This window comes from Neoarius graeffei, chromosome 24, assembly GCF_027579695.1.
Source record: "Neoarius graeffei isolate fNeoGra1 chromosome 24, fNeoGra1.pri, whole genome shotgun sequence".
Classification (NCBI taxonomy): domain Eukaryota; kingdom Metazoa; phylum Chordata; class Actinopteri; order Siluriformes; family Ariidae; genus Neoarius; species Neoarius graeffei.
Genome location: NC_083592.1, coordinates 10,377,120 through 10,449,208, shown reverse-complemented (window position 1 = coordinate 10,449,208; position 72,089 = coordinate 10,377,120). Strand labels below are relative to the sequence as shown.

The window sequence follows — 72,089 nt, the reverse complement described above, 5'->3', positions numbered from 1 at the left end:
CCACACCACACCAGCCCAGCCCAGACAAAACAAATCAAATGCAGATGCTCTAACCTCTGTTTTGTCTCAAGATTCATTTGTGTACATTTTCATGAATGTTAAACCTGGCAAAAAATATGAAATGGCCCTCTTTAAAACCAACCCAAGTTAATGGCTTTAATACCATGGCGCTGTTGAATTCTCAGATCTGATTGGACTCTCTACTGATATGCTAGATTTTTCTCCAAGATGTCATCTGTTTAACATTTCTGGAAAGAGTGTCAGCACTTTGTAACAGTCCGATGTAAAGCTGTACGTTTTCCACCATGGGAAAGTCTTCAGGACAGAGGAGTTTACGCGGTGCAGTTTCCCAGTAACATGACAAGCTGCATTTTTTGTCTTATTAATTTCAAAAGAAATTAAAGGGGAGGGGGCTGTTTATAGCTGTTATGATGAAAGAGATCACAGGAAGAAACTTACAGTTAGGTCCATAAATATTTGGACAGAGGCAACATTTTTCTAATTTTAGTTCTGTACATTACCACAATGAATTTTGAACAAAACAATTCAGATGCAGTTGAAGTTCAGACTTTCAGCTTTAATTCAGTGGGTTGAACAAAATGATTGCATAAAAATGTGAGGAACTAAAGCATTTTTTTTTTTAAACACAATGCCTTCGTTTCAGGGGCTCAAAAGTCTCATCTCATTATCTGTAGCCGCTTTATCCTGTTCTACAGGGTCGCAGGCGAGCTGGAGCCTATCCCAGCTGACTATGGGCGAAAGGCGGGGTACACCCTGGACAAGTCGCCAGGTCATCACAGGGCTGACACATAGACACAGACAACCATTCACACTCACATTCACACCTACGCTCAATTTAGAGTCACCAGTTAACCTAACCTGCATGTCTTTGGCCTGTGGGGGAAACCGGAGCACCCGGAGGAAACCCACGCAGACACAGGGAGAACATGCAAACTCCACACAGAAAGGCCCTCGCCGGCCACGGGGCTCGAACCCGGACCTTCTTGCTGTGAGGCGACAGCACTAACTACTACACCACCGTGCCTCCCGGGCTCAAAAGTAATTGGACAAATCAAATAATTGTAAATAAAATGTTCATTTCTAATACTTGGTTGAAAACCCTTTGTTGGCAATGACTGCCTGAAGTCTTGAACTCATGGACATCACCAGACGCTGTGTTTCCTCCTTTTTAATGCTCTGCCAGGCCTTTACTGCAGCGGTTTTCAGTTGCTGTTTGTTTATGGGCTTTTCTGTCTGAAGTTTAGTCTTTAACAAGTGAAATGCATGCTCAATTGGGTTGAGATCAGGTGACTGACTTGGCCATTCAAGAATATTCCACTTCTTTGCTTTAATAAACTCCTGGGTTGCTTTGGCTTTAATGTTTTGGGTCATTGTCCATCTGTATTATGAAACGCTGACCAATCAGTTTGGCTGCATTTGAGCACACAGTATGTCTCTGAATACCTCAGAATTCATCCGGCTGCTTCTGTCCTGCGTCACATCATCAATAAACACGAGTGACCCAGTGCCACTGGCGCCATGCATGCCCAAGCCATCACACTGCCTCCGCCGTGTTTTACAGATGATGTGGTATGCTTTGGATCATGAGCTGTACCACGCCTTCGCCACACTTTTTTCTTTCCATCATTCTGGTAGAGGTTGATCTTGGTTTCATCTGTCCAAAGAATGTTCTTCCAGAACTGTGCTGGCTTTTTTAGATGTTTTTTAGCAAAGTCCAATCTAGCCTTTTTATTCTTGAGGCTTATGAGTGGCTTGCACCGTGCCGTGAACCCTCTGTATTTACTTTCATGCAGTCTTCTCTTTATGGTAGATTTGTATATTGATACGCCTACCTCCTAGAGAGTGTTGTTCACTTGGTTGGCTGTTGTGAAGGGGTTTCTCTTCACCATGGAAATTATTCTGCGATCATCCACCACTGTTGACTTCTGTTGGTGTCCAGGTCTTTTTGCATTGAGTTCACCAGTGCTTTCTTTCTTTCTCAGGATGTACCAAACTGTAGATTTTGCCACTCCTAATATTGTAGCAATTTCTTGGATGGGTTTTTTCTGTTTTCGCAGCTTAAAGATGACTTGTTTCACCTGCATGGAGAGCTCCTTTGACCACATGCTTTCTTCACAGCAAAATCTTCCAAATGCAACCACCACACCTCAAATCAACTCCAGGCCTTTTATCTGCTTTATTGAGAATGACATAACGAAGGAATTGCCCACACCTGCCCATGAAATAGCCTTTGAGTCAACTGTCCAATTACTTTTGGTCCCTTTAAAAACAGGGTGGCACATGTTAAGGAGCTGAAACTCCTAAACCCTTCATCCAATTTTAATGTGGATACCCTCAAATGAAAGCTGAAAGTCTGGACTTTATGTCCATTATATAACTATAACTTGAATATATTTCAGTAAACAGGTAAAAAAACAAAATTTGTGTCAGTGTCCAAATATATATGGACCTAACTGTATTTTGTGGACATTCCACAACACCAAATGTAACCATAAGCACAAAGTATGATTTGCTCAACAGTTTACATGCACAATATTCTAGATTTTAGCTCATCTGGCCACAGGCCAGGCAGGATGAGCTTATGCGATCACGCATCGTCTGTCCGTCGTCGGTCCACAATTTACAAAAATTGCTACTCCTCCTACAGGATTGATCAGATTTCGATCAAACTCGCATACAATGTTCCCCAGGTGGGTGTGCATAAAAGTTGTCAAGACGGTGGCATGCCCTGTCGTATTTACGATTTTATGGGAGTCTGAAATTTTTGGGTGACTCGTCACACCAAACACTACTGGCAGATTCCACAGAAAGTGTTCATCAGATGAGTTTTCTTGAAAAGCCTACAAAAAAATGTCTAGTCCTCTGTATTTCAAAGAAAATGTCCCAGATAAATAGAATATAAATTTACCTAGCAGCTAAAGTATACTTCTTGGGTTTTTTTTATTTTGTATGTTTTTCAATAAACATGATTTTATTCCCAAAAATGTATCCTACATGGATGGAAAATAGTCCCACTAGCCCAATGCAATGCATTATTCAATTTGCGAACGTTTCATGGATTCTGTCCACCATCGTAACGTTTGTAACTGACCCCGGAATGTCAGAACTGTGGGGTTGTTTTAGGAAACAAATGTTGCAGTTATGCACCAGTTATTCTATAGTTCTTCTTTTGGAAATATTTTTAATTATTGTGAATATTTTTCACATTGCAATAGGCCAATTTGGCAAGCGAATGTCAATTCTGTCCGCGGTGAAGGCCTAACATTCGCCTTTCATTCCGAGGCAAATCTCCATTTTCTAGGCACCTGGAAGAACCGATGACATGTACTGTGCAAGCGCAAGCAGTCGTTTACATCCGGCCCTTCGAGGCATGGACACAAGGGCAGCCAGTTTTTCTACCTAAAAATGTAAGACAATCTGTCCATCATTGTAACATTAGCAAGAAATAACGTAAGCATTGTTCAGCTATGTATTCTGTGATTTCTGTCTAGAAATGCCTGTGAAATTTGGTTTTGCTGCAACCTTCGGTGTCCGAGTTATGAACGTTTAAAGGCCAGCTGGAGCCGTCGATCAAATCGAAACTTAAGTCGCTGAGCAGCACTCGCGTGGTGGCGAATAACGGGCCGAGGCGCCGTCCTACCGGACCATGCCTATGCTGGTTCGAAAGGGATGGGGTAGAGGGAGGTGCCTGTAAAATTTGGCTTCGCTGGGACCTCCGGTGGCTGAGTTATGAACGTTTATAAGTCAGCTGGAGCTGAGGTTTGGGGTTTTTTTTGGTGTTAACAGTAACTCCACTTCCTGACACTGACTGGACAATTTCGAGCAGCCAATTAGCCTAACTGCACGTCTTTGGACTGTGGGGGAAACTGAAGTACTTGGAGGAAACCCACACATACATGGGGAGAACATGCAAACTCCACACAGAATAGCCCCTCATCAGCCATGAGGTTCGAACCCGGAACCTTCTTGCGGTGAGGTGACAGTGCTAACCACTACACCACCGTGCTGTCCATTAATAGGTCAATATGTCCTTACATATACATGAATCATAAATCAGGATTCCTATGCAAGGTGGAAAGCCCCAGTTCTGGAGATCATCCCTTCTCAGGCCATTCATTCTGTCCACAGACTTCAAGGACATCTGAATATCTGTATATATTTTACTTAACTTTTTCAAATAAAAAGCTCTCCAGGTGCAGAATTGGCTCCAAAAGAAAACAGGAACACCCCAAGAGCAGGAGAAAGGGTTTTTAAGTGGTACTTTTCATTATCCAGCATTCCAAACATTGGTGAAGACCAAAGCATTCACCTGTAAATCTTCCCAATATAGCCAGTAACTGGCCACAGTGTAGGCTACAGTCGTTTCCACAACCTGGACCCAAGAGCAGGACCCAAGAGCACGACCTCAGGCCTGGGTTGGCCTCTAAATGCCACCGCATCCCAAAATTTCAGTTGTTGGACTAAAACCAAAGCCATGCAGCTCTCTGGCATACACACACATTTATCAGCTAATTAATCACCGAACTCAACGTTTCATGACAGGATCACTTCAGCTCTTTAGTTTGACCCAAATCTTAATTCTTTACAGCTGTTTTTATGAAGTATTGTTTCTGTGACTAACTATGGAAACAATGCACATTGCACAACTGTTTATCACTAGACCGTTATCTGACATGAGCCTGTTGGAGGCAAGATCAAACCCAAAGAAGGGAGGAAAAAGGCAACGTTAAAAAAAAGCACAATCAAGTAATATGTTGAATATAGACAGGTTTTATTTTTTCTTAAGAATCCTCAAATAACCTCAGATTTCTCAAAACAAGCCATTTCTGTTAGTGAAATTACACACCTACAGAACAAAACACGGGTGGCACGGTGGTGTAGTGGTTAGCGCTGTCGCCTCACAGCAAGAAGGTCCGGGTTTGAGCCCCGTGGCCGGCAAGGGCCTTTCTGTGCGGAGTTTGCATGTTCTCCCCGTGTCCGCGTGGGTTTCCCCCAGGTGCTCCGGTTTCCCCCACAGTCCAAAGACATGCAGGTTAGGTTAACTGGTGACTCAAAATTGACCGTAGGTGTGAATGTGAGTGTGAATGGTTGCCTGTGTCTATGTGTCAGCCCTGTGATGACCTGGCAACTTGTCCAGGGTTTACCCCGCCTTTCGCCCGTAGTCAGCTGGGATAGGCTCCAGCTTGCCTGCGACCCTGTAGAACAGGATAAAGCCCCCCTGTACATCAACGGTGAAAGCGTGGAGCGAATGGAGTCCTTCAAATTCCTTGGGGTCCACATCTCTGCTGACCTCTCCTGGGCAGCCAACACCACCGCACTGGTTAAAAAGGCGCAGCAGAGACTATACTTCCTGAGTGCGCTCAGGAAGGAGCAACTTGACACGAACCTGCTGGTGACCTTCTACCGGTCAGCCATTGAGAGCCTGCTGACCTATGCTGTGTCAGTGTGGCACTCAAGCTGCACAGAAGTGGACAGAAAAAGACTGCAGAGGGTGACTAACACAGCACAAAAGATCATCGGCTGCCCTCTACCTCCCTTGTCCACCATTTACAACTCCCGGTGCCTAGGCAGGGCAAAGAGCATCATAAAAGACTATACACACCCTGGCTTCCACCTCTTCGACCTGTTGCCCTCTGGCAGGTGCTACAGGGCCATACCAGCCAAAACAAACAGACTCAGGGACAGTTTCTTTCCAAGAGCTGTCACAATACTCAACTCAAGTTTGCACTGAGGAATTGTCATGCTTGAACACCACTGACAAGGTAACCATCACCACAATGCTGCTAACCACTTGAACTCAAACCTAGTCTCTCCTTGTCAGACTGTAAACTGTCATATTTGCACTGTAAATGTCATAAGACTGTCATATTGCACTATCATATCAAGTTAGTTCATCTGTTCTTAGACATCCTCTTCCTTTGTCATTTTAAGTACTGTAAACTGTCATATTTGCACTGTTAATATCATAGCTATCTGTCTTATTGCACTATCATACCAAGTCAGATCATCTGTTTTTTAGTTGCCTACATACTGAAAATAGGCGTCTGTACATGCCAATGCTACCTCTATCACTTGATGCAGCTAGTCACTTTATTCTCAACCCTGTTACTGCTATGCACCTGTGTTCCTTCAGGGACTTGCACAAGTTTATGTATAGTTTATGTATAGTTGTCAGTAGTTTTTTTTTTAGTAGTAGTTTTATATTAGTTTTATTGTACATATTTTCCTATGTTTATTTTAGTACGTGTGTGTGCACTTTTTGGTGAAGCTTTAAATCTCATTGTACTTGTATAATGACAATAAAGGCTTTCTATTCTATTCTAGAGATAATGAGATAGAACAAGACACTTAAATTCAAAATTAGGATAAGTGTCTATCAAGAGTCTTAATCTTATATTGGTTGTTTAACATAACAGAAAGATGGCATAACATTCCTGTCTTGTGCTGTTACAGGAAAAAAATAAACTAGATAGAGACTGGGACTAAAGTCACGGTAATTTGCACTAGCTGTTACAGACTGGGATGTCTGGTCACTGTACCCTATTGATCCGGAACGGTAAGAGACAGAGAATGACGCTTAGAGAGGAAAAGTTGTGCCTTGCTGCCCTGAACAAAATTTAAAAAATCATGAAAATGTAGTTATAAATGATAGTTATAATGATTCCGGATCAGCGAGCCAGATCAGCACCAAAAGTCACAGCAACGCAAGTCAGCCCAGAGGTATTCTTCATGTGAAATTTGGTGATGATTGGTTGAAAACCGAGGGAGAAACAGTGTCCTAAAAAACGTTAGTAGAATAATAAAGTACAAAAGATCCTGAGTGAGAGCAACAATTTGCACCAGCGCTGCTAACGCAAATAAATGACAAAGTTAATTATTTTCCTCCACTGCCACCATCACCATATCCGTGAGTGTTTTATTCCTCATACTACAGTGACTTTCCAATAAATATATATATTTATCTGTTAAATAAATTACATTTTTCACAATAACTTTTTATTCATTTATAGTCACGCTTAATGCTGTGGAATGTCCATGAAACAAGTTCGCTTCTGTTATTACTTACGTTATAGCAGCTATAAACGGCCTTTCCCTTTCCCTCACACACACACACACACACACACACACACACACACACACACAAACCTCTAAAAAATAAACTGCTCTGTCCTTCCCCATGTCTGAAAACTTTAATTTAGAAAGCACTGATAGTGCAGACTTCTTCAAAACAAGTCTGCCTCACAGTCAGGTCAAAACATATCTTATCTGGAAAGCAGAAAACGGGAAGTGCATACACTTGCATGGCCACAGAGATGACTGTTATCGCCTGCATATGGAGGTTTATTCCATTTTTTGCGCAGACTCTGGTCTATCTGTTCTAGCCATGCTGGACAGGAAGCGAGCTAAATAAAAGTTACCCAAGACTCCTCAACTTCGTCACCCTTCCAGGGCCACTGGGAGAGCAAAAATAAACAGTAAGCACTCCTGGGTCCACAAAACAGGCTGGGAAAAAGGACTCAAAGCTGAGTACGGGCTCTAAGTAGAGATTAGGCAAAGCCTCTATTAGCTGGGGATTCCAGGTCCAGTGTGTTTATTTTAAGGCCTCGCATCGCTGCGAACAGGATCTTCACAGGAATAGACACAGGGCTAGGCTAAGGCTGGCAGAACAAGTCACGCCATGAATATGCATAAGAAGAATCTCCAGTCTCCAAGAACTAGTGTACACTCACTCACCCTGGAGTGTTTGAGAGCTTTATAAAGCAGATGGTTCTGCACGAACAGACGAGGCTTTGTCTTGCCAGCGTATACAGTTTATATACACTACACAGATCCAGTTCTGGCAACGTGCTAAAAGGACCAGCCTGAATTCAGGATATTTAAAAGGTAAATAGGCACCTGGGTTTAACCGTGCTCTGTTATTAGTCCAAACACCTGTGGTCGGGTGACACTGGCCTCTTTCAGTCGCACTCCATCCTTAACTCAGCTGTCAGCCAAGTTTTCAACCATGATTTCTCAACCACAGGGCAAACTGAACATTGGCATGCCATACCACAACACTGACTATTTATGATACAAGCAAAACGGAAATCTGTCTGTTAAGACAGATCCATAAACAGACTTGATTGACCCCATCTGGACTTTTTAAGATATTACATCCACCCTACCAGCATGACAGTGTGAACGTAGAGGCTAGGAGGGCAAAACACTCAGAAACTGAAAGAACAGCACCACACTTAAGAAGGTCTCAGACTGTATGAAATCAGGGTTCTCCAGAAAATCTGAAGTAGCTGGCAAATGCTAATGCGCTAATGCTAAAGGATGTGGGGGCATGCCCCCCCCAGTAAATTGTGAAATTTACATGCCTTCTGGTGCATTCTCAGCTAATGAATTAATAAACATCTTATCATCTCTAGCCGCTTTATCCTGTTCTACAGGGTCGCAGGCAAGCTGGAGCCTACCCCAGCTGACTACGGGCGAAAGGCAGGGTACACCCTGGACAAGTCGCCAGGTCATCACAGGGCTGACACATAGACACAGACAACCATTCACACTCACATTCACACCTACGGTCAATTTAGAGTTGCCAGTTAACCTAACCTGCGTGTCTTTGGACTGGGGGGGGAACCGGAGCACCCGAAGGAAACCCACGCGGACACGGGGAGAACATGCAAACTCCGCACAGAAAGGCCCTCGCCAGCCACGGGGCTCGAACCCGGACCTTCTTGCTGTGAGGCGACAGCGCTAACCACGACACCACCGTGCCACCCCTAAATTACTAAACATTTCCCTGTAAAATGCTTGCAAAATATGCATGAAATTTCCCTCCAGATGTGTGTGTGCTTGGCTTTCTCAGTGACCATCTGTAGTACGCTGCCTGGCTCTGTAACATAACTACATACGTTACAGCGTGGTCAAGTGGTCCGGCTCAGCCAATCAGAGCACGAGAATTGATCAACAAATGTGGTGTTGCTTCCGGTCATGACCTGAATCAAAGACAATTTCGTGGTGGAATAATTGGATTTGCAGCAAATTATGGGCAGCAGAGACAAAAAAAATAAAAATAAAAAAAAAATAAATAAAAAAAACGCTTGAACGTTGAAAGGCAGGTTTTTATTCTTTTCTGGGATCAAGTAGCTGGCGCAGACCGTCTGTGCAGGCAGAGAAAACTGCCGGTCGCCAGCACTTGTGGACATCTCTGGAAATACAAAATTTCACCTGTTAAAGCACATAATGTTTAAGCCCACTTGCAGTTCTCATTATTTGAGCAGATATACGTGAAAACCAAATCAAGCTTTCCAGAAACCTGAAATGATCTGCACACTTGAGGTCCATCACTAATCCAACATCCATGGAGCTCATCAAAGCCTTCAGAGACATCTGATAACTAAGAGCCAAGAATGCTCGCTTTGGAGTGAGTGGTTCTGGCTCAGGCAGCAAGAGTCATAAATCCCTCTTTTTTTTCTTTCTTCCTGCAAGTACCCACCATTCCATACTCGGTGCTTCTTTTTCTGCAATGAAATTTACTTCTCAGCTTGCCTTTTCTTACCACTCAGAGATTCCTCAGTAATTGCAAGACTCGCTCTCAAAGCACCAGTGCAAAGCCAAGGGTGAAATCTTCCAGAAAGCCAGGAGAGCACAGAGAACGGGTCTCCTGGGAGGCAGCTGGACTTATCCAACACTGGCTGCCAGAATTAATGAGGCTCGAGTGTCCCAGTGAATCAGAGAACTGGTATCCACCACATGGGACCAGACCAAGCAGAAAGACTTACCCTTTACACAGGATGTACATATATGGACATTTTTGAAAATGTAGCTGTTTTCATACCTCAGTGTTTTTTTTTTCCTAAAATAATTCAGAATAACATTAAGAAGAAACCTCTCTTTGTCACATGCACACTTCAAGCACAGTGAAATTCATCCTCTGCATTTAACCCATCTGAAGCAGTGAACACACGTGCACGCACACACCCAGAGCAGTGGGCAGCCACACTAGAGTGCCCAGGGAGCAGTCAGGGGTTAGGTACCCTGCTCAAGGGCACTTCAGCCCAAGGCCGCCCCATGTTTGGACTTTGGGGGAAACTGGAGCACCCGGAGGAAACCCACACAGACACGGGGAGAACATGCAAACTCCACACAGAAAGGCCCTCGCCGGCTGCTGGGTTCGAACCCGGAACCTTCTTGCTGTGAGGCAACAGTGCTAACCACTACACCACCATGCTGCCCCAAAGAGCTGTGTATTGAGGGACAAAGGGGGGGGGGGGGGGGGGGACTTCTTTGCAAATATATCTGTATATGAATGTAGATTAAGCTACCGGTACAGTGGGGCAAAAAAGTATTTAGTCAGCCACCAATTGTGCAAGTTCTCCCACTTAAAAAGATGAGAGAGGCCTGTAATTTTCATCATAGGTACACTTCAACTAAGAGACAGAATGGGGGGAAAGAATCCAGGAAATCACATTGTAGGATTTTAATGAATTAACTGGTAAATTCCTCGGTAAAATAAGTATTTGGTCACCTACAAACAAGCAAGATTTCTGGCTCTCACAGACCTGTAACAACTTCTTTAAGAGGCTCCTCTGTCCTCCACTCGTTACCTGTATTAATGGCACCTGTTTGAACTCGTTATCAGTATAAAAGACACCTGTCCACAACCTCAAACAGTCACACTCCAAACTCCACTATGGCCAAGAACAAAGAGCTGTCAAAGGACACCAGAAACAAAATTGTAGACCTGCACCAGGCTGGGAAGACGGAATCTGCAATAGGTAAGCAGCTTGCTGTGAAGAAATCAACTGTGGGAGCAATTATTAGAAAATGGAAGCCATACAAGACCACTGATAATCTCCCTCGATCTGGGGCTCCACGCAAGATCTCACCCCGTGGGGTCAAAATGATCACAAGAACAGTGAGCAAAAATCCCAGAACCACACAGGGGGACCTAGTGAATGACCTGCAGAGAGCTGGGACCAAAGTAACAAAGGCTACCATCAGTAACACACTACGCCACCAGGGACTCAAATCCTGCAGTGCCAGACGTGTCCCCCTGCTTAAGCCAGTACATGTCCAGGCCCATCTGAAGTTTGCTAGAGAGCATTTGGATGATCCAGAAGAGGATTGGGAGAATGTCATATGGTCAGATGAAACCAAAATAGAGCTTTTTGGTAAAAACTCAACTTGTTGTGTTTGAAGGAGAAAGAATGCTGAGTTGCATCCAAAGAACACCATACCTACTGTGAAGCATGGGGGTGGAAACATTATGCTTTGGGGCTGTTTTTCTGCAGAGGGACCAGGACGACTGATCTGTGTAAAGGAAAGAATGAATGGGGCCATGTATCGTGAGATTTTGAGTGAAAACCTCCTTCCATCAGCAAGGGCACTGAAGATGAAACATGGCTGGGTCTTTCAGCATGACAATGATCCCAAACACACCCCCTGGGCAACGAAGGAGTGGCTTCGTAAGAAGCATTTCAAGGTCCTGGAGTGGCCTAGCCAGTCTCCAGATCTCAACCCCATAGAAAAGCTTTGGAGGGAGTTGAAAGTCCGTGTTGTCCAGCGACAGCCCCAAAACATCACTGCTCTAGAGGAGATCTGCATGGAGGAATGGGCCAAAATACCAGCAACACTGAAAACCTTGTGAAGACTTCCAGAAAACGTTTGACCTCTGTCATTGCCAACAAAGGGTATACAGTATAACAAAGTATTGAGATGAACTGTTGTTATTGACCAAATACTTATTTTCCACCATAATTTGCAAATAAATTCTTTAAAAATCAGACCGACAATGTGATTTTCTGGATTTTTTTTTTCTCATTTTGTCTCTCATAGTTGAGGTATACCTATGATGAAAATTACAGGCCTCTCATCTTTTTAAGTGGGAGAACTTGCACAATTGGTGACTGACAATGCTTTTTTGCCCCACTGTATTTAGGTAACATTCTTTCATTCAATCGGTAGATCCGGAGCCCATTCCTTCCACCCTATTCAGGAATACCTCCAAATATAAGTACATCTCAGGACATCATGCCTTTACACCCAGGAGCAATTTAGCAAAACCAATCCACCCCCAGACATGTTTTGAAGAGGTAGGAGGAAACCGAAGTTCCTCGAGGAAACCCATGTGACAAAGTAACCAGAGCTTTAGGTCAAACCAGGAATCCAAAAACAATACAAATGATCTGGGGCAAATCGAGATACGGTGGACATCCACACAAGATACTCTAGTGGTTTATTTTATATGCAAATTGCCTCTTTCTGCAAGTGGCATAGATTTCTGACTTGACAGAAAGGAAGCACAGATCGTCTCGTTCCCGATATTTGCTCTGAAGATTCTGAGTCAAGAACCATTTGCAACCAGGCCCAAACCAAAATCTGGGTTATAAATTCTGCCAACGTCTGCATGCACAGAACTGCACCGTGGAAAAAAACAAAACAACCCAATAGAGGTTTCAGAGACAGGCTGTGATCATTCGCATCAAGCAATTAAAAACATGACACATGGCAATATGGCACTTTACTCAACAATCAGTAAAGGTGAAAGTACAGGTGATGCTGGAGAAAATGTTTCAAAACAAACGACTTGCAACAACACAAAATTAAAACCAGAAGGAAATCAAATACTAACATACAAATGACAAGAACATGGTGACATTTTAATAATGAACATGATGTACGAGTCCGTTCAGCAGCTCAGGGATGATCAATCAGGGCTTTTTTGGGGGGGAGGGGATCAAGACAGAATAAATAAATATATGGAAGCCCATCTCTGCCACTTGGGGAAAAAAATGAAGTCATAAAGTACGTCATTATAATGAGAAAATCTCAACTATGAAATCATAAAATCACATCATAATGACGACTACCTATTTCATAAGAACATTTTCTCCAAATTATGACTGAATATCTCGTTATGATGAGATAGTAAGTCCCAATCATGAGATGCATCATGTTTACGAGACAGCAAGTCTCAATCGCAGGACGCTTCATATTTACGAGACAGCAAGTCTCAATCGCGGGACGCTTCATATTTACGAGACAGCAAGTCTCAATCGCGGGACGCTTCATATTTACGAGACAGCAAGTCTCAATCGCGGGACGCTTCATATTTACGAGACAGCAAGTCTCAATCGCGGGACGCTTCATATTTACGAGACAGCAAGTCTCAATCGCGGGACGCTTCATATTTACGAGACAGCAAGTCTCAATCGCGGGACGCTTCATATTTACGAGACAGCAAGTCTCAATCGCGGGACGCTTCATATTTACGAGACAGCAAGTCTCAATCGCGGGACGCTTCATATTTACGAGACAGCAAGTCTCAATCGCGGGACGCTTCATATTTACGAGACAGCAAGTCTCAATCGCGGGACGCTTCATATTTACGAGACAGCAAGTCTCAATCGCGGGACGCTTCATATTAACGAGACAGCAAGTCTCAATCGCGGGACGCTTCATATTAACGAGACAGCAAGTCTCAATCGCGGGACGCTTCATATTAACGAGACAGCAAGTCACAATCGCGAGACGCTTCATATTTACGAGACAGCAAGTCACAATCACGAGACGCTTCATATTTACGAGACAGCAAGTCACAATCACGAGACGCTTCATATTTACGAGACAGTCACAATTATGAGACGCATGACATTTACGAGACTGCAAGTCCCAATTATGAGATGCGTCGTATTTATGAGACAGCAAGTCATAATCAAAGGACACATCCCAATCACGCGGCGCGTCTTACTTACGAGACGGCAAGTCCTCGTCACGAGGCGCGTCTTACTTACGAGACGGCAAGTCACAATCACGAGACATGTCATATTTATGAGACAGTCACAATTATGAGACGCATGACATTTACGAGACTGCAAGTCCCAATTATGAGATGCGTCGTATTTATGAGACAGCAAGTCATAATCAAAGGACACATCCCAATCACGCGGCGCGTCTTACTTACGAGACGGCAAGTCCTCGTCACGAGGCGCGTCTTACTTACGAGACGTCAAGTCCTCGTCACGAGGCGCGTCTTACTTATAAGCTAGTAATTTCGAATCAAGTCATATTTACGAGACGGCAAGTAAATTATGAGACGTCATATTTCTGAGACAGCAAGTCACAATTATGAAACATGTCACATTTACGAGGCGGCTAGTCACCATTACGAGACGCGTTATGTTTACGAGATAGCAAGTCACAATTACAAGATGTGTCATATTTACGAGACAACAAGTCCTAAATCACGAGATGAGTCATATTTATGAGATAGGAAGTCACAATGGGCGGCACGGTGGTGTAGTGGTTAGCGCTGCCACCTCACAGCAAGACGGTCCAGGTTCGAGCCCCGTGGCCGGCGAGGGCCTTTCTGTGCGGAGTTTGCATGTTCTCCCCATGTCCGCGTGGGTTTCCTCTGGGTGCTCCGGTTTCCCCCACAGTCCAAAGACATGCAGGTTAGGTTAACTGGTGACTCTAAATTAACCGTGAGTGGCTAGAGATCATGAGATGAGGAAGTCACAATTTCGAAACAAGTTATATTTACGAGACAGCAAGTCACAATTATGAGATGCATTCTCATTATTATGGTAGTGGAAAAGGACTTCCATATAAGTATGTATTTCTGAGCATCTACAGAAAGTTTTTTTGCTCCATTGAGTTTAACCTCCAAGCCAAAAGGTTAAGATGAGAATTTCTGATTTTTCATTTTAACTTTGGCTTGAGGCAAATCAACTTACTTTTAATGATACGCTCAGTGGTCGACTGTTTTTCTTTCGGTTCTTTGGTCGACATCTTCGCTTGTTTGTATTTTCTGCAGATTTAGCTAATTATGCTAATTAATTTTCCCACAGAGTGAAGTGAAGAGTGCTCGGTTATCCAGCTGTCCCCTTTACACTTCGACTGTCAAAAAAAAAAGTAAAAATAAAAACGTGCTGATGAGATGGTTATTAATCAGCAAAACGTCCAAGTCGGGAACACCCGTGACAGGAGCATGGTCATTAATTAGAGCACAGATTAATTAGCAGTCTAATTGCTATAGTAACCAGTTGAGGGAAATCTAACGGCACCGGAAGCCGGCTCTTGTCCCGAGATGTCATTAATGCAGTCTGTAAGACAGCAGCGTTATTTTATGTTAAACTCCAGCTTCAGGATGATCAGGGCTCAGTCTTCAGCCTTAATCCGATTTTCCACTTTTTTTCCTTCCCAGTCAGAACGCAAACTCGCGCAGAAACTCCTCTGTCTGTCTGTCTGTCTGTCTGTCTGTCTCTCTCTCCACCGCCGGTTTAATGTTTCTCACACGGCGAGGGTCAATAAACAGCGGGTCCACATCCACCCTCCCACTCCACTCGGCGCTGACCATGTGCTGTAGCTGCAGCTCGTCCCTCTCAGATTAAAACCGTTTATCTCTCTTCGAGATTTCCTCCAACATGGCGGAGTCGGCGTTCCTGACGTCATGACGTCACAATGACGCGTCAACATTCAGTGAATCCGGTGAGTTAGCCGAGAGCTAATACTGTCTCCAGGCCGCCGGGCTCCAAACGGCTTCCTACTGACTACACAAGTGCACTACTTAGAACACAATATCACAGCCTCGTGCACCCTACATAGTGGACTTTACATGTGAACCGTTTGTTTTTTCATTTTCGCCTCAGCCACACACAGTCCTGAGGTAAATTACTAGCAGAAGCGGTTCGGTTTGTCTTTGGGGCTTTTTCTCTCTCTCTCTCAGTATTTTATTATCTCGAATTTCTTTAAAAAATAATTTTCATAACTTCTGTATCCTGGAAAAAAAAGTTTGCGTATAATTATAAAAGTACAATATAATTTTCTGTAATTTTCACACACATCACTGTCACTGAGTTAGCTTTAACTGAGTAAGCACTTCTAATTTCTACATTAATCACAGCCTAAATAGGACATTATGTGTAAAACCCCGATTCCAAAAAAGTTGGGACAAATTGTAAATAAAAACGGAATGCAATGATGTGGAAGTTTCAAAATTCCATATTTTATTCAGAATAGAACAATCAAATGTTTAAACTGAGAAAATGTATCATTTAAAGAGAAAAATTAGGTGATTTTAAATTTCATGACAACACCACATCTCAAAAAAGCTGGGACAAGGCCATGTTTACCACTGTGAGACATCCCCTTTTCTCTTTACAACAGTCTGTAAACGTCTGGGGACTGAGGAGACAAGTTGCTCAAGTTTAGGGATAGGAATGTTAACCCATTCTTGTCTAATGTAGGATTCTAGTTGCTCAACTGTCTTAGGTCTTTTTTGTCGTATCTTCCGTTTTATGATGCGCCAAATGTTTTCTATGGGTGAAAGATCTGGACTGCAGGCTGGCCAGTTCAGTACCCGGACCCTTCTTCTGCGCAGCCATGATGCTGTAATTGATGCAGTATGTGGTTTGGCATTGTCATGTTGGAAAATGCAAGGTCTTCCCTGAAAGAGACGTCGTCTGGATGGGAGCATATGTTGCTCTAGAACCTGGATATACCTTTCAGCATTGATGGTGTCTTTCCAGATGTGTAAGCTGCCCATGCCACACGCACTAATGCAACCCCATACCATCAGAGATGCAGGCTTCTGAACTGAGCGCTGATAACAACTTGGGTCGTCCTTCTCCTCTTTAGTCCGAATGACACGGCGTCCCGGATTTCCATAAAGAACTTCAAATTTTGATTCGTCTGACCACAGAACAGTTTTCCACTTTGCCACAGTCCATTTTAAATGAGCCTTGGCCCAGAGAAGACGTCTGCGCTTTTGGATCATGTTTAGATACGGCTTCTTCTTTGAACTATAGAGTTTTAGCTGGCAATGGCGGATGGCACGGTGAATTGTGTTCACAGATAATGTTCTCTGGAAATATTCCTGAGCCCATTTTGTGATTTCCAATACAGAATTATGCCTGTATGTGACGCAGTGCCGTCTAAGGGCCCGAAGATCACTGCCACCCAGTATGGTTTTCCGGCCTTGACCCTTACGCACAGAGATTCTTCCAGAGTCTCTAAATCTTTTGATGATATTATGCACTGTAGATGATGATATGTTCAAACTCTTTGCAATTTTACACTGTTGAACTCCTTTCTGATATTGCTCCACTATTTGTTGGTGCAGAATTAGGGGGATTGGTGATCCTCTTCCCATCTTTACTTCTGAGAGCCGCTACCACTCCAAAATGCTCTTTTTATACCCAGTCATGTTAATGACCTATTGCCAATTGACCTAATGAGTTGCAATTTGGTCCTCCAGCTGTTCCTTTTTTGTACCTTTAACTTTTCCAGCCTCTTATTGCCCCGTCCCAACTTTTTTGAGATGTGTTGCTGTCATGAAATTTCAAATGAGCCAATATTTGGCATGAAATTTCAAAATGTCTCACTTTCGACATTTGATATGTTGTCTATGTTCTATTGTGAATACAATATCAGTTTTTGAGATTTGTAAATTATTGCATTCCGTTTTTGTTTACAATTTGTACTTTGTCCCAACTTTTTTGGAATCGGGGTTGTAGTAAGTAAGCCTGCGCATGCGCACACGGACTTCCTCTGTCTGCTTGACTGCCCGAAGGGAGCGATTTCATGCACATTATTTACTTTAATCCTCTCAAATTAAATAACTTCCCAGCCACAGAATGACCTGATATTTTGTGAGATATTACAGAAATAAACATCACTATGACCAAAGTTCAGAGGGAACTAAATTTCACCGATTTTATGAAATCGAAAGGCCGTCTCGCTTTAAACAACATACTTCTATATTAATGATGTTAATAATAGCCTAAATGACTATGTATGTTTAAATGAAGTTTACTTCTTACAGTATTATATGTATGTATTTATTTTACATATTTAACAGAGTGAGCTAGTTGGATTTTTTTTTTTTTTACTTCAGACTCAGGCAGTATTGAGGTAAGTCACTAGCAGTAAGGATTTTCTGTTAAAATCATTTTATTGTTCAACATTTTGTAAGAATTTTTTTTATAAAACCACTTTCAGTAGTAGTACATTTGTCAAAAGGTTTTTTTTCCATTGTTCCTTTGTCTTTTCCTGAAGTCTCCATACATATTTAGTTCACTTTTATATTTCAGTGGTCACTTGACTCCTAATTTGTATCTAAACACCTTAAATTTCTATATTACCATGTTAATAATAACCCAAACTCAAACAGTACAACTTATACCATATACATACACAGCTGTACTTTAGCCAAGTACACCGCCTGATCAAGAAAAAAGTTGCACACTAATATTTCATTGGATCACCTTTAGTTTTGATGGTGTTCCTTGTTTCAACATCATGATGCAACGTCTCAACATTTCCATCCAGAGTTGCATTAATTCGTCTCCGAGACCTTCTACGGAATTGATAACAGGAGGGTCGAACCACTCTATGAAGTCTTTTCCAGCACATCCTAAAGACTTTCATGTCTGAAAATGATTCCTCATGCTCCCACCACTCTTTGACAGTTCGAGCTCGAGGAATCCTGGAATATACCTGGGCCATCACCGAAGAAAAAAAAATCCAGTGACCTGGTCATTCAGTAGTTCAGGTCATCAGCTGACTTCATTTTATTGCCCCATAGCGTTCCTGAGTCTCATCCTGACCAAGTGAAGCGATCCCAGATCATAACACTGCCTCCAGAAGCTTGTACAGTGGCCACTATGCATGACGGATGCGTCATTTCATGTTTCCCTTCTTACCCTGACACACCCATCACTCAGGAATACGGTCAATCTGGACTCATCAGACCGCATGACCTTTTTCCGTTGCTCCAGAGTCCAAGTTTTATGCTCTCTAGCAAATTGAAGCCTTTTTACCTGATTAGTCTCACTAACAAGTGGTTTCCTTATGGACATACAGCTGTTAGTTCCAATCCTGTGAGATCTCATCACATTGTGGGTGTGGAAATGCTCTTACTTTCACTATTAAACATAGTTGTGAGTTCTGGTTTTTTTTATTTTTTTTATTTGACTTCAGCCCTGTGATGACCTGGCGACTTGTCCAGGGTGTACCCCGCCTTTCGCCCATAGTCAGCTGGGATAGGCTCCAGTTTGCCTGCGACCCTGTAGAACAGGATAAAGCGGTTAGAGATGATGAGATGAGATTTGACTTCAACTGTTTAAGGGATCTCTGATCATGGTCAGTCAAGATTTTATTCTGACCACATTTCTTCCATGAAGTGAACTGTTCACCATGATCCTACCAGGTTTTAATAATGTGTTGAACAGTTCTGAACCCAGTTCCAATCATTTGACTTCTGAAACACAGTAACATCTTTTCCATGATCATGAGAAATGAAAAGCTACTCACTGCATCAGTTAGGGTTAAAAGAATTGTTGCCAGCTGAAACTGCAGTAATTAAAGACTCTTAATTATTTGCTTATTTAATTCTAAAACAACATTTTTGGCCAGGCAGTGTACATTTAAACTCAGTTTTTCCACAAGTCCTGACCTTTAATCCTAGAAAACATTCCCCGTCGTAGGTCAGTTAGGATCACTACTTTACGGTTCACGTTCTTAAAATGTGAATTCTTAAAACACTTGTTTACCACAAATTTCATAATTTAAGTCTTCACTATTGTTCTACAAATGTAGAAAATACAGAAAAACCTACAAATGAGTAGGTATGTCTAAACTTCTGACTGGTAGGATAGAGTAGGTATACTCTGTTACCACAATGGAATAAAGTGTCCACATGGTGGCGCCACATTTACCCTGGTGAAAAAAAAAATTCCAGCTTGGTCTGACCAAATACCAGTTAACCAAGAACAGGCTGAGCTGATTAAACTGGGAGACAGTCTTTACCAGTTAGTAAGTCCTGGTTGAAAGAAAGTAAACAGCAACTGAATTACTGCTACTACATGGTAGACAAGTTATCTGCAATAACACAGTAAGGCAGTTTGAAAATACAAACATTTGTAATCAAAATACAAACTATTAAATCATGAAAGTGGAAAATATCTTGGCTGGCACAGGTGGTCAAGCAGTTTAAGCAGTGCAGCCTGTTTTGGCAGGTGGTCAGACCAAGCTGCATATTTTAACCTGGGCATTGTTTCCGGCGTGAAAACGGGTCAGGGGTGAAAAAGGTGAGAAGGGTGCGCGAGTGGTGACGTGGCCTCTGGTGTTGTTTTATTTTGTTTGGGGGGGTCCTCCCCCAGAATAAATATTATAGCCTCCTTACTAAGTATACTGTATTGACATTTGCACAAGGACATACAGTACAAATTCAAATACATGTAGTTATAGTGAAATTATGCCCTGGAAAAAAATGTGAATAATAGAATGAAGAAAGTGGAGAGAACACAAGGAATAGTGATCTTTTTTTTTTCCTTTTATTTGCCTGGACCACCAGTGTCTCCATGGCCCGCTTTTGCTGAGTTGCCACATGTTTCAGCCTTGCCCGCTTCTCTCCTTCAGCAGTCTGTTTCTTGGCACTGAAAGTTGCTTGAGAGCCATACTTGCTCTGCTGCTGCTTTTCCTCCTTGTTCACCCTCTGTTGGTGTTTGTATGTGGCTGTTGCAGAGTTAATGTTCTTGCAGTGTTCTGTCCACTTCCCCAAACTTCACGTCCTCCCTTCTAAAGAGCTGCATAGCTGTCTTCCCCCTGGACATCAGCGTGTACTTGACCGTCTGTATTGCATTAAATGTTTCCACATTCATGTTGCCACTCCTTTGATCAATTACATCATTCATCAGACTAAATGAGGACTCGACTCTAGGTCCATGAAAGATGGAGAGGCAACACTTAACCAGTGCACCCAGGGAGGGGTACTTGTCTGGTTTGTCGAAGACATGACCACACCACTCCACAATCCAGCTTCTGGTAGTCTGGTCTGCACTCTGACTCGTGTGCACACTCTGGCCAGCAAGAGAAGAGGCGCAAAATGATGATGCTTGCCCTTCGCAGCGAGATGTACTCGTCGCTATGGCGTCAATATCAAAGCAGGAGGAGGAGGCGCAAACCGGCACGAACTGTCTATGGGTGCGAAGCGACCTCCTTGCCCCTTGGGTCAATATCAACCCCCCCCCCCAATTTTTTTTCTCATCGGATCTACACGATTCACGTAGGTCACCTATTTTGGTTTCAAAACAGCGAATTTCGCCGAAAAGTGAGGGATTTTCATGTATATTGTTTTGAGTGATTGTGATAAAAGTGGCATATGAATTGAAGTTTATTTTTTAAAAAAAAGACGACGATGACGACAGTCAGATCATCAGGACATGTCCAGAGGAAAAGAATTACAAACAGCAGGATGGAGCAACAGGATACCCGATACCATACCAGTCTTTTACTATACTCTTTATTATACTTAAAATAGACATAGGTCAATCTGACAACTTTTATCCATTTCCCAAATGAATAAAACAATCTAATACAATAAAATGATCAGTATATTTTACATGCATGACCAGTCATCTGTACAAAACAGCCATGTTAGATCAAAAATAACCATGTACAAAATACACAAAAACTCACATGCTGGGGAAATGCTGGCTCATTTAAGATTACTGACGAGCCACTGCTTGGCAGCCATGTCAGCGTTTCATTGCAGTCAAGACCACTGAGCAGTCCTTTCCAAGAAAGGCATGTACCGAATAACCTTAAACAACATTACGATAAGTGCTGCTGATAAAAACTTGAGCCACGTTGCTCTAGAGGAGCAGACTGGCACATACTCCCAACTGAAAGCTGAGCTGCTCTCTCCCATCTGTGCAAGTATGATACAGTGGGCTGTTTAACACAATTCACATTTCAGACCACTAGGCACTTTAATTCCTGCATTTACTGGGTATCTTAAGGCACAGGTCCCCATGTCTTAGGGCAAGACAGCTAATCTCAGGTCAGGTCTATAGAACCGCAGCTATCAGAACATAAAAGGCGGCCTCTGATCTGGATTAGTAAGTTTCTGCATATACCTCAGGTTTCTGACCATGGTCTTAGAGTACCCCCTGCACATTTTAGTGTTTTCTTGCTCCCAACATTCATTCACCGGGGGTCACCAGTGAACTGGACCCTGGGTGAGAGGCAGGGTAAACTGTGGACAGGTCCCCAATCTATCACAGGGCCAACACAGAGACAGACAGCCATTAATGCTTTGTTCCCAACGCACCTGTTTCACCTCAAGCTAATTAATGGCCCTTCCTAAGTTGAATGAGTGAGTTAAGAGCAGAGAAAGCACTGAAATTTGCAAAGAGGACCAGCGTTAGGAATGTGTGGCATAGATATACAAGTTCAACCCCAAGTTGTGTGACCATGCAGCACCAAATATGATAATCTCAGCATATAGTAAGGACACTTGTAATTATACACATGATAGCATGCAGGAGCAAAATGGACATGCAGAGCCTGTTAAATTTAGACATTTGAGTTACAGATTAGATGTTTGAAGAGACCACAGTGGTGTCCAACCCTGCAGGCATTAGATGGCTGCTGCAAGTTATCCAGTTTCACAGAGGTGGTGTGCATTGGGAAACTGGTAAGGAACCAAAAAAAAAAAAAAAAAAACCCACCACAACTTCACAGGACAAAGAAAAGCCATGTTCACTCACATACTGAACATAGTTTGGTGTTGTGTATTGCCAAGATCAGACCACATGGAAGTGTCAATCCTGGCTACAGAAGGAACACGTCAGAGCAACTGTCAAACTAGGCGAGAAAATACAAAAATTCTAACATGCTAGACTTCGTCAGGGTGTCACGAGGCATCACTGTTCAATTGTGTCTCCTTTCATCATTCCCAATGTTCGTATTTTGGCCCAATGAAATTTATCAGCCATGACAAAATGGTGTCAAAATCAGGCTGAATTTACCACATTAATTCAACCTCAGGAAATGCTTTGTCTGGGTTGAGTTCTTTACATTACTATTCTGCTTAATTTATTAGCAAAATTTGAGCATGTACAAACAAAAATAACATTAGATTTAAAAAAAAAAAATTCTGGTTCACAGCACTGACACAATCTGAAAAAGTGTTCACACGCTTTTCTGATAATCCTCTTGAGATGTAAAGAAATTGATTTAGAAAATGGTTCAACAGTATTTTTAGGAAGCAGTGTAAACATCTCGAAACCGGTGGAAGTTTCTAAAGCAGACATTTCCCCAAGCACGTTTTCCCCCCCACGTGTGTTATCCTTATTAGCGGTCATGAAAGCAAAAACATCAAAAATATACATTTTAAAACCTCTTATAAAATCATTGCTAGTATGGCTGTAAATGAAAGCGGCAAGCTTTATATTTACTGTTTTATGTTTAATATTAATTTTCTAAAATGTAATTGATGTATTCAATTTAGGTTAAAGCAAGCACTTGCGCACCACCTTAATTACCAGGAATCAAAAGTTTGCACAATAATGTTTTCTAAAAATAATTAACATGTCAAAATGTTAGCTTTTCAGTGTTAGTACACAGTAATATAGACAGTGCAAGAAACTCGCATCTCCCACAGTGACTGTGAGCGATTCATCCCAGTTTGCACCCATGCACCATAATTCACCAAATGTGTACTCCCCCCCCCCCCAATGGTGTGCTGGTGTTCCCCCATCACTATGGATCTGCTTTTTTCCGTCCTTCATTCACACAGGACTGCTATTGAACAGAGTAACGAGATGGTTAATCCCACACAATTTGCCACTTGTTGGTGTCCATTCAAACTTGTTTGGCCAACGCATCCCTTTAAGCCTAGCCTTGAACTGAAGGACGCCGTCAATCAGGATCTGCCAGTAGAGGGCTAGGTCTCAAAACATGAAACCAGTCCATGACTCATCACTATGGCAAACACTCCTTCAGACCAATGCATTCCACAGACACCATAATATTCGTAATCATTCCTTATAATCTACCTGGAAACGTACTCCTAATTTCAACTTCATGCAAGCACCAGGACTAGAACTGAACCTACCAAGTCAAACACATCTTTGGCTAAATGTTGGTGCATATAACCTGGGATGTGAAAGGAAAAGAGTGGTTTTACTTCTCATTCAGGCTAGACAGTTCGGTCTGTTTGCATAGGCTTTATCGTAAATGCCATTACCAGTGAGGAATCAAATTTTTCTCGATATGAAATGTCTGATGAGACAGAAGGTGCGAGGTTACATAAAATTGCCAAGATACACAAACACAAAGCTTGACCATATTTTAGACCATCTGCTTTCCACTGGGCCCTTAACACCCTGGAGTTGATAACAGGAAATGTATTTACGCCAAACAACCAAGGAGAAGCACAAAGTCAGGAGTGAGATGCAAGGTAGCCAGACATCTTGTATTAGATCCCAATGCCAGAAGAAGAAAAGTCTAAAGTGCGAATTAAAACAAAAAACAAAAGGTACCATTGCTGACACTACTTTTTAAACTGTAGAACTGTCCAGAGAACCCTCATTTCAAACAGACATCCAGCATGTCCTGACGTGATATTCTCAGGCAGGGAGACCTTCAGAAAGGCACATCTGGAGATCCAGTGCATAGATTGTTCCTTCCCAAGTGGATGAAAGAGTCAGATAATCACTGTAAGATGAAGCCTGGTTGAGGAGCCATCCGAGGGGCAGATCTCTGTGGCACTGGTGGAGTGTATTGTGGCATGCAGAGAGAAGGGTACCCAGGCTGGGGTTGTCGCACTCTGGGTGGGATTGGTGGGTAAGGAGCAGCAGGATAGGCCATCACTGGAGCTGGCGGAGACTGCGCACTGGGATTTTTGATGGGGGGAAGTGGAGGGGCTCGTCTGGGCTGTGGGACTGGGGTACTGTCAGGCTCTCTCTGGAGGGGAGCAGGTGTGGAGACTGGTTCAGTGTGACTAGGGACCTGGGCAACTGCCGGCAATTTCAGCACCAGTTCCTGCAGCTTCTCGATCTTCACCCTCCGCAGGTGAGCCAGTTTGCGCTTGCTCTGGTACTCATCAATAAAGCCATCCAAGGGTACAGCACCATCAAGGAAAGACTCAGCCATGTTCTATTTAAGGAGGGAAGGAAACATCAAGGTCAATATTCAGCACTCGCAATATTGTTATGGACAATTCAAAATTGCCCTTTTGCTATCTGACAAAATTTCATCTGAAGATCTAAGCAACTATTTTCTTTACTGTTTTGGTTAACAATTCTCCTTCTCTGATGCATACAAATTAGATAACTTTTTAAGCTTACTTTTCCACAAAAGAACTAAATCTTTGTTAGCAAACAAACCTTATGAACATGAACCATCACGAATTTTATATCACCATACTACTATCATATCAGCACAAATGGCCATTACAGTGAACACACTTTACATGCAGTAAAGGAAATGTACTTCCTAGGAGAGATTCTTTGTTCCGTGTTTAACAGAACCGGTTTTTGTTCATGGTCATGTTATCTAGGCTATTAATCTCTCTGGCCTTAAGAAGAATCTCCTGGCTGAAACAATGCCAAGGACTTGAGGGTACCATGACCGTTACACATCCAACCTTTAAACCGTGAGAAAACAAGAATTAGGACCTGTGCTGAACACCCACAAGGCTCATGCAGTAAAGTGGGTGGAAGTGGTTACCTCAGTTTCTTCCTCAATTTTGGCTCCTTCTGCCTGCAACAATGCAAGCAATGTGTCCAAGGATGTGGCACCAGACTTGTGGTCTGTGAGCAGAAAAAATAAACCCAAATGATATTTCCCATCAACAAGGAGAGCATACAAATTAGCTGTTATGGAGCATAATGGAATGTTCAAGACCCTGAAATCTAGTCTGTCTGGATTTCAGGACCAGGATGATGCTTATGTGATTTCAGCATGTACTGTGCGAGATTTGTGCTGTTCAAGTTGTCTGATCAAGCCTGAGGCACAGTAAAAGACCAGCAACAAAGCCTAACTTGATGCACAGATTTCTGTGTAGACAGGTATGTCTACAAATCACAGGTCAATTTTACAACAGAGTTTCAGATGCACATCTGCAGAGCCCTTTATGCAACAAAAGGCCCAAGGGCTTTAAATAAATAAAATAGCACTTCAGTATTAAAATGATACTGAATCAGTGTCCTTGTTCATCCATAAATTAGAAGTTTGAAATCCTGGTATTCTTGTTCAATTAAGCCAGAAAGTGGTATAATGGTCTACAACCTCCCGTTGTTCTTCCCGTGTCACCCCTCTGCCTGCCAACCTGCACTGGCTACCTGTTGCAGCTCACATTAAGACATTGGTGCTAGTTTACCAGACTGTTAAAGAGTTAGAGCCAGCATACCTCCAGAGTCTGATCCGCTCCTACACACCAGCCAAGCCCCTACACTCCGCTACTACTGCTCGCCTGGCCCCTCCTCCTCTCCGCTCCTGCCCAGCCTGCTCATGACTGCTGTCTGTCCTGGTTCCCTGTTGGTGGAATGACCTTCCCACTGAGGTCAGAACTGCTGACTCCCTGACCACCTTCAAGTGCAGACTGAACACTCCCCTCTTCAGGCCACACCTCTCCCCTTCTTCCCTGCCCACGGTCATTGCATATCGGTCTAGACCAACCCAGGCTGTGTACCATCTAGCCTGGAGTTAGCCATCCGAGTTCTCCATTTAGTTGTACTTTGCTGGTTTGTTTCCTTGGGTGTTTGCTGAGTATTGGTACTTCAACAAAATATTACACTAAGTATTGTCACTTGTTCAGTTGTCACTAGAACGCTGTCTACAAGTTCAGCACTTTGTGTACCTGACTTTTGCATTCATTGTACTTCGTTCTGAATGCCATGTAATGTAATGTGATAATGACAATCAAAAAGCATAAGACAATGAATATCTTTGTCTCTTAGGACAACAGAAATAGTGTTGCAGCATAATCATATTGTGGGCAAAATGTGGTACCACATTGTCCTGCAGAAATCTTTAACCTGAAATGCTGAAGTGGACTGACTGAAATCAAATTGGTTTCACATTTTCTGTACACAGCAGAAAAACACAGGTTAGGATGGATGGACCAAGATCATCCTCCTCCTCTGGGCAAACAGAAGAACTCGTGTGAATTTACTTGGATATGCAGGAAGGGATTTCCCACTCCTAGCTGTCCAACTTAGTGGCTCTGACCTTTTGCTAAACAAACATGACCTACTTTTAATGGGTTGATAAACTCCGAGGGGACAAAGAAACAAGTCTTTGAGGTAGATGGAGTTTCCCCCTTTGGATAGAGAAGGGATCATTTAATAACCACAGCAACAGTGAGACTTCTCCTTGGTCTTCAGCAGGTACCGCTATGTGAATAACATACAGCAGGTCAGTGCTTTATTAAACTTGGATTCAGAAAATGTTAAATCCAAGGTGCTTTTTCTACTCAAGAGTATATAAAGATCTGTTAGAAACGTGGTCTACGATCTATGAGGGCAGGATTAAAGTCAAATGACCACTCTTGCTGACTGAAATCAGACCTCAACAGATGAGTCACTCCAGGAAAGGTTCAACTGACAACAGTTCCTATCCTTTTGATTGCTCTCCTACAAGTACACTTGCAGATGACAGGTGTGAAGTGATCGAATGGGGTTAAACATATTTCCTCAGAAAGGCACAGTTTTCAAATGAGAAGACTATTTGCCTGTATCCAAACCACTTTCAGTTTCTGCTCCGCGTGTGAAGTCTGCCGACGAATAAAACATTTACCCAGCTCTTTTTGTAGGATTTCTATAAAAAATTGGCCTACTTCTGCTTAAAACAGCAGGCTAAAGCAGGTGGCGTAATAGTTTGCACTGTTGCCTCACAGCAAGAAGGGTCTGGGTTCGAGCCCAGTGGCTGACCGGGGCCTTTCTGTGTGGAGTTTGCATGTTCTCCCCATGTCTGCGTGGGTTTCCTGTGGGTGCTCCGGTTTCCCCCCATAGTTCAAAAGACATGCAGTGAGGTTAACATGGGATGGCCTTGAGGTGAAGTGCCCAAGAGTGGCGGCATGCACATACGCAGCGGCTTTGCTCTCCTATGATGAGCTAAATTTTTTGTTGTTTATTTGTATCCTCAGTTCTGTCTGACAAATAGGGAGTATCCAGTATTTATCCTCTCATGGATCATAGAATCCGAATCAGAATGCTGATGGCTGCATTGTAGGTGGCTGATAAAAGGAGGTCATAGACACCCACCTCTGTTCAATGATGGTCGTTCCAAGTTGACAAAAATGAACGATCCTCTCTGGCTAAGATGTCTGCCAGTTTTCTGGAAGTCCTCTCATACTCCTGCACCAGTCGAAGGGATCTCATCCCAAAGTGCGTAGAAACATCTCAGTCATCCAGGTACATAGTAATCTGTGGTTGGTTGAAGAGAGCAACTGGATTCTATGATGATCCATGCGAGGATAAATACTGGATACTCCCCATTTGTCAGACAGAACTGAGGATGCCTTTAGGATGAGCGGTGAAATGTTTTCAAGAATCTTCAAGCAAGTCCAGTTGCTCTCTTCAACCAACCACAGATTACTATGTACCTGGATGACTGAGATTTGTCACAGATATGTTTCTACGCACTTTGGGATGAGATCCCTTCGACTGGTGCAGGAGTATGAGAGGACTTCCAGAAAACTGGCAGACATCTTAGCCAGAGAGGATCATTCATTTTTGTCAACTTTGAACGACCATCATTGAACAGAGGTAGGTGTCTGACATCTTTTATCAGCCACCTACAATGCAGCCATCAGCATTCTGATTCGGATTCTATGATGATCCATGAGAGGATAAATACTGGATACTCCCCATTTGTCAGACAGAACTGAGGATGCCTTTAGGATGAGAGGCAAAACGTTTTCAAGAATCTTCAAGCAAGTCCAGTTGCTCTCTTCTACCAACCACAGATTGTTGTACATTTGTGCAGTGACAAAGGCATTCTACAAAAGGCATTAGTAGAATGGGTGACTCAACATAAACATGGGTTCCCTTTTGAGTCTGGTTTCTTCCTCATGCTGTCTTGGAGTTTTTCCCTTGCCACTCTTGCCTCAGGCTTGCTCATTAGGGATAAGTTTATTAATTTGTGTGTTTAAATTCTATATTGTTCTGTAAAGCTGCATTGGGACAATATCTACCTATACTACTAAAGGAAAGCTGGCTGGCTGTCAACCTACCTATGCAAATCGACACAGCTGGACGCACATACTCCATACTTTGCACATGTACTGGTGACGCCCTAGAAAATTTTCGAATTAAAACGTTTTAGTGCTAATCCAACACACTATTCATCTCCCATAGGCTACAAGCTCGCACTAACACACTGCGCACAGCCTCGGTAGGGAATCCCCTCCCTGACTCACCTGACAGTTTCAATTGTCACGGGACCTAGAGCGCTCCGGTAGACTTCCCAATTCGAAGCAGCTGTATGGCCAAACCCTAGGACCAACACAGCCCCTGGGAAGAGCACCATTCAGAGGAAATCAGGTTCACAAGCGATATCTGCCAGTTTATTGCTAAAAGTGCCAAAAAATAAGTTGACTTAACATGGTTTTAATGGGGCGGCATGATGGTGTGGTGGTTAGCACTGTCGCCTCACAGCAAGAAGGTTCTGAGTTCGAGCCCAGCGGCCGGCGAGGGCCTTTCTGTGTGGAGTTTGCATGTTCTCCCCGTGTCTGTGTAGGTTTCCTCTGGGTGCGCCGGTCCCCCCCCCCCAGTCCAAAGACATGCAGGTTAGGCTAATTGGTGGTTCTAAATTGACCATAGGTGTGAATGTGAAATGGTTGTCTATGCATCAGCCCTGCGATGACCTGGCAACTTGTCCAGGGTGTATCTCGCCTGGTTTTACTGTGGCTCTAAACACCACAATCTACTATTTACTTCCTCTTCAAGTGGTGCTCATGGTATTTCACTGAATAGCCATTTTATTATATACGCCAACATTCACCTTTAGATTTATTGGAATCTTGATAAAAATGAGTTTAAAAAAAAAAAACTACCTACTAGTATTTTTAACTCTTGAGGATTTTGGACCCTCTCTATGCAAAACGTTATAAGCACCTTTAGATTCTTGCATTTGTGAATGTGGAACACTGAGCCACTGTGATCCTGCAACCATTTCTTCTTTGATTTGGACGTACATGCATGTTTAGGGTTGTTATCGGGTTGAAAGATCATCTACAGCCAAGTTATAACCACCTGACAAAGGCAACCAGGGCTAAAATATACTGATATTTATAGCAGAACTAACGATGCAGTCAATCTTCGCAAGCTGTACAAGGTAACAGATGAACCTGAGTTGCAGTTGCACTATTGTCAAAGATGCTGTTAGAGAAAAATCAGTCTAATACCTTCTGACGAATCAGAATCTAGCACAGTGTTATAAACATGTTTAATCATTTGATTGTGCCATAGTTATAATGCTGTACACTTCAAATGACAAACTATACAGCAGATTCAAATCCTAAAATGCAATTTATTAATCCCAAGAAGGAGGGGAGAGGGGAAGCACTATTACCCCAAAACAAGTGTAGAAAGAAACCTGGAAAAATGTGACTTTATGCTTAAGCTGAAAACAAAACCATCTTGTATGTGGATCTGTGATTAGAGGCCAGACTTTAATTTAAAAAAAAAAAAGGGGGGGGGGGGGGGGGGGGGGTTCAGATAGGGTTTCAGCAAGCTGTTTGGAGCAAAGCACCTAGCAACAGCTGCGTCACAAGGGTAATGAGCAAGCTTCTTTTTTTCCCCTTCTTTCATTCATAATACACACAGCATACCGGGGTGTGGTGTGGCACTGAATACGACTCCCTGAACTCTAACCTCGAGAGAATCCTGCCTCCGGAGTCAGATTGGCTATCAAACGCCTCCTAATGTGCCATGACTGGGGAACACAAAGGCAGAAAAACCAAGAGGTTTTGCAGTTGTGGTTTCATAGTTCCGAGATCTGAAGCCAGAAGAACCGGTTGGACATTTTATTACTGAAACAGATGGGCTGGGCTGAGCGGAAATGAAAACAGCCTTAAGAAATTGCAACACGTGTAAACATTTGCTTAATTTCTACACTTTAGATTTCACTGATCGAGGAGGAAGAACGTGTTCAATTTCACCTTCCCCAGTTGGTAGCAGTCATATGATAGGGGAAATCTGACTGACAGATGGGAATTGGCCAAAAAGAGTAAATCATCAAATGTACGCTGTTAAAAATACTTATTATATAAGAGCTTTTGGCAGAACTTTAACACTTTCTAAAAATATCACTCAAGCCTTATTCGCAGTGTTAGTTTCTCATCATGGTGTCTCTGGCTTTACAGGAACACATCATGAACGAGTTTCAGACAAGCCCAAATATTTACACAGTGATATAGTCATGTTATTGAATCATTATTTATCGAAAACTATAATTACTTTGTGGCATGTGGGAATATAAAATAAGCCTTTATATCAGCTGTGTAGCTAAACGGCCAATTAGAATAGAGCTCATAAAGCCTCGGTCACAACTGGCCATACGCGCTCCTACGGCCGGTCTACGTGCAAAAAACACAAGAAACACACGGAGGGCGCACGTGTGACGTGCTGATTTTCGAGCCGTAGAAGTTCGTCATGTCAAACAAACTCTACGGGCGCTTACGTTTTTTTTCAGGTTGCAAGACAAAACTTACGGCCAACGTGCGTCTTTCTCCACGAACAAAAAAAAAAAAAAAAGTAGCGATTTGGGAAACGCCAAAAATCGCATGGCCAAAAAAAAATATATATATATTGTACGTCCGGTTGTGGCCTAGGCTTTACCGGGAGTCATTCCCTCACCAGCCACTCTCAAAGGTAGACTGCATTTCAGATTTTAAGTTTAGGTCATAAAAAGACTTTCCTGACACTCTGTTACTTTTGCTTAGTGGACTGAAAGCTACTGAATTCGAAAATCATAGACTTCCAATTTTATTAAAACAGAACAATTAATGAATTTAGGGCCATGTGGCCCTAAATTCTCTGCTATTTTTTCCTGCTTCACCATGACCCGATTCAAGATACTACGTCATAGGTTTTCCCCGTTCACGCAAGGCATTGTGGGATAAAAATTTGAAACATGAGAGAAAGATGGAGGACACGAATTAAATGTGAAAGACTGACTACAGTAACGGAAAGCGAGAAGATACATTGTGAAGGAAAGGAAATGCAGGACTAAATTAATAAATATCGGCGGTCAGCGATCACACCTCGGTGTGATCAGCTGTTCGTTTAGCGACAGAACGATGTAACTGTCAGTGTACGGTCAAAGGTAAACCTGTAGATGGCAGTAATGCAACATGGTAGATGCCAGCTGCTGTAAAACCCAAAAGAAGGTGGTAAGCCTGCGTATGCGCACACAGACTTTCTCGGTCTGCTTGACAGCGCGAAGCAAGCGATTTCATGCACATTATCTGCTCAGGAATCCTCTCAAATTAAATAACTTCCCAGCCACAGAATGGCCTGATATTTTGTGAGATATTACAGAAATAAACATGCATCACTATGACCAAATTTCATGGATTTTATGAACTCGAAAGGTAGTCTCACTTTAAAGCGAAGAAAACAAAAACGCAGCTCATCATTTTACAGAGAAATGATTAGTCAAACTTCTGTTCATTTATCTCCGATTCTTGACACTGGAGACTCTCAGACCATATCAAGGTCTACAATTTTATTCTTTATCAAATAGCACCACAAGTTTCTCATTAATTTGTTTACTGATAGTTTTACATTATGCATAGCGTCTCTGTGAACGAGCTGTTAATATAAAAAGGTATCGTATTAGAACAAGCACATCTGTCAGAGCTGCTAATTACACCAGCTTATTACACCAGCTGAGCTGCTAAGAATGTCATAATGACTCCTGCATTAATTCCAGTGTTAACATCGGATTTAATTTAACGCCCACAGAGAAAGTTTGTCAATGCAGGCTCAGGAGGATTTTTTTTTTTAACTGTTCTCAAATTACACTGTTCATCTGAAATTTAGCCCATTTTAAACCTTGAAAAACTTTAAACCTGTGACAAGCTTCTGGTGATGGGCTTTATTCCATGGTGGTTTACGCAGACGTTTGGACTGGACTACATTTGATGAGAACCTAGATGGAAAAAACAGATGGATGGCACAAGCAAGCAGTGGGGAGATAAACACTGACAGTGGGTGAGTGAGTTAACAAGGACATCGAGCAGGTGAGAGGAAGAATCAAGGGGGGGAAAAACAAATTTAGTTTTGTATCACCACCTAGTGTGGACTTGCGAAGCTGGAAGGCCTCGAATTGTTCCTGGAGGCAGCGGTAGCATTTCGTGAGCTCGTTTTTCTGATGGTCCAATCTGGGCTGCAGTATGAGGTTCTGCTCAGCCAGGCTCCGGTTGCTGGCCAGGATTGTTTCCTTATTCTGCTGCACCCCCTGCACCTACACACACACACACACACACACCAATGTAGTCAATTACCAACAACACAATTCAGCTCAATGCAGCACACAGCAAAAGTGTGTCACTTTTTACATAAATACAGTGTGAAATACAGCCTTCAGTCACGGTGCACTGCCCACCTAATGACAATGGCCAACCGTAATAAAAATTTCAGAGTGACCCAGTGCCAAATAACAAAATGCTAAATTTCCCAGAAATTGAATTTCATTGAGAAATATTGTAATTGGTTACAGATTCACATTCAGTAGAGGTTTGTGTTTTGGTTTTTTTTTTTTTTTTTGGGGGGGGGGGGGCCTGATACTCTATCAAAAGGCTTATACATTGAAAAACTGAGCACCAAATATCTCTGATGAATTTTTAAAAAAGCCCTTTTTTTTTTTTTAGAATTAATTTTACAGCCATGTAAAGCATTTGGTAACTGGGTATTAATCAAACAAGGGTGTATTAGGACCACTGGAGGTAAAAATTAAAAAACACACAGAGCTGGGGGGCTCAGAATTTCCAAGACTAAAGTCGTACATTTACGAGAAAAACAAGAGTGCTCCGAGAACACTGGCAACTCTGCCATAACACTGATAAAATGCGACTCAACTGAACAAAATTGCAATATGCGCATTACCAACATAAAGAATCCTGTCAAGTTTTGTGAAATGCCTCCAAAAGTTGAGGAGTTGATTTCAGAAGGTGAGCACCCTTGCTGGGACGGACATCGCCATGACAATCCCCCTTTGGGCCTTTCAGCCAGCGGGGGATAAAAATTGTGAGGGAAGGTGATTTCAGAAAGCGAGCACACCTTGATGAAATTGCCAAAAGTACAAGTTTGTTAATAATCAAGGGCGTAACTCTGGGAAAAATTTGCCCAAATTAAACAAAACTTCAATATGCGTATAACGGTCATATAACAAAGCCTTTTGCCAAGTTTGGTGAAATTCCTCCAGAAATTGTGAAAGGAGTTGATTTCAGAAGGCTTCATGAAATTGTGAAAGTACAAGGCTGTTAATCAAAGGCTACAACTCTGGTAAAATGCGACCAAATTTAACAAAATAACATGCGTACTACATAGAACACTGCTTTTTGCCAAGTTTGGTGAAATTCCTCCAAAAATTCCGAGAGGAGTTGATTTCAGGAGGTGAGCATGCATGGACAGACGGACATAATCCCCCTTTGGGCCAGCGGGGGAATTAAAATAACTTTAAATAAAAAAAATAAATAAATAAAAAAAACACTCAGGTGATTATAAAGTCAAATTTGGGGGGGGGGGGACTTTCCACCATTTAACTCAAATTCTAAAGGTTAAGAAGTCACAGATTTAGGAATATATAGAGGATATTACACAGTTGTGCGAGGGTACAAAGTTTATCATCTTCAAGTGGCGAACATATTCACAAGTGAGCGATGAGAACGACTGAAAATATTTTTCAACATAAGATAAACCTCATATCTTCGCACCACCGTGTAATGTTCTTTACATTATATGGACACATCCACAAAAAACACCCACACAAGTTAAAAATCAAAAGAATTTTAATTTTGAACCGGTTCGCCATTTTGACAACATGCATCTCATCAGCGGGAAAACACTGGGCGTGGCGTCATCGGAGTGAAACATCAGGAATTATCATCCATACAGGACACTTTCGATTAAATAAAAACGTGTTCTATTCCCTTCTAGTGGGTTTTGTTCATTTGGTTTGATAGCATATCGCTTATCCTACGTGTATCACGTCACTCTACCCAATGGAGAATGAGCATTGAATATGGTTTACGATACTGCATGGTTGTCAAGACATGTCACACGTCAGAGACATAAAACTTCCGCACTAGCGAGCGACTGACAATTTGTAAAAACAAACATGGCTGCCAGGTTTGCTTCATTAAATACGGAAGATTGAGCGAATTTTGAAAGGGAAAGACGCGTTGAACACCCGAAAAGAATGTATATGTATTACAATGGCTTTTTTTTTTTTGTGGTATAGCAGATATATTCCATTCAGCTACTCGTCTTCAACTCATTCAGCATCATGCTAGCTGAATGGAATACACCCGATAGACCACCCAAAAAAAAAAAAAAAGCAGCCAATATCATTTAATTATGTTACTCAGATCCGCGATGTATTTCATATGAAAAATGAGACTTTCAACACGAGAAGATAAACTTAATATCTTCAAGCCAAAATGTGTGATTTCCTTTTTATTATAGCGACACACACACAAAAAAAAAGTCCAAGTTTAATCAAGACAATTCATTCATCGATTTCCCTCACGAGTGACAGAGATTTAGGTCCTCCATGTCCCAGATGGAGCTCGGATGAAAAATATAATCGGCATATTTCCCAGTAAAACCCTCATGTCGACATATCAGTAGGTTTTTTTTTTAATCTATAAATGGCCCAAACATGCCATCGTATAATCACAACATTGCTGAATTGTTCAGATTTGAGATTCAGGAGGTGTTATTTTTCCTAGAACAGATCATTCACCGGAACTTGTATGGTGGATGCTCCACATAACCCACTCCGAATAAATGTTCTTTAACAAAGAAAAAAAGAATGAATGAATGAACGAACCCTTTGTCACTGTTACCAGTGAAACGGACCATCAACCTGTCCTTACAGAGGGGGAACAGGACAGGAAGACAAGGATAAAAGAAACACAGTAGTAACATGAGGAAAGATGAGGGGAACCCCCCCCCATGCTCCTATCAGGAGTACAGTGTGGGAGCATTTAAAAGTCTCCGCACAAGCACACTAACAAGTACACTTTAAAACCTGGGACTTGAGGGGAGGGGAAGAGGTAACCCAGCGCAAGCAAGCAGCCGTCCACTCCTGCAGCCATGCAAACGGCACTGGTCACGCACCTGCTTGTCACACTGGGGGTGAAAAACGGCGACCACGGAAAATTGGGGAAGGAATGCGAAGAATGTGAGAGTGTCTCCCAGCAGTGACCTTCTGGGGGAAATGTTTTCCCAGCAACAGCCTTGATCAAGGCCGGTGCTGTTCAGGGAGCTGAATGTCGATAAGATGGAGATTGTTTGGTCTTTCGAACAGACCAAGTCTTTACACGTCCACACCACTCGTCCATATCTGTCCATTTCGTCCATATCTGTTCAATTCAATTCCATTTGGTCTCCGAAATACTTATTCCTTGCAAAGCCGAAAGCGTCTTCAAGATGACAACCATGTTGTGGTTCAAGTTCTATAGCCACAGTCTGAGTGCCGACAGCTTTGCCCACCGCTTTAATCATATCAGGCAGCTTTATGGGGCTTTGAACAGCTGTCACCGTTGTCTGATTTCCTCGATATACCAGGGCAATGCCTAATCCAATCAGCAAAAGTCTGGTAATCATGGTTCCGAATAGGTAGATATCTCCAATGTCCTCCACAGACGTTCCGGCAGGACAGGTGGGTTCCCCCAAACCCAGAAACTGTCTGTCAATTTCGTTAGGAGACCAGTTTATCATACACTGGAAGTTTTCTGCGAAGAGATGTTTAATGAAGGTGCCACTAGAGTCAGCACTTTAACATTCAGAGAGAAACAGTAACTTTAACATAACAGGTTAGAGATGATCAGGCCTGGAACCTGAACACCAGCTTATTTACTGTGTGGAAGAAATACAGATCACTACTGCAGCAGAGCTCAAGACTGGATTTAACACCTTTACCATTTCAAATATTTGATTGAGAACCTAAATAGATGTGAGCGGATATGATTTACTTAATGTTTTGGTGTCTCTTTTTGGTATATTTTGCAGAACTGAGTCTAATATGTCCATTGATATGTCCAGTGTCACGTTACCGATGACAAGCACCTGTTTATAAATGATACCATTCACCACCTCAGGGTGGACCAGGAGGCCAAACTCTACACATCTGAATCATCAACAAGAGCTGCGTTGTGGTGTGGGTGTTGCCATAAACAAATATTACTTGCTTAACTTTGCATAAGGATACAAAGCAAAGATGAGGCAAAGTGAAACAAGGCAGGAACATCATCTCAGCCACTTCGTATCATAAGTCAAGTTATCAGTGTGTTCTGAAGACGCCATAATGACATGAGACAAAGGAAAGACATCTGTTTTACTGGGGACACAGAAAATGTTAAACGTTCATCAGATTATCCTCAAATACAGTTAAGTCCATATATATTTGGTAGGGCTGTGCCGATAGACGATGCCATCGTCCATCGACGATGGTGGTCATCCATCACGATGGAGAGCCACCATCGTGATACCACGCCCCCTCCTGTCATAAACATGCATATACGGTATCATCTGGGCCTATTTAACCTAAAAAAGTTAGTTTTTTGTTAGTTTAGTTAGTTTTGTTTAATATATAAATATATTATATAACATATATAAATACATAATTATATAAATCATTATAAAGTAATATCCTATTACCGCTTGTTCACGTAGGCTATGGTGCAGGGACGTGCTAGTGAACATAACGTGGTTACACAAATACAGTATGCTACTAATAATAAATTTCGACTTCATTTTTTAGCCTACACTATACTTTTAATGTAAAATTTGTCATGTTGTTCAAACAAATAGCCACTATTAACAGTCGGGAAATATTGCACCTTATCAAACGGCAGTGAAGCGCAGACTTCGGCAGAAGTCAAATAACTAATCTGGTAAATAGGCCTACTTTCAGACTCAAAATGGTCCACTCTAAGCCATAATGTCAAACCAAATGGAAGAATGAAGGTGATTCTGATAACTGTAAAGACAGTTAAAAAAAAACAATATTAATCATGATTTTAAAAGCTGGCGCAATAATTCAAACACTAATAAATTGGAAAAATTAGCGCGTTCAAGTGCGCACTAAAGGCCGAAACGCATCTTCAATTGATATGGTGTAAACAAACAATGAGTAATAGCTTAAGTGTAGTTTCTTCTCATAGTTTGAATACTAGTCTTTCATTGTTAGAGCAGATTAATATCTTGCCGTGATCAGTGAGTGCTCGGGGAGGTTCATTTCCACCTGCGCTTTGCGCAGCTCATTTCTCCGAAGCCAGCTGTGCGCAAACGCAGTGTTGACTGCTCGGCAAACTCCAAACGCTCGGTCTGTACTGGCCCTCTGTTGCGCAAGCGAGTTGGTTATGGCCAGGTTCAAATTGTGCCCAAAACAACTTAACCACGGCCATTTCAATTGCCTGATGGCTGTGACAATATTCGCCCCGTTGTTGCAGGCGATCTTTTTCTCCTCTATTTTCCATTCGGCAAGTGTCTCGCGCAATGCGTCTTCTAAATGGTCCGCTGAATGTGTCTCTGGCATGAAACTCGTCTGCAGGCATTTGGACTGCATTGCCCACTCTCGGTCCACATAATGTACGGTAGCTGACATATAGGGCATCATGTTGCAGCTGGACCACATATCCGTTGTCAAGGCCAAATATTCCACATCACCTAGCGCTTTTTTTTCCTTTACGTGCCAAAGCCTCGGATGAGTATCTAATACTTTTAATAATAATAATAATAATAATAATAAATTTAATAACGTAGTATTAAATTCCCCCCCGCCCACGATATCATCGTCCATCACGATGTTTGCACTGTAAACATCGTCGATGCCAATTAAGGGGACATCGCACAGCCCTAATATTTGGACACCGACACAAATTAGTTTTTTTTTGCCTGTTTACTGAAACATATTCAAGTTATAGTTTATATAATGGACATAGACAAAGTCCAGACTTTCAGCTTTCATTTGAGGGTATCCACATTAAAATTGGATGAAGGGTTTAAGAGTTTCAGCTCCTAACATGTGCCACCCTGTTTTTAAAGGGACCAAAAGTAATTGGACAATTGACTCAAAGGCTATTTCATGGGCAGGTGTGGGCAATTCCTTCGTTATGTCACTCAATTAAGCAGATAAAAGGCCTGGAGTTGATTTGAGGTGTGGTGCTTGCATTTGGAAGATTTTGCTGTGAAGAAAACATGCAGTCAAAGGAGCGCTCCATGCAGGTGAAACAAGCCATCCTTAAGCTGCGAAAACAGAGAAAAAAAAAAAAAACATCCGAGAAATTGCTACAATATTAGGAGTGGCAAAATCTACAGTTTGGTACATCCTGAGAAAGAAAGCAAGCACTGGTGAACTCCAATGCAAAAAGACCTGGACACCCACAGAAGACAGTGGTGGATGATCGCAGAATGAAGAGAAACCCCCTTCACAACAGCCAACCAAGTGAACAACACTCCAGGAGGTAGGCGCATCAATATCCAAATCTACCATAAAGAGAAGACTGCATGAAAGTAAATACAGAGGGTTCACTGCACGGTGCAAGCCACTCATAAGCCTCAAGAATAAGAAGGCTAGATTGGACTTTGCTAAAAAACATCTAAAAAAGCCAGCACAGTTCTGGAAGAACATTCTTTGGACAGATGAAACCAAGATCAACCTCTACCAGAATGATGGAGGGGGGGGGAAAAAAAAAAAAAAAAAAAAAGTATGGCGAAGGTGTGGTACAGCTCATGATCCAAAGCATACCACATCATCTGTAAAACACGGCAAAGGCAGTGTGATGGCTTGGGCATGCATGGCTGCCAGTGGCACTGGGTCACTAGTGTTTATTGACATGACACAGGACAGAAGCAGCTGGATGAATTCTGAGGTATTCGGAGACATACTGTGTGCTCAAATCCAGCCAAACTGATTGGTCGGCGTTTCATAATACAGATGGACAATGACCCAAAACAAAGCCAAAACAACCCAGGAGTTTATTAAAGCAAAGAACTGGAATATTCTTGAATGGCCAAGTCAGTCACCTGATCTCAACCCAATTGAGCATGCATTTCACTTGTTAAAGACTAAACTTCAGACAGAAAGGCCCACAAACAAACAGCAACTGAAAACCGCTGCAGTAAAGGCCTGGCAGAGCATTAAAAAGGAGGAAACACAGCGTCCGGTGATGTCCATGAGTTCAAGACTTCAGGCAATCATTGCCAACAAAGGGTTTTCAACCAAGTATTAGAAATGAACATTTTATTTACAATTATTTAAATTTGTCCAATTACTTTTGAGCCCCTGAAATGAAGGGATTGTGTTTAAAAAATGCTTTAGTTCCTCACATTTTTATGCGATCATTTTGTTCAACCCACTGAATTAAAGCTGAAAGTCTGAACTTCAACTGCATCTGAATTGTTTTGTTCAAAATTCATTGTGGTAACGTACAGAACTAAAATTAGAAAAAAGCGTTCTCTGTCCAAATATTTATGGACCTAACTGTATATCATAAAATTGTGACTACACGTACGCATGTAGCTGTGTAAACACTTGAGAGCCTTTACTTGGACAAAACAAGACTGACCAATGAACAAATCAAATTAAATTGTTAATCCTTCAAATCTTTCCAGGCATCACGTTTAAAATCTGACATTTTTCAAAATCACGATGCCTGCACCATCTACGAAATGGTCCCACATGCAGATCACACAAATGCAGAACTAAATCCAGAAAAACACAGTTGGAGCAACTCGGACCAACAGATATTGACTGGTGCAGGAAACCCAACACAGTTCATCATTTAGTTCATCAGTCTGGATTTCAGTACCGAGTATCAGGCATGTCATCAGTGTAATGAGCAGAACAGGGAAGTGAAACTCCATTGTACTTTTGATACAAGTAGTAAATATACCACAAATCTCCACCCACTCATACCACCAAACGGGAACCAGTTAGTAGATTAAAAAATTTTCACTGTCTTGTGCATGTAAAAATGGGTTCAGTACATGAAATTAACACAAAGATCCAGTAATGGGTTTTGTAAGGGAATTCCAAGTGGGATGAATCTTCAGAAGTGGGTTCTTCTGCTGAAGGATTGGTCACAAATCAAATCTGGTACTCAGGTTCGGACACTTCTGTAATTTTAATATATCGAGTTATAATGTGAATAAAATGTTCTACGTATATTCAGTGGCATGTTTACTTTATATATATTTAAAAAAAAAAAAAAAAAACCACACCACACACCAAGAGATCATAATCTAGAGTTCCTAAGAGTTGTCTGGATGGCTAATGAATCTAGGTTTGTAAAAACGGATCATACCAGGGGAAGTGGCGGTTCAGTGGTTTAACATATATGGCTATTGTTTGGAAGGTTGAGAATTTCAGTCCTAGCAGTGCCAAGCTGCCACTGCTGGGTCCTTGAGATAGACCCTTACCCATCATCTGCTCAGCTGTATCCTGTCTCAACTGGAAGTCATAGCCAAATAAGTAAACGCAAATTATTTTGTGGAACCTTTTTTGCAAAAGGAAGTTCCTGTTTTAGGTTTCTGCACTCTCAGAAAAAGTATATTGTTGTACCTTCGGGGGCACAATGGCTAGTCACTGAAGCAGTACCCTCTAAGGCAGTGTTTCTCAACCACTGGACCGCGGCCCATTAGTGGGCCGTGAATCCCCCAAGTTGAAGCTAGTTTTTACACGTAGTAGGTAGAGCTGTGGTCCAAAAAAAAAAAAAAAAAAAAAAAAAAGATCCACGATTCGATATCGATTCACGCGAAAAAAAACACGATATCGATCCAACAACATGTGAATCGATTTCTTCCAGGTGCCTATAACACACTTTTCTTGAACGCGCAAGGGACTATTTTCTCCAACGCGCAAGGAGCACTATAAAAGCGGGTGCCGGTAAAACGAAACTTATAAAGAAAACAAGAAGATGGACGAAGCTGCCCGGTTAAAAACACCACCGGGGATGAAGTCGGATGTGTGGAAACACTTCGGCTTCAAACGGTATGAGGACAGAGACGAACTGGACAAAACGAATGCAGTTTGCAAGTTGTGCCAAATAGAAGTAAAATATCTGGGCAATACCACCAATCTAAAGAAACCATTTATCCAGGCACCACCCCGAGACAGCTAGTGCTAAACCTGACACGAAGCAGACGGCACTTGAAAATGCATTTGGTGTGAAATTTCCCCCACAGTCTAAGCAAGCTATGAGCCTTACAGAGGGAGTCGGGATCTTTATTTGTAAAGACCTCCGCCCCTACAGCGTAGTCGAAAATGCTGGGTTTAGGCTACTAGTAAAGAGGTTAGAGCCACGCTACGTCTTGCCCAGCCGAAAACATCTAAGCGAGACAGTAATTTCTTGACTGATGAGCTATTTTTTTTTGTGTTCAGAAACCCAGACCTGGGTATGTTATTTAACTAGAAGAGGGCCACCAAATGTCATAGTTTGTTACACTCAGACTTATCAGTCAAATATAATTTCTTGACTGATGAGCTATTTTTTTTGTGGTCAGAAACCCAGACCTGGGTATGTTATTTAACTAAAAGAGGGCCACCAAATGTCATAATTTTGATTTAGACTTCAAATAAAACCTGGATATGTTTAATTCCAAAATAAATAAGCTTTCTTTCAAACTTGAACTCTTGTCTCTCTGTGTGTCCCTCTTACACATACACAAGCACAAACAGACATGGAGCTGTTTGTCAATAGGGTCAGTTTTTATTTAAAAGTTTTAAAGTGACAATACAGCAATATGTACATGAATCGATATCGAATCGAATCGGATCGTGACCTAATGAATCGAAATTGAATCGATCCAGGAAATCCGGATCGATTCCCAGCCCTAGTAGTAGGGTACAATTGCTGGGCTGCATCTGACATCACAGCTGCCTCATTAAGCTACGGTCACACTACAGCTCAGGATGCTTTATTAAGAAAATAAGGCATTTTGGTGGCAATGCATGGCAGTATATACACATGAGCTAAAAGTTGTGGTCACACAGCACACAAACACTTGACTGTCATGCCTTTATGCATTTGAGTCTGGCACAGCTCCAGCAGCTGTGCGCACTCTTGGGACGCAGTCATCATGGGAAACACCTGATACTGATTTGAGTGCAAATCAGCATGCACAGATACAGACGCTGTTTTCACAGAGGCATTGTGAAGCATCATCACCGTCATGTTTGTTTCTAGCCATGTTTATAACACTGGTTAAATACTCTGCTTTATGATTCTGCTTGTGTAAATATCATGCCTGCTAATAAAACACACTTCCTGTACTTAGGTCCATCTACTGTCATCCATCTTGTGTCCTCATCCCCAGATCTTTAACCCAGCCACATATAAAAAAATTGTATGCCCCCATGCTCTTCCAGGTTTATCTGTGTCTGTCTAGAACGATGTCTGCAGTACCAGGTAGCTTGAGATGTCAGGGAACTCAATGGATGGATAATTTTCCAACTTGTAGGAAAAATCCTTTTGTTAGCGTGTAAGGATCCATCCCATTGAGTGGTTTCTGTATCCATCTCTTGTGTACACTTCTTGGTTTTAATAACTTCCTTGTTTGCTGAACACAAACATGGCAGTAAGTTCTTGTGTTAATGGACCAGACTCCACTTTTGGATCATTAATGCCTTTTGACTGAGAATGCCGTGTGCGCATAGTTTTAGTTTCACATCTGGCACATCCATACAGTTTTAAAATACAAAACCTACAATTAAAAACAGTTTGTTTTATTAATTCCTGGACTCCCATCTGTAACAGGGAGTGATGTTGTATCCCATTAATACACTTTAAAGTAAATTATTAGATTCTAATAAAACAGATGAGCCAAAATAATTGGGGATCTTTTTTAATGGGCCCCGACTTGTTACAAGTATGAATAGGTGACTCAAAGCAGAAAAAGGTTGAGAACCCCTGGGCCAGATGACTGGGTCTGTGCTCCCATCTGTAACAGGGAGTGATGTTGCATCCCATTAATACACTTGACAATAGATTAAGAAGAAAGAAAAAACCTTTATTCATCACATGCACACTTCAAGCTCAGTGAAATTCATCCTCTGCATTTAACCCATCTGAAGCAGTGAACACACGCACTCCGAGCAGTGGGCAGCCACACCAGAGCGCCCGGGGAGCAGTCAGGGGTTTGGTACCTTGCTCAAGGGCACTTCAGCCCAAGGCCGCCCCACGTCAACCTAACTGCAGGTCTTTGGATTGTGGGGGAAACTGGAGCACCCGGAGGAAACCCACACAGACAAGGGGAGAACATGCAAACTCCACACAGAAAGGCCCCCGCCAGCTGCTGGGTTCGATCCCGGAATCTTCTTGCTGTGAGGCGACCGTGCTCACCACTACACCACCGTGCCGTCCAGATTATGAGATCCTAATAGAATAGGTGGGCCGTAAAGTAGAAAATGTTGAGAACTCCTGCTCCAAGGTACTCATTTGTAACCTTTATATACTGCTTGGGAACATACATGTACCTTTTTGTCCCTTAAAAGGAACACGGTTACCTTAAGTTCAATAATAAACCCTAGGGGGTACATTAGTGTAGACTGTACCTTGGGGAACATAAATGGACTCCTACCGTACCCCTATTTCTGACAGTGTATATAGATCCTTTAACCGATCTAACCTTGACCCCATGAAGAACAAACAAGTCAGATTTAGCCCAAGCATGCTTCCAGAAAAGAATCAGATACCCAAAACAAGGCTGTGCACCACTAGCTCAGGATCTTTTACAGCAGGAGAGCCCAAAACTCCTAACACACCTTATCCAGCTAATCAAGACCAGAGTTAAAACATCCAGTTGACTCAATTGTGTTGAAATTGAACTCCTCTCGGTGGCAGATATCCAGGAAAGGGGATGGACAGCCTCGGTTTAGACAGCCCAGTGCAAAACAACTACGTCATTGTTTGTGCTGCACTAAATACACCTGATACAACTCAACAGTGGCATGATAATCTAACTCCTAGGTTGGGTCAGGTGTGGTCGAGGAAGGGGAACACCGAACTGTTCCAGGCATGTGTGGAAAAATGAATTTGCTCTGGAACCATTTAGACTGAACCACTTCACGGTAAAGAAAGAGTTCATTATGGAAAGTACTTTAACCAAAGCAATCAACAAGTGAGGCAGAACATGATCCAAGCAGAAACCCAAGCAACTGAGAGTTAAAGTCATAAACGTAATTAATTTGATTTGCGATTTCATGGAAATACGGAGTCCACAGAGTCCTGAGAGTCACGATGATTAACCAAACAGTAAAACTAGGCCTTATCTTCTTTTATCAGTGTGCTGTTAAAGGTGAAATTAGGAGGGGCTAATCAATCACCTTTCATCAGCTGCAACTGTAAAACAAAATGTTTACTCTTCAGCACTCTACTGAAATACATGAACAAATGCAGTGAACATCGCTGAAGTGACCCAGACATATAGATTCCTCCTCCACAACATCTGCAGGATCCGCCTTTTTCCCACCACCTACTCTACTCAACTCCTGGTCCAAGCGCTGATCATCTCTTGCTTGGACTACTGCAACTCTCTCCTTGCTGGCTTTCCAGCTTTTGCCACCAGACCCCTGCGGCTCGTCCAGTCTACAACCTACCTCATTCTTTCCATGGTCGCCCCTCTGCTTGACGACCTGCACTGGCTACCTGTCACAGCTCGCATCAAATTTAAGACATTGGTGCTAACTTACCAAGCTGTCAAGGGGTTAGGGCCAGCATACCTCCAGAGTCTGATCCACCCCTACATGCCAGCCAGAACCCTACACTTCGCTACTACCGGTCACCTGACCCCTCCTCCTCTCCACTCCTGCCCAGCCCACTCAAGACTGCTGTCTGTCCTCATTCCCCATTGGTGGAATGACCTTCCCATTGAGGTCAGAACTGCTGACTCCCTGACCATCTTCAAGCACAGATTGAAAATTCACCTCTTCAGGTTGCACCTTTCCCCCCTTCTTCCCTGCCCACTGTGTAACCGTGTATGGTTTAGTCTGGGGTTAACCATCAGAGTTCTCCATTTAGTTGTACTTAATATGATTGGATTATTTCCTTGGCTGTTTGCTGAATATTGGTACTCCAACAGAATATTACACCAAGTATTGTTGTCACTAGAACTTTCTTGTCTAGAAGTTCAGCACATCAAATACCTGACTTTTGCACTTGTACATCTGCTAAATGCCATGTAATATAATATACAGACTACAAGAGGTATGTACAGTATAGTCATGATACACCACATAAGGATGGATAGAATGACGGGGGGGGGGGGGGGGGGGGGGGGGGGAGCACTAGGAGTTACGTAGAACCCTAAAACAGAGTTTCCTGCTTCACAATACACCTGGATACTTTTTTTTTTTTAAATATAACTACACTCGGGGACCCCAACTCATGGGCTCGCAGCCACAAGCCTCAGGACATGGGCTCGCACAGCCTTTCAGACCTTCAACCAGGGATGTTCATTTACATCAGCTGCATCCTTGGAATTCTTAGCTGCATTCACAAGGTCCGTCACAATGGAACAGCTTTGAGCTTCTCACAGTCTGAGAAAAACAAAACAGTCTGCATGTGCTACAGTACATTGGCATTTACACAAGGCTACCAACCAACATGTTTTAGGTAAAGTCTATGGAAAGGTAACATGCTAAAAAAAGTGTTGTATTCCCTCCAAACAAAGTAAAACCATTAAACTGGCAAGCATTTTTAATGACAGTCCAATACTACAGGCTGTTATACCATATTTGGACATGCAGTCAATTCTCTCAAATATGCATCATGATATATTTCACGGCATCAATACCATGCTGGCGTCACCCACCCTGGTGGCACATACCAGTCATGAACAGGTGCTAAAATCAAAGTGAGGGGGGCGGAGAGAATGTCTTGTGGAAGGGTGAGTTTATTTTTGTGCTAAAATGTATGCCATCCACAAGTGTAACACTGACATCATTCTCAAAAGAAGTACTTCGATGTGGTGTTAAGTAGTTTTGTAACAAGATCCGTTACATATTTCTTTAACTGTTACCACACAGTAGGAATACCACACCTCGACACAAAAGAGGATCGACAGGTTCCACACATACTTCCTTCACATTAGAGTTCTGCTTTCTGTAAGCAAACAATCCTGTTTTCAGAGGCTTCAGCTTTTCTGGCTCGGATATTATGCAAGAGCCGTTGATGTTGGCTCACTTCCCTGTGCTTTTACACCTCACGCCTTGAGCGTGCGCCGCTGAAAGCCACAGTCAGGTCATTTAAAGATTTCAGCACGGACAAGTTAAAGCTAACGTACGAGTGGGTTCCAATCCAAAAATTAGCAAACGCCAGCGCTACATTTTTAACTGACTCAGTCATTTACACAATACAAAACTATAAGGGGAAATATGCATGTGTTTCCATCACGCAATCGGCTAGGACATTAACCTCTGAAACTCAGGCTAGATAGTGAACAATGACATCATCCTCTAGACATGTATACTGTTGTTACACCCCAAATTTTAATGCATTAGTCAGCTTTTGTTTAGTCTTCCACTGGTTTTTATTTATAAATCACAGGCTTTGGGTGTGTACACTATGATAAGGGCACCTTGTCGCTGCCTCACCGTGAAATGAAAGCCAACTTCTTTACCAGGTGCTGTGATAAGTCGCATTCTTTTCCATTATAACTCGATTCAGCCTTTTCAGGGTCAAAGCTTTAACGTTCCATTCAGCATGGAACGAGCGCCACGATTCTCCAAATCTCAGCCTTTGCTATATTTAGTGAGGGGAGCTGTATATTAGGCTTCAGGACATTTATTTAAAAAGGCATGGGACGCTCTATCCCAGACTTGACTGTACGCCCCTCCTCAAACACACACACACACACACAGCGCTGAGTTTGTCAGGGAGCAGCTGGAACCTGTTTGGACGTAAATCAAGTGTAAACACAGGCGCTGGTACGGTGTGCGAAGCACGACTGTCAGACTTCAACATTTTAAAATGTTGTCTTGAGGAAATTCAAACCTGGAAGAAAAAAAAAATCAAGTTTAAAAAAAAAAAAAAAAAAACATGGGGTCTGACATTTTTGTCTTCACTGGACACTTGGGGGGGGGGGGGGGGGGGGGGGGGGAAGAAAACGCCAACCTTTAATTGAAAAATGTATTCAGAGAGAAAAAGAATCACCCACTGAACACAATAGAACAAGCATGTTTCCCCATTTAAATTGTACAGTATTTGAGTTGGAGTGTGTAGGAACTTAAGCTGTAATCCACGAGTTCCTGATGAACTTGGGAACACATACAGTACGAGGTGACAGAGGCCAAATTCCTTCAACATCAACATGGGAAAGATAAGAGACGCACAAACCCAATGAGGAAGAAGTGTGTTGACCTTCATAAAGTCAGGGAATGGGGATTTTTTTTTTTTTAAATCACTACTTGCCTGAAAAGTGACCATTTCTAACATTAGGACAATAATTTAAAAAAAAGTGGACACCAACTGGCACTGTTACAAACTTGCCTGGAAGAGGACCCAAGTTTATTTTGCCCCCATGTACAGTGAGGAGGGTACAACAGGCCCCCCCCAAGGATCACTTTGGTGAATTACAAGAGAACGTCAAATCTTAGGGTTTCCAAGTCTCTGAAACCACCATCAGACTCCACCTCCATGCCAACAGATTATTTAGAAGGCCAGGGAGGGGTTCTGTCAGTTAACCACAAGTACTTAAATTGTGACACGCTACAACAACTTTGACTGGAACAGTGTTCTCTGATCTGATGGAACAAAAATTGAGCTTTCTGCCAACAAACACCTGCGGTGGGTTTGGCATAAAAAGGAAGCATGGCGATAATGAAAAGAACCCGATCCCAACTATAAAATATGGTGGAAGTTCTGTGATGTTTTGGGGCTGTTTTTCCTCCAAAGATCTTGAAACCTTGTTAGGATCCATGGCATCATGGACTCCATGAAATCCCAGGACATTTTACATCACAATGTGGCTGCCTCTGAGAGGAAACTAAAACTGGGTGGTCACTGGATCTTCCAGCAGGACGATGATCTGAAGCACATGTCCAAATCAACATAAAAATGGTTCACTGAGCACAGAATCAAGCTTCTGCCCTGGCTATCTCAGTCCCCTGAGCTGAACCCCAGTGAAAACCTGTGGAGAGAGCACAAGAGAGGGTCGAGGACCCTGGATGATCGTGTAAAGAGGAATGGGCTCAGATACCCTGCTCTCAGATACCCTGCTCTGTATCTCCAACCTTATAAAATGTCATCGGAGAAGACTCTGTGCTGCCTATGGGGCAGCGTACAAAGTAGAGACAAGAAATGCAGAGAATCCGGAATGTCTCCCAAGATCCTCCCTGTGCCAACAGCGTGAAGCAAATATCACAATATGAATGTTTAATGTCTGCACCTTCCTCATAAAACCTAGCAACCTAATGACTCATCCCAGTGTGAGGCCACCAGGCGTGTCCCAGACACACTCGGTACCGTGTTTCCTGAGAACTGAAAGCAAAACTACAGCACATTGAAATTAAAATTATCCCACATACAAACTTATAGGATATCTGGAGAGCTGATGCAGCTTATTTCAAGAACACGCATTCCTCCTAAATTAAATCCAAATCAACCATTTACAATAAATCAAGTTTCCCGTGGAAGCCAGGGTCATTAACACCCTTTCACCAGGTGACAAATTTGGTAAACAAATGCAGTGTAGCCAAAAGGAAACTAACTAATTAACCACAATGACACTGCAATACAGGCAGGAGGAAATTCAAGACAACCATCAATAGTGCATGAAGTGGTGGGCGAGCCAGGAATCTTACCTCTTAAGCTCATGGTGACAAAAGGGGTGTTCACACGGCAACTTTTACTCCGGTGTAGCACCGGGGCTGCCCCAGTAGAGCATTCACACGGTACAAAGTTATACCGGTGTAGCCCCTGAAAGCTGCTTAAGCCGGTGCAAATCTAACCCTGCTCGGGAGACGGTTTAAGAAATTTAGTCCGGAGTAAATGCTAGTTTGCGGGGCAGCACCGATATAAAATGGGACGTCTGAACGCTACAGGGGTAGACTCGCTACGCGTGAGGAGGGTTGATTACATACAGGCATTGCATAATTTGCATCCTGGTATTTTGCACTTCCAAAATGGCGAATATCAACAACAGAACTGCGCGTCTTCCAGTGTTGCCAGATTGGGCGGTTTTAAGTGCATTTTGGCGGATCTGAACATATTTTGGGCTGGAAAACGTCAGCAGTATCTGGCAACACTGGTGTCTTCATCCACGTTGTTTTCCCGGCGCTTGGTAATCCCATGACAACCGGGAAAAGGAAGTACATTTTCACGCATGCGCATATTTCATTTCCGCATTATTACTATCGTATAGCACGGTCCCAAAAACTGCCGTGTGAACGCAAGTGGGGCTGCACCGGTGCTAACACGCTTCTCTCTAGTAAGCAGGTTGTGACGTGTGAACGCTCCACAAAATTTACACCGGTGTAAGATATCGCAACAAAATACATCGGTGCAGCATTGATGCAAATATGTGCCGTGTGAACAGCCCTAAAAAAAAAAAAATCCACCATGTTCACTTGACTAATATTTACAGAAGTCATAGTTACGGAAGTTGTATTTATGGGTGTTACAGTTACACAAATATTTATAGGAGTTACATTCATGGGTGTATATTTACCCAAAAAAAAAAAAGTTAAAGTAATTAACGGGAGCAATATTTACTGGAGTAGGATTTAGTCATAGTTCCAGGAGTTATATTTTACAGGAAGAATGTTTTATTAGGTACTCATACATACAGTACACTTTTTCGATGGAATAAAAACACGTTCTATTCCCTTCTAGCAGGTTTCATTCATTTGGTTTGATAGCGTGCAATATTGTTAGCATATCGCTTATCCTATGTGTATTACGTCACTTTATCCAATGGAGAAGGAGCATTGAATATGGTTTACGATATTGCACGGTTGTCAAGACAACATGACGTCAGACACCAGAGACATAAAACAAGCGAGCGACTGACAATTTGTAAACAAACACGGCCGCGAGGTTGGCTTTATTAAATATGGAAGATTTTGAAAAGAGAAAGACGTGTTGAACACCGGACAGAAGAAAAAAAAAAAAAAAAAAAAAAACTTTTCGTATCAGATATATTCTATTCAGCAAGCATGATACCGAACTTGTCAACTCGTTTAGTATCATACTAGCTGAATGGAATATATCTGATAGACCACAAAAAAAAAAGCCAGCCAATATTATTTAAATATTACTGAAGTTATATTTAAGCAAGCAAAATTCTGAAATGGATTTTCTGAAGTAGGCGTAATATTTACGGAGAAAACCATTCAGACAGAATTCTTGCCAAAAATGATATTCGAGTTGCCCGTCTGAACAGCAGCATATTCTACAGTTGTTATACTGCTTGTCCATTGTGGGTTGCTGGGAAGCTAGAGCCTAGGACATGCTGACATTGGGCGAGAGACACCAGGACCCAACCCAGACGGACCACTAATCTGTTACAGGGATGCACGTAGAGACAACCATTCACACTCACAGGCAGTTTAGAGTAGCCAGTTGACCAAATCTGCATGTCTTTGGACTGCTGGAGGAAACCCACACAGGCATGAAGAGAACATGCAACTCCACACAGAAAGGCCTCAGTCTTCTGCGAGGTCCAAACCCAGAACCTTCTTGCTGTGAGGCGACAGTGATGACACCCTTGCTGATCTGTGGTTGGTTGAAGAGAGCAACCGAGAGGATAAATACTGGATACTCCCCATTTGTCAGACAGAACTGAGGATGCCTTTAGGATGAGAGGCGAAACGTTTTCAAGAATCTTCAAGCAAGTCCAGTTGCTCTCTTCAACCAACCACAGATTACTATGTACCTGGATGACTGAGTATCTTCACAGATATGTTTCTACGCACTTTGGGATGAGTTCCCTTCGACTGGTGCGGGAGTATGAGAGGACTTCCAGAAAACTGGCAGACATCTTAGCCAGAGAGGATCGTTCATTTTTGTCAACCTGGAACAACCATCACTGAACAGAGGTGAGTGTCTATGACATTTATCAGCCACCTACAATGCAGCCATCAGCATTCTGATTCGGATTCTATGATGATCCATGAGAGGATAAATACTTGATATTCCCTATTAGACAGACAGAACTGAGGATGCCTTTCAGACGAGAGGCGAAACGTCTTCAAGACTTTTCAAGCAAGTCAGTTGCTCTCTACCAACCACAGATTACTATGTACCTGGATGACTGAGTATCTTCACAGATATGACACCCTTGCTGGAGTAATATTTACTGAAAATGTTCAGTATTTACTTCTTTAGTGTTCTGCCTGAGGGCAGGCTCTGACATCCATCAGAGTTTCTAGGGAAACTAACAGTAGTGGTTTCCTGTTGCCTTCTACCAGACTATCCTTGACTTGCAAGTGACATCAAAGCAAAATAGAAAACACTGATGTCGGCCATGATGGTGGATATACAAACGCGAGGTCAAGCGACGCTCCATACAAAACAAAAACAGTCACGCGTGCGCAACTCTGGTTTTCCACTGCTTTAAGCATTCTTTTAACTCTGCCATATCTGTGCGCTGTATACGGTTGTGGTCACAACAGTACTTGTGACCTTGGCACAGTCCGTTTTTTTAGAATTCCGTCCGTGATTCGGAAAAAGGGTGAGGAAACTGAGGCTTAGTACGGAGAGGAGACGAGCATGGCTGAACAACACCGGCAGGGCTGACCTAACAGAGACTAAAACCAAAACAGCTTGTTTTTGCAGTAATCATTTTATCTCAGGTGAAATTCAAAAGCTCTCTCAATAATATCATGGAAGAATTTTATTTCGTGCTGCTAGAATTTTGCTATAAAATGAGCACTCTTGCTGTGGTTCACTCGCTCGTTGTTATAATTATAACACGTGTATTACCATTTCGTTTCTAGGAGCGCCAGCAAAAATATACGATAGAAACAATCCAGACTGGACACCCACTCAGAACACGGACTATGTTTCGTCCATGGACTTGATTCTTCAGCAGCCAAACCAGATAGAATGCAATATCTGAGTACTCAATGGTCAGTAGAAGCATCTTAATTTCAGAAAAGACTGACACTTTTTTTTTTTTTTAAATACAGTGCCTTGCAAAGTATTCATCCTCCTTGGTGTTTGTCCTGTTTTGTCGCATTACAAGCTGGAATAAAAATGGATTTTTGGAGGGTTAGCACCATTTGATTTAAATATGCCTACCACTTTAAAGGTGCACTTTTTTTCTATTGTGACACAAACAATAAAGACGAAAAAAACAGAAATCTGGAATGTGCATAAGTATTCACCCCCTTTCTTATAAAACCCCTAAATAAGAGCCGGTCCAACCAATTCACTTCATAGGTCACATAATTAGTTGATTAAGATCCACCTGTGTGCAATCAAAGTGTCACATGATGTCTGTATAAATCAATCTGTTCTGGAAGGACCCTGATTCTGCAACACTACCAAGCAAGCAACATGAGAACCAAAGAGCCTCCAAACAGGTCAGAGACAAAGTTATGGAGAAGTATAGATCAGGGTTGGGTTAACAAACTTTAAATCCAACAAACCACAACAGAGACGTTCAATTTCACCGCTGATTTTTTTTTTTACCGGAAATCGCGTTAGTAAACATGGACAGTATAAAATACGGACATTCACTCTGCTGCGGATATCAATACGGGTGGAGACGTACCTTTTGTTTGCACCACTCTTGTACACGTTTACGGTGAACATTAAATGTTTTTGCAGCTAAGTGTTTGCCTTTCTGCTCTGCCAGTTCTACAACCTTTAACTTAAAACTAGCAGTGAAGGATCGTTTTGAGGACGACATTTTGTTTTGTGAGCTCATAAACATCGACGATGACGTGAATTGTGACGTCACTACAAAGAGTTTACTTACCAATGTTATCCTTATAAGCGAGCTGGACATTGTTTAATTGACTTTTTGGACATATAACTGTATTTTCATGCGTTTCAAAATAAATGTTTTAAATTCCGATGATTTTGTCATGTTCGATTTTTGTCATTTAAGGGTCGAAATTGACGCTCCCCCTTCATGTTTTGCATCGCGCCCGGGCGCGTTTATTAGGATAAATACGGTATATAAAAAAAAATCCCAAACTTTGAATATCCCACGGAGCTCCATTAATATAGCAAAATGGAAAGAATATGACACCACTACAAACCTGACAAGAGAAGGCTGTCCACCAAAACTCAGAGACCAGGCAAGGAGGGCATTAATCAGAGATACAACAAAGACACCAACAATAACATTGAAGGAGCTGCAAAGATCCACAGCGGAGATGGGAATATCCGTCCATAGGACCACTTTAACCCGTACACTCCACAGAGCAGGGCTTTATGGAAGAGTGGCCAGGGGAGAGAAGGGAGGGGGGAACTTTTTGGCCATCATAGGAAATGCCATGTGTGGCACAAACCCAACACCCTGAAAACACCATCCCTACAGTGAAGCATAGTGGTGGCAGCATCATGCTGTGGGAATGTTTTTCATCTGCAAGGACAAGAAAGCTGGTCAGGACTGAAGGAAAGATGGATGGCACTAAATACAGGGCAATTCCAGAGGAAAACCTGTTTGAGTCAGCCAGGGGTTTGAGACTGGGACGAAGGCTCACGTTCCAGCAGGACAATGACCCTAAACATACTGCTAAAGCTACACATATTTAAATGTCTTGGAATGGCCGAGTCAAAGCCCAGACCTCAATCCAATTGAGAATCTGTGGCATAACTTGAAGATTGTTGTACACCAACACAACCCATCTAGCTTAAAGGCATTGGAGCAGTTGTGCCTTGAGGAATGGGCAAAAATCCCAGTGGCTAGATGTGCCAAGCTAATAGAGACATACCCCAAGAGACTTGTAGCTGTAATTGTAGTGAAAGGAAAGAAAGCAAGCACAACTTTATTCGTCACACACTTGTGAAATTTCCTCTCTGCATTTAACCCATCTGAAGCAGTGAACACACACATGCGCGCACACATACCCAGAGCAGTGGGCAGCCATGCTCACAGCACCCAGGGAACAGTTGGGAGTTAGGAGCCTCGCTCAAGGGCACCTCAGCCCAAGGCCGTCCCATATTAACCTGTCTTTGAACTGTGGAACATGTTAACCTCACTGTGCATGTCTTTGTGGAGGAAACCAGAGCACCCGGATGAAACCCACACAGACACAGGGAGAACATGCAAACTCCACACAGAAAGGCCCTCGCCGGCTGCTGGGTTCGAACCCAGAACCTTCTTGCTGTGAGGCGACCGTGCTAACCACTACACCACCATGCCACCCTATAAAAAAAAGTATTGACTTGGGGGGGGGGGGGGGGGGGGGGGGGGTTTTCTGTTTTTTCATCTTAATTGTTTTTATCACAAAAAACAAACAACGTGCACCTTTAAAGTGGTACGCATGTTGTGTAAATCAAATGGTGCTAACCCTCCAAAAACCCATTTTAATTCAAGCTTGTAATGCGACAAAACACCAAGGGGGAAGGATACTTTCGCAAGGCACTGCAGTATGGGTCAAAACCACACATGTCGATCTTTTCTTTGCGTCGATCTTTTCTTTGCATCGAATCTTCGCTCGACCATTCGAATTGTGGCAACACCGAGAAAATTCAGCATTGTTGACAGACACGCTTTCAGCGCCTGCCATTGTAGTCGCCTTGTCACCATCATGACGTAGCACATTTTGATCACGTGGTTATAAGTCATTTGATTATCGATCTTTTCTTCTCTCAACCCTTCACACACACAATTTAGAGTAGCCAGTTAACCTCACTGCATGTCTTTGGACTGTGTGGGAAACCAGAGCACCCAGAAGAAACTCATACATGCAAACTCTACAAAGAAAGGCCTTCTGCAAGGTCCGAACCCAGAACCTTCTTGCTATGAGGCGACAGTGATGACCACAGCCCCTTGGAATAATATATGCTGAAAATGTACAGTATTTACTGATTTTTTTTTTAAATCATAATAATAGAACTTTCTGCTGTTTTGTGGACTTTCCTGCTGAAACTCTTGGATTTTAGTTGTCGATTTTGAGTTGTGACGTCACAGTTTTACAGCAAACTCAACTCCATACACTTCCAGTAAACAGAAAATAAATACAACTGCAAAACCAGTCGGCAGCAAGGAGATTTCGGGCGTGGGGTGGAACACGACCAGGATATCCAGGCACAACTCATGCGTTGTTAAGAAACAAACAGTCAACAAACAAACAAACAGATGCAGACTGAAGTGTTTTGAGTTGCTGTAACTCTGGATAAAAGTAACTCAGATAGAAAACTGGAACGCTTTCCTTTGTCAACATCTGGTCTTTGTTTTGTCGCTTTTTTTTTTTTTTTTTAATCCGCAGCTTAAATAATAACAAAAATAACAGCTCACCTCCTCCAGGTCCAGCACTATCTTGTTGAGCTTCTCTTCATCTTCCAGCAGCTCGGACAGCTGAGCAATAGAGTAGGAGCTCAGCTTGTTACTGAACACAGCCATTTCTGGCTCTTCTTCCCCCTGCTTGGCCTTCTTAACTCCTCACACACACACTGCTCCTCTCCAACCGGAAGCGCACACTCCAGCCCGGGTTTCGGTTCTGTCCCGAACCGCAAGCGCGCTTCCGCACTAAAGAGTGTGTGAGGGAAAGTGCACGCCCTCGAGCTGAGTGGAAACAATGAGGGGAAGTTCCCGGATGTAACCAACATGTCGCGCGTGTTCAAGTCATGGCGAATAAGCGAAATGCGCAACGCTTGTACGCATGCGCGGCTTTTCTAGGTCAACTATTTCGGCTACCAAACGAACTACCGAGGCGCTGAAGTTACTGTAGGAAGAGACAGGTAGCGGACCGATTGGCTTAAAGGGATAGTTCGGGATTTTTGACATGAATCTGTATGGCATCCCCATCAATAGTGTCGTGCAAACACACTGACTTACCCCTGACAGCATCCTGTGAGTCCAGTTCTTGTCCAGTTTTGGTCCAGACGAAAGTAGTCCGGCAAGTTTGTTGGGGTCACTAAAGTAAAACGTTTTTTGTCTCAAAACAGTATGTGTTCAAAAGAGTGATATATTTGCATCACAAAACCGTTGTCAAATAAAAAGTCAGACCTCGAAATCGCTTGGCACTATTTTCTCTCCCTTCTTATCACTGCGCGCTGCCGCCAGGTGACAGCCACGGCTGTTTCATTCATTGTTTACTAGTGATGGGAATTTCGGCTCTTTTGGCTCTTCTTACTATAAGGAGCCGGCTCTTTCGGAAGATTTTTTATAATTATTTCTCATGACTTGTACATTCACATCGAGTACACATATCAGTGCAAATTAACACGAAGGGATTTACTAGACCAATTTATATCTGGAACTATTTTCAGCCACAGCACAGGCAAAGCACCGCTGCAGGCGCAAAGACACCGCGCAGCGCCCGTTCTGTGGCTGAAAATAGTTCCAGATATAAATTGGTCTAGTAAATCCCTTCGTGTTAATTTGCATTGATATGTGTACTCGATGTGAATGTACAAGTCATGAGAAATAATTATAAAAAATCTTCCGAAAGAGCCGGCTCCTTATAGTAAGAAGAGCCAAAAGAGCCGAAATTCCCATCACTAGTAAACAATGAATGAAACAGCCGTAGCTGTCACTTGATGGGCAGCGCGCAGTGATAAGAAGGGAGAGAAAATAGTGCCAAGCGATTTTGAGGTCTGACTTTTTATTTGACAACGGTTTTGTGATGCAAATATATCACTCTTTTGAATACATACTGTTTTGAGACAAAAAACGTTTTACTTTAGTGACCCCAACAAACTTGCCGGACTACTTTCGTCTGGACCAAAACTGGACAAGAACTGGACTCACAGGATGCTGTCAGGGGTAAGTCAGTGTGTTTGCACGACACTATTGATGGGGATGCCATACAGATTCATGTCAAAAATCCCAAACTATCCCTTTAATACGGAAGCCGAGAGAGGCCCTTCATATAATCCTTTTTTTTATTCACCTTGTTATCCCGAGATACATAATTAATTCAGGATCTCGAGAAAACAAAACCGTTATTTCATGATCTCGAAAAAACAAAACAATTATTCCGTGATCTCGAGAAAACAACACAACTATTTCGAGATCTCGAGAAAACAAAACCGTTATTTCATGATCTCGAGAAAATAACACAACTAATTCGAGTTCTCGAGAAAACAAAACCGTTATTTCGAGATCTCGAGAAAACAACACAATTATTCCGTGATCTCGAGAAAACAACACAACTAATTCGAGATCTCGAGAAAACAAAACCGTTATTTCGAGATCTCGAGAAAACAAAACCGTTATTTCAAGATCTTGAGAAAACAAAACCGTTATTTCGTGATCTCAAGAAAACAACACAACTAATTCGAGATCTCAAGAAAACAAAACCGTTATTTCGTGATCTCGAGAAAACAAAACCGTTATTTCGAGAACTCGAGAAAACAAAACCGTTATTTCGAGATCTCGAGAAAACAAAACCGTTATTTCATGATCTCAAGAAAACAACACAACTAATTCGAGATCTCGAGAAAACAAAACCGTTATTTCAAGATCTCGAGAAAACAAAACCGTTATTTCGTGATCTCGAGAAAACAACACAACTAATTTGAGATCTCGAGAAAACAAAACCGTTATTTCGAGATCTCGAGAAAACAAAACCGTTATTTCAAGATCTCGAGAAAACAAAACCGTTATTTCGAGATCTTGAGAAAACAAAACCGTTATTTCGTGATCTCAAGAAAACAAAACAATTATTTCATGATCTCAAGTAAACAGCTGAGAAATGGTTCATTCAGGTGCGCCAAGAGACTTGTGATATGCTGACTTTGGGGCTATTTCTCATTCTGTATAGACGCAACTTTGGTCATTAGAATGTCTGGAATAATCGATCACCTAATAAGGCAATATTTTGATCAGGGGTTGACACAGGGAGAGATTGCATTAAGTCTTTTAATAAGGGATCATTTCAAAATTAGTCCGCGGCATTTCCGCAGAAGACTGGCCCCCTTCTCTCTCAAGGCATTGTAAAAAGCCATTTCTGCTCTGTTACATGTCCGCCAATTTCTAAGTCTTCGTTGTCTGGCCCACAGGGGGGCACAGCTCTGCTAGAAATCTCAGCTGTTTTCTCGAGATCATGAAATAATTGTTTTGTTTTTTCGAGATCACGGAATAATTGTTTTGTTTTCTCAAGATCTCGAATTAGTTGTGTTGTTTTCTCGAGATCCTGAATTAATTATGTCGTTATCTCGGGATAACAAGGTGAATAAAAAAAATTATATGAAGGGCCTCTCGCGGCTTCCGTAGCTTAAAGACCTTAAGCAAATTGTAAAACTATGACAGGTGCACACTGTGCTTTTACCAATGTACTAACGGAAGTTATAAACTTAAGCAGTGGAAGAAAACACACAATTGTACTGGGCCTACATCTGAACATGGGTCATGTAAATGTGAACCTCCGTTTGTTTTGATTACATTTCCAACCGAAAAAAAAAGACCCAGAAGGACGTAAAAGATGGCAAAAAGTTGTAAGTTTGTTCAGATATTTAGTTTGACATTTATTTTTGGCAACTCTAACAAAATATTACATAGTTATTATGCAGAAAAGGCCTACAGGTTTACTACATCTTTCCATCTTACTGTAATATCGCCCACCTTCATGTCCCATAATAAGGGCCATATAAATATAGATTATTGTCAGGAGGCTTACAGATTAAAGCAGGCTTAGATTACTTTATATAATTAACAGTAGATGTATTCATATATATACATGTATGTGTGTATAGTCTAGACAATGTAGGCCTAAGATAAAATTTTGTATAAAGGATAGGCTACAAATGAATTGTTGTCAGTGTTTACAAGACTTGTCAGTATCAGGCCTCATGTGCCAGTCATGGTCTTGGTTGTCACAGGCAGTCCACGACGACTGCAAAACCATTTCAAATCGTCAATTTTCCAAAGTTATACTGATCTAAATTGTAGTTGTCAATACTGCTTTCCGCCATTTTGAAGTGCTGTTTGGTAGCCAAAAAAATAGCAATCCCATAATGCACTGCGCAGGCCGAGATTCACAATTCGCTTATTCAGTGCTGTGTTTCAGGATGAAAGGAGGATATGATTTCATCCTGTGTGTTATATTTATGAGGTAAATCTGACTCAAACGTGCTTTATATTTAAAATATCTTATCGACATTCGGCTCCCTGAACAGCACCGGTCTCGATCAAGGCCATTGCTGGGGCAACATTTCCCCCAGAAGGTCACTGCTGGGAGACACTCTCGCTCATTCCTTCCCCAATTTTCCGCGGTCACCGTTTTTCACCCCCAGTGTGACAAGCGGGTGTGTGACCAGTGCCGTTTGCTTGCTTGCGCTGGGTTACCTCTACCTACTCCCCTCCCCCCAACCCCTTACCCCTTCCCCCCACCCCTGATTGCCCCCTCCTTCCCCCCTTTTCCCCCCTCAAGTCCCATGTTTTAAAGTGTACTTGTGTTATTGTGTGCTTGTGCGGAGGTTTTTTAAATGCTCCCACGCTGTACTCCTGATAGGAGCATAGTGGGGGGGGGTTCTTTTTTTCCTCATCTTTCCTCATGTTACTACTGTGTTTCTTTTTCTTTTATCCCTGTCTTCCTGTCCTGTTCCCCCTCTGTAAGGACAGGTTGATGGTCAATTTCACTGGTAACAGTGACAATAAAGGGTTCATTCATTCATTCATTCATTCATTCAAAAACTTCGTGTTGATATGAAAGCATGTCAGATTATCTCAGGGTTTAAGCTGTATTTAGCAGACCCTTCAGGATTTTGCGATTTGCAAATTCAACCAATCCCCGCGAATTCAGGGCGGTGTTGCAATTATACCCAATCACCGCAACTTTCCCACAAATTTGACCAATCGTTGGCGTCGTCTTGAGGTGACGTCGACAAACTACCTTCCGCCTTACTTCCGTGTATACGTTCAAGAGAAGCAGCATGTGCGAGTCAGTGTTTATATAGGCTTAAATTCTGTTACTGAAAGTGTGTTATGTTTACAGTGATGGACTGTGTGCACTTTACATTATTTTTTTTACTTAATACAAGAAATTAATGGATGCCAACATTTTTGCCAAAGTGATATTTTATTTTCCATTGTTTAGGCAGCTTCAGCATCATACTGTAAGATTCTGTTCAAATTGTTTTTTTTTTCCTTCTATGAAGCCTGAGCCATTTATTTTATTAGTTTATAATTATTGTTTAATTTAGTCTTCAGGAGAGACTGCCTGCACACAGTACTAGTATTAATAGTTTTTTTTTTCTTACATGAAAGCTGAGGCATTTATATTAGATTTTAAGGTAACTTCATGTTGTGCTGTGAGATTCTCTGCACTTTAACTTTTGAACCAACAGGAGCATTTGGATAAGTAAAGCCTATTTTTCTGCATTTTTGTAGTCCTGGTAATCTTTTATATTGGTAAAGTTGTTTATAGGACCATTTCTCAGTGTCTTTGTTTTTTTAATCAATAGTTTTTCAGTAATAACTTAATATTTAACATATCACTCAATTTTAATCACAAAAAGAGAAAATGGCAACAATTTCTCGCAACTTTCACTTCCTCCCGCAATGTAATCGCAACAAAAACCTAAAAAACACCGCAACTTTCATCGCAATTTTTTGGAAAACCTCCCACAACATCAGACATTTTAGCCCGCAACAATCACAAAAAAAGGCTCACGACATCCTGGGGGGACTGACTTACTTCAAGAAACTTTATTTATCACACACTTGTGAAATTCCTCTCTGCATTTAACCCATCTGAAGCAGAGAACACATACACAGAGCAGTGGGCAGCTATGCTAACAGCACCGGGGGAGTTAGCCTCGCTCAGGATCGTCCCATATTAACCTAACTGCATGTCTTTGGACTGTGTGGGAAACCCACACAGAAAGTCTGGGCTCGGACCCAGAACCTTCTTGCTGTAAGGTGACCGTGCTAACCATTTACACCACCCATGTTATATCAGCTTCAAGACATTTGGTATCTTCTTCTTCTTTCTTGTCCAACACTGTTGCCAGGCCCTACTGACCCACATGTCATATTAATCGGCAGCAACGAAGTACATTTACTTGAGTATTATTTCTTTTGGAATCTTTAGCCTCTTTATCCTGTTCTACAGGGTTGCAGGCAAGCTGGAGCCTATCCCAGCTGACTATGGGCGAAAGGCGGGGTACACCCTGGACAAGTCACCAGGTCATCACAGGGCTGACACATAGACACAGACAACCATTCACACCTACGGTCAATTTAGAGTCACCAGTTAACCTAACCTGCATGTCTTTGGACTGTGGGGGAAACCAGAGCACCCGGAGGAAACCCACACGGACACGGGGAGAACATGCAAACTCCACACAGAAAGGCCCTCGCCAGCCACGGGGCTCGAACCCGGACCTTCTTGCTGTGAGGCGACAGTGCTAACCACTACACCACCGTGCCGCCCACTTCACTACATTTGAAAGGCAAATAGCGTACTTTTCACTCCATTACGTTTCTGTCAAGGTCCTCGTTACTTGTTACTTTGAAGCAGCTTTGAAAGTGGATGGGTTTTTTTTTTCTTTTCTTTTCTAAAACGTGATTAGTTTCTTCATAGGTGACACTGAGACGGACTATCAGTAATCACTGGTGTCACGTCACGTCCATAGACTGTATAAAATCAAGTTCAGTGATTTCTCAGCAGCATTATTTGAACACGGCAGAATAGAAGGAGGCGGTTCTTCTGGAGAATGTATGCATCCATGGCCCATGAAGCCATGTTTCAGTCTTCTTAAAGGATTAAAGATTCATTTCGTTTTAAATGTTTGCTTTGTTTGCCGAAAACAAACCACATCACGGCCTGCAAAAACTCACCATCCAACCTGCGGAAGCGTATTGAGGGATGTAAACGTTTTATTCCAAGAGAAAACTTGCAGTGAAGTTGTCTCTGCTTTTAGAGCTAGCGATAATGTTGCAATAGCTATGCAGTCTGGTTAGTCAAATGACTTTCTATGGATTTGCCCGCCAAGTTGCCATCGCCTTGTCCACGGCTAATACACATAGCTAGTTAACTTGGACACTGCTAGTTAGCATGTAAAAACAGAGTTACGCTAACATGAATAACTTATCTGAAGTCCTTTCAGAAATATATTTTCGCATAACCTTGCCAAATACAACCCCGATTCCAAAAAAGTTGGGACAAAGTACAAATTGTAAATAAAAATGGAATGCAATAATTTACAAATCTCAAAAACTGATATTGTATTCACAATAGAACATAGACAACATATCAGATGTCGAAAGTGAGACATTTTGAAATTTCATGCCAAATATTGGCTCATTTGAAATTTCATGACAGCAACACATCTCAAAAAAGTTGGGACAGGGGCAATAAGAGGCTGGAAAAGTTAAAGGTACAAAAAAGGAACAGCTGGAGGACCAAATTGCAACTCATTAGGTCAATTGGCAATAGGTCATTAACATGACTGGGTATAAAAAGAGCATCTTGGAGTGGCAGCGGCTCTCAGAAGTAAAGATGGGAAGAGGATCACCAATCCCCCTAATTCTGCGCCGACAAATAGTGGAGCAATATCAGAAAGGAGTTCGACAGTGTAAAATTGCAAAGAGTTTGAACATATCATCATCTACAGTGCATAATATCATCAAAAGATTCAGAGAATCTGGAAGAATCTCTGTGCGTAAGGGTCAAGGCCAGAAAACCATACTGGGTGCCCGTGATCTTCGGGCCCTTAGACGGCACCGCATGACATACAGGCATGCTTCTGTATTGGAAATCACAAAATGGGCTCAGGAATATTTCCAGAGAACATTATCTGTGAACACAATTCACCGTGCCATCTGCCGTCGTCAGCTAAAACTCTATAGTTCAAAGGAGAAGCCATATCTAAACATGATCCAGAAGCGCAGACGTCTTCTCTGGGCCAAGGCTCATTTAAAATGGATTGTGGCAAATTGGAAAACTGTTCTGTGGTCAGACGAATCAAAATTTGAAGTTCTTTATGGAAATCAGGGACGCCGTGTCATTCGGACTAAAGAGGAGAAGGACAACCCAAGTTGTTATCAGCGCTCAGTTCAGAAGCCTGCATCTCTGATGGTATGGGGTTGCATTAGTGCATGTGGCATGGGCAGCTTACACATCTGGAAAGACACCATCAATGCTGAAAAGTATATCCAGGTTCTAGAGCAACATATGCTCCCATCCAGACGACGTCTCTTTCAGGGAAGACCTTGCATTTTCCAACATGACAATGCCAAACCACATACTGCATCAATTACAGCATCATGGCTGCGTAGAAGAAGGGTCTGGGTACTGAACTGACCAGCCTGCAGTCCAGATCTTTCACCCATAGAAAACATTTGGCGCATCATAAAACGGAAGATATGACAAAAAAGACCTAAGACAGTTGAGCAACTAGAATTCTACATTAGACAAGAATGGGTTAACATTCCTATCTCTAAACTTGAGCAACTTGTCTCCTCAGTCCCCAGACATTTACAGACTGTTGTAAAGAGAAAAGGGGATGTCTCACAGTGGTAAACATGGCTTTGTCCCAACTTTTTTGAGATGTGTTGTTGTCATGAAATTTAAAAATCACCTAATTTTTCTCTTTAAATGATACATTTTCTCAGTTTAAACATTTGATATGTCATCTATGTTCTATTCTGAATAAAATATGGAATTTTGAACCTTCCACATTATTGCATTCCATTTTTATTTACAATTTGTATTTTGTCCCAACTTTTTTGGAATTGGGGTTGTAAACAGAATGTAGAAATCTTTCTTTTCTAGTAGCGTTAGTTACCCAATATGATTTTGAGTTTGAAAAGAGTTTGCTAGCATGTCAGGTGGAGCTTCACTGACTAGCTAGCTTAACGTTAAACCACCATGATGGCACAGCATGCGTTCATTTTGTGAATTCACATTTCTGTCTTTGGTAACGGCATTAGGTTCTGAATTAGGTGAGGAAACCCACACAGACACGAGGAGAACATGCAAACTCCACACAGAAAGACCCCCATCAGCCGCTGCGCTCGAACCCGGAACCTTCTCAACAAGATATTTGGGTCGCCTCAAATATAATTTTTTTTTTATCAGAATGTTCTGATTAATATTCATACTTATCCGTAAACTACTCAAGTCCATACAAGCCATGAGGTTTCTTTTTTTTCTTCTGTGTTCTTATCTCGAGATTATGACTTTATCGATGACTTATTTGTCTCATGTTGTTGTTGTTTTGTCTGCAACCACTTATCCCGTGCAGGGTCGCGGGGCAAGCTGGAGCCTATCCCAGCTGACCATGGGCGAGAGGCAGGGTACACCCTGGACAAGTCGCCAGCTCATCGCAGGGCTGACACACGCATAGAGACACAAACAACCATTCACACTCACGGTCAATTTAGAGCCACCAATTAACCTAACCTGCATATCTTTGGACTGTGGGAGGAAACCCACACAAACACGGGGAGAACATGCAAACTCCACATAGAAAGCTCCCCGTCGGCCACTGCGCTCAAACCCAGAACCTTCTCAACAAGATATTTGGGTTGCCTCAAATAAATGTTTGTTTTTTTTTACCTGAATGTTCTGATTAATATTCATACTTATCCGTAAACTACTCAAGTCCAGGGCCGGAGTGGGCCCTGTTTTCAGTCCGGGAGTTTAATTCACATTCAGGCCACTTTGAAATGGAGGAGGAATTTGAGTACATTAAAAAAGATAAAACAAATAACTGTTCTTTCACAATGCTTTTTATTTGGTTTAAATTCAGGTAAACTTCACTTCACTTTAACAATATAGGTTCTCGTGTGCATTTGAACCAATGCTTGTGCATTACATGCCGCATACGCCTCGAAAATAATGGCAAATCAACAATGCTGGGTACTCAGCAACCGGCAGATAAAGCGTGAGGGCGCATTAGGCAACTCAAAAATGGTTAAATGAAATGTAGGCTAATGCAAGTGTTCGATTCTGCTTAGAATATTGGCATACGCATACACCTCTTCTAAGTTATATATTTAACAACAATTATTTAACATCAAATATGACTTCTAGGCCTATGTGTTCATAACCACAATGTGTGCACGCCTGTGGAAATGCACGGTGTGACAGCGAGATGAAATAGGCTGGATGAGGAAATAACATGCAACAGCACATTTGGGACCTCATTCATCTCATCTCATTATCTCTAGCCGCTTTATCCTTCTACAGGGTCGCAGGCAAGCTGGAGCCCATCCCAGCTGACTACGGGCGAAAGGCGGGGTACACCCTGGACAAGTCGCCAGGTCATCACAGGGCTGACATATAGATACAGACAACCATTCACACACATTCACACCTACGGTCAATTTAGAGTCACCAGTTAACCTAACCTGCATGTCTTTGGACTGTGGGGGAAACCGGAGCACCCGGAGGAAACCCACGCGGACACGGGGAGAACATGCAAACTCCACACAGAAAGGCCCTCGCCGGCCCCGGGGCTCGAACCCAGGACCTTCTTGCTGTGAGGCGACAGCGCTAACCACTACACCACCGTGCCGCCCACATTTGGGACCTGTTCATCTAAAATTGTTAATAACTGGGACGTAAAGCAATGTCCGGTTCTTCTTAGAATTAAGACATACACCACATCTATACCGTGTAAATTGCGAGATTTCACATGAGATCAAAAAGCTGAATTGACATCGCAAACTATCGACACATTATAGGCCTAGCATAGACTGATAAAATCGACAAACAGGGTTATCATACTCCATATCTTTCGTAACCTACCAGCTGGTCTTGAGAACATATCTGTCAATTTGGCACATTTTGCTGCCACCTCCTTCCTTTTTTTAAGCTCCGCCCTTTCGGTTCCACCTGGCCTCTTTCTGCCCTCCATCACTGACGCGCGCTGTTTCGCGCCAATGTTGTTTAAGTTCCCCGCAATACAGAGGAGGAGTCTTGGACCAAACCAACTGCAATAGAGGGGAGGGGAGAATTTCCTTATTTGGTAGCGCCTATTTAATCTGCTGCAATGCTGTCGGCGTCTGGGCTGCCATGTGAAAATGCAGAGTGCAGTTGAATTGATGATTAATGCAAGAATAAGATCAGTGACCAAAATTAGTGAAAATTATTTTCCCCATGCTCCAAGCAGGCCACCATTGATGGTTTGGGCCGGGGATGGTCCCGGCTAAATATAGGGCCACCCCGGCATTGCTCAAGTCCATACAAGCCATGAGGTTTCTTTTTTTCTTCTGTGTTCTTATCTCGAGATCACGACTTTATCGATAACTTATTTGTCTCATGATCGGACAATAAACAAATGTTACACTATATGTCCAAAAGTATGTGGACACCTGACCATCACACCCTTCCCCAAGTTAGAGCCATGCAATTGTCTCTGTACGCTGTAGCTTGATAATTTCCCTTCACTGGAACTAAGAGGCCCAAACCTGTTCCAGCATGACAATGCTCCTGTGCACAAAGAGAGCTCCATGAAGACATGGTGTGCTAAGGTTGGTATGGAAGAACTCGAGTGTCCTGCACTCAAGTGACTTGTCACATAAGGGAAGAATACAGGGCAAAGCCCCGACTAATTTTCAACCCCTTTGAATGAATTTGCATGTCTTTGGACTGTGGGCGAAACTGGAGCAAACCCATGTGGGAGGAAATCCACGTAGACATGTGGAGAACATGCAAACGCCACACAGAAAGGCCCCAGTCAGCCACTGGGCTCGAACCCAGAACTTTCTTGCTGCACCGAAACTGAACACCTTTGGAATGAATTGAAACACCAACTGCACCCCAGACCTCCTCACCCAACATCAGTGTCTGATCTCACTCCCAACAGCCACACTCTAAAATCTAGCGGAAAGCCTTCCCAGAAGAGTGGAGCTTATTATATAACAGCAACACGGGGACTAAATCTGGAATGAGAAATTCAGCAAGTATGATTGTTATGGTCAGGTGTCCACAAATGTTTGACCAGATAGTGTATTTTCTGAGATCATGTCGCATCATGCTAACATTACATTGTTCTAACCAGTGGCACACTGTCATAGATTGGGGTCATGGCGATTCTGCAGTTATTACCTGCCATTTCTGAAGATTTTGACGAAGGTAAAAATGTCTTGTGAGCCACAAACCATTGAAGCGATATCTCTCAAACATCACGTGAGAACAACAGAGACATCCCTGAAGTTGGCGGCAATGAAACTGACCACCTGTTCTCAATCACAACGATATTTTTGCACATTTCTGTCGCCTTCTCAAGCAACGATCACTCATTTGGAAATTGTCTAGCACTGACAAAAATACAGCTACATCCTCGTGCATGAGGGAAGTAAAAATGGAAGCGCTGAACCATGATGTAGAGAATGGACGCCTAATCATGGATTTTGACATCGTGGGAAATGGGAGATCGTGTGATTTCGAGAAAACAATTTTTGTTATTTTGAGATCATGAGAAAAGTAAGATAATAGCCTTAATGTATATTATACACAACACACTGCTCCTGAAAATTGTATCTAAACACAAGATGATGTCCTTTTTTTAATGGAATAAATTTACCACTTCAAATACTTTTACAAATGCCAAAAAGTAACTATTAAATACTCTATATATACTACTACTACTAATAAGAAGAAGAATTAGAAGTAGTAGTAAAGAACTCATGATGCAAAATCATTTTTACTGAGATTAAAAAAAAAAGTTAAGATACTCTGTCAACAAGTTCATCATGGTGTTACCTAAATAAACTTTCCTAAAATCGCAAAAATAATTACAAAATTCAAATCTCACTTCTTACCCAGCATCGACCCACCTAACACTAACGTTCCCTTTCTTTCCCAGCAGTATCCGAGACGCCACTTTTTCTAGAAAGCTAGCTAGTTTGAGGTAAAACGATTTACTGTGTAATAAAAACCAATAGTTACGTCCACTAGCAAGCTAGCCAAAGGTTAGTTAAAGCTACTACAGTACAATGAAGTCATGTGACCAAATGTGCGACTGGATAATGAAAGCATCATGTCGATATAATTCCCCAAGTTTATTTATTTACCTACATTTTTAAGTAGGAAATCATTTTCACACGTGAAGTAAGACATCACTCAGGTTTATTGTGCGGATGTTCAGATTGATTCCAACCACCGGTACCAAGGTCCAATATGTTATTACTAACATACCTATTGATATGTACAGCATACAGTGGATACAGTACAGTTATGGTGAAACTGCATGACATACCTGCTGCTTTTAGTGTTATATAAAATAAAATAAAAAAAACAATCCCTGTATTCTGAAGGTTTACAATGCGCAGTCGAAATGGAAGAACTAGGTGCAGATAAGATCTGGTTCTTTGGACTCCATTGGGAATTGATCAAAGAAGAAGAACTGGCTGCTTCAAGAAGGAAGCATATATATTCACATAAATATTACAAGGAAGAATTACTTTACTTTACTATTTTTCCACTAGCTCACTCAACTCTGCATCCAAACCCTGTTGCTATAAGTGCTTACAGAAATTACTTTATTTGTAACAAATAAATACATACACAATGCTCCTTCAGAGTGACTTCCTGTTTGGCCAGGTTTATCAAAACCTTCGGCCAGTTCACTTCAGAGAGTAGGTGCCTTCAGACTGGGACGGTCCTGTTCTCGGGATTGCTCAAATGCTGCCCAAAAAGGTTATCTACCTCAGCTACCTTCCAACTGGACCAAACTAATAGTGTTTTAAAGAATCGAGGGATGTTTTATGTCTACGCATATCAAATCCAGTTCTTAAACAGATCAATATCTTGGAACATTTTCGTCCCCACTGCTCTCGTCCTCTTCCTGGTGTTGAGGCAGCTCTAAAACTGGACACGGAGCCTCAGTGGCGCCATCAGACCCCAGCATCTGCCTCTGGATGAGTCTGTAGTAGAGGCCATGGAGGTCCATCAGCTCTTCGTGGTTGCCCTGCTCCGCTACAATGCCATTGTCCAGTACCACGATTGTGTTGGCATGTTGCACCGTGCTCAAGCGATGGGCAATCACCAGGACTGTGTAGTTCTGCATCACGGCATTCAGAGCCTGCTGGACCTGACAACATATTCATACACGTTTTTCAAGAGGGGGCATCATGATAGAGCTGTTTACACTTTAAGCATTTTTACATAGCAAACATGTTTCGAAGTCTCTCTCTTGTCTTTGAAGGTCTTTGTTCAGAGTCTAGAATTATTCAAGAGAGTTATATACAACCCCAATTCCAAAAAAGTTGGGACGTTGTGTAAAGCGTAAATAAAAACAGAATGTGAAGATTTGCAAATCATGAAAAACCTATATTTAATTGAAAATAGTACAAAGACAACATATCAGATGTTGAAACTGAGAAAGTTTATTGTTTTTTGAAAAATACATGTTCATTTTGAATTTAGTGCCAGTAACACATTTCAGAAAAGCTGGGACAGGGGCACAAAAGACTGAAAAAGTTGTGCAATGCTAAAAAAAAAAAAAAGAAACTAATTTGGTTAATTGGCAACAGGTCAGTAAGACGATTGAGTACAGTGGTGGCTGGTAGTCTTTCAAACAGGGGAGGCTGGTCGGTTACGATATTTCCAGATTTTAAAAGAAAAAACATCAATTTTGCCCATACTCTTGCCTCTGATCTGGCTGATTGTTGGCAGGGTCACAAACTGTGAAATAACAGGTTCTTTTGGCCCATTAGCCTACTGTCCAATATACATGATGGTGGTGTTGGGGGGAGGGGGGTATATTTTAACATTTTATATTTTAAAATTGTGGCATGTTGTTTAAAAATTGATCATTATTGAAAGCAGCTCTTTGTTAGGAACCTCAGCAGTAGAGCTGGGTGCCACACATTTCATTCAATGACACTTTCCCTATATTTTACTTATTTTGACTGAGAAATGTTTTATTGACAATTTTGATAACCTTTCACTTTTAATCCAGGTCTGTAGTGTGAAATGTTCTCGGCTGTGTTTTTGTTTAAAATGTTTTCCAAATTGTAGCTGTGCTTAATTCATATCCAGAAAAATATATATTCCAATATAATATACTCAGCATAAACATTTTAAATAGATTCTATATTTTTGGTCCATCCATGACATATTACTAAAGTAGCCTATTTACTGTTGTTGATGTGGGTCACTTGCTGTTAGCCAATTCACTTTCTCGTACCAGGAGAGCTGAAAGGAACGAGTATTATTCCCTACCTTTTTCACCAAGTCAGTTTGAGGCGTTGGTCTCTTTAATTTAAATTTTTTCCTCGAAAGGAAGACTGGCAAATGGCTTCGCCAAAATTAAATCAGCAATGCTTGGCATCCATGCGCAGCTTTCTTGCTAGCTGACTAGCCCCCTCAAGTTCAAGTTCAGTCACTCAAATAAACAAAATTTCTGGAACTAAGATAGCAAACTTGACAACACTATATTTACACTTTATTTACAATGAAAATATATACAAACTAAAAAAGCTGGTAGAAACCGTATGTAATGAATGAAATCGAAATGTAAGCTGAGCTCTTACAATACACCACAGCACTTGCGAATCCGCATGGGACTAAACTGAAATTCACCGCTGCCTGTCTATATTTGAAACGAGCTGTCAATCAAAGAAAATATCTGGCCGCTTTCACCAATCACCAGTCTCCTCGCGGAAACTGCCATGTCCCTCCCATGTGAGGCTGGGAGTCCGTAGGCGGGCGTTTTCGCAGTATTTGTCCAATAACCGTCTTGCATTTTGAGATCGAAAAGCTCATAGCTCCCAAATGCCACTGAAGTCCACTGAGGCTGGGAGTCCGTAGGCGGGCGTTTTCGCAGTATTTGTCCAATAATCGTCTTGCATTTTGAGATTGAAAAGCGCATAGCTCCCAATGCCATTGAAGTCCACTGAGACTGCGCTGCATCGCGCTGTCACGAGGGGGAGAAACTCACGCGCACATTAAAGTTATAAGGGCATTTTTAGAGGAGGCTGAGCCTCCCTCGTTGTCTTAGAGCAATCGCCTGTGATTGAGTATAAAAA

General features: G+C 42.2%; 3 protein-coding genes across 5 annotated transcripts in view; all 3 read right to left on the bottom strand.

Annotated features, from left to right (window-relative positions):
- ppp3cca (protein phosphatase 3, catalytic subunit, gamma isozyme, a) overlaps positions 1 to 15,438 on the bottom strand; it is an 84,745-nt gene extending 69,307 nt beyond the window's left edge. For all 3 annotated transcript variants that reach the window (XM_060906651.1, XM_060906652.1, XM_060906653.1), the window contains exon 1: positions 14,748 to 15,438. In XM_060906651.1, the coding sequence (XP_060762634.1) occupies positions 14,748 to 14,802 (55 nt within the window). In that variant the 5' untranslated portion in view covers positions 14,803 to 15,438. The remainder of the gene's footprint in view (positions 1 to 14,747) is intronic.
- A 5,862-nt stretch (positions 15,439 to 21,300) lies between these two features.
- vps37ba (VPS37B subunit of ESCRT-I a) lies at positions 21,301 to 56,697 on the bottom strand. The gene is made up of 4 exons (XM_060906650.1): positions 56,457 to 56,697; positions 33,105 to 33,276; positions 25,531 to 25,613; positions 21,301 to 24,957 (listed from the first exon to the last, which is right to left on the bottom strand). The coding sequence occupies exons 1-4, from the start codon at positions 56,559 to 56,561 to the stop codon at positions 24,514 to 24,516; spliced, it is 804 nt and encodes a 267-aa protein (XP_060762633.1). The 5' UTR covers positions 56,562 to 56,697; the 3' UTR covers positions 21,301 to 24,513.
- Positions 56,698 to 69,120: 12,423 nt separating this feature from the next.
- Positions 69,121 to 72,089, bottom strand: part of abcb9 (ATP-binding cassette, sub-family B (MDR/TAP), member 9) — a 21,147-nt gene continuing 18,178 nt past the window's right edge. Inside the window, exon 11 of the mRNA XM_060906649.1 lies at positions 69,121 to 70,150. Within this exon, the coding sequence (XP_060762632.1) occupies positions 69,860 to 70,150 (291 nt within the window). The 3' untranslated portion in view covers positions 69,121 to 69,859. The remainder of the gene's footprint in view (positions 70,151 to 72,089) is intronic.

What these genes read in the sequence shown, in the direction of transcription:
- vps37ba (XM_060906650.1), bottom strand. Translation starts at nt 56,561, where the DNA reads ATGGCTGTGTTCAGTAACAAGCTGAGCTCCTACTCTATTGCTCAGCTG. An exon ending in TAGTGCTGGACCTGGAGGAG is followed by an intron (nt 33,277 to 56,456) that starts GTGAGCTGTTAT and finishes GTGTGTGTGTAG; the next exon opens with GTGCAGGGGGTGCAGCAGAA. An exon ending in AAATTGAGGAAGAAACTGAG is followed by an intron (nt 24,958 to 25,530) that starts GTAACCACTTCC and finishes CTCCTTAAATAG; the next exon opens with AACATGGCTGAGTCTTTCCT.